The sequence below is a fragment of the Dipteris shenzhenensis genome, chromosome 2, assembly GCF_047967505.1.
Source record: "Dipteris shenzhenensis isolate YYH24624 ecotype China chromosome 2, Dip_SZ_1.0, whole genome shotgun sequence".
In the NCBI taxonomy this organism is placed as follows: Eukaryota; Viridiplantae; Streptophyta; class Polypodiopsida; order Gleicheniales; family Dipteridaceae; genus Dipteris; species Dipteris shenzhenensis.
The window spans coordinates 20,638,380-20,710,468 of NC_141597.1; the positions used below are offsets into that span (position 1 = coordinate 20,638,380).

The 72,089-nt window shown below is 41.2% G+C and overlaps 1 protein-coding gene across 1 annotated transcript; it reads right to left on the reverse strand.

Moving 5' to 3' along the window:
• Window positions 1-40,373: 40,373 nt before the first annotated feature.
• LOC147904464 (uncharacterized) lies at window positions 40,374-45,820 on the reverse strand. Its single transcript, XM_087386633.1, has 2 exons — window positions 41,531-45,820; window positions 40,374-41,220 (listed from the first exon to the last, which is right to left on the reverse strand). The coding sequence occupies exons 1-2, from the start codon at window positions 45,711-45,713 to the stop codon at window positions 40,646-40,648; spliced, it is 4,758 nt and encodes a 1,585-aa protein (XP_087242759.1). The 5' UTR covers window positions 45,714-45,820; the 3' UTR covers window positions 40,374-40,645.
• Between the last annotated feature and the right edge of the window lie 26,269 nt (window positions 45,821-72,089).

Here is a 72,089-nt window from a genome sequence, read left to right on the forward strand (position 1 = left end):
TACTCCTCTAGCTCTAGTAAATGGGTATTGGCTCATTACTTGTGAGTAATACTATTATCCCTCCTATTGCAATTACAGTAAAATGTCCATCCTCCAAGAGTGATTGATAGAAGAAAGAAAAGCCTATTGCAATTATAGTAAAAGGTCCATCCTCCAAGAATGAAGTTGATAGAAGAAAGAAAATCCTGTTTTATGAAGGACAGGAAAAGGAACCTATTTTGCAAATACCATTAGAAGAAACATGTTTTCAAGGTGATGTCTCTTTTTATATTGAAGGGGATAATGTATATAACGTACCAGAGGCATTATTCATCTTATAGTACATGGAGTTTATATTTATAAGTGGATCTTGTGAAATACAAGTTTACATGGATTTCATATTTATAAGTGGAGCTTGTGAAATACAATTTTACAAAAATATATTGAGATTAAAAAAATAATCATATTTGCATATATATCACTGGTTTTTTTAAAGGGGAAAAGAAAATAGTATCACTAATGATTGAGATGTATAAAACAATTCAATTCACACATTTATAGTCCATGAATTATCTTGACTTTGGAAGGTATTAGATTTGGTACCACTAATTTGGACACCTTACTTAAATATGTGTAGTGTGTGCAAGTTGCATTAGAATTCATTACAAATAAAAAGGAACAAAATATTTTCTTGGTAGCCTCTATAATCTTAATCGCATTCATTTGCTTGCAGTTATGGTATGCCCTTATAATAATATGCTAGAAAGGAATAGTTGACCATTTCCATAACCACAATAAACACTTTCTCCCTAAGCCTCGTCCTCTCATAACTCAATTATGGTCTAGCTTACCTTAGAATGCTAGGTATAGGATCCATGGACTATAATATTGTTGAATGAAGAGTTATGCATCCCTCACAAGCCTTTTATAAGCAACAAATAGAAAACATTACTACCAGTAAGAGTCATACTATGTGACCATGCCAAAACTAGAGTATACATTGTCGAACAACAGGAAAAAGAAATTGAGGATGTGAGTCTTGCGAATGTCATCCAAGTGATCACTAATAATGAGGAGAACAGTCAAAAAGCTGTGAAAATATTCAATTAAAAATATCAAAGAATTTGAGCTTCACCATGCTCTTTCCATTGACTTGATTTGGTCCTTGAAGATTGGTGTAAAACACCAGAGACCTACAAAATAGCTATGAATGAGGGTCAAAAAGTGTTGTTATGGTTTCTTAATCATGAAAGATTATTGCACATCTTCATGAGGGCATGATTTCTAGTGCATGCATGTTGGCCTACATGTGGGCAAGGCCCTAGGAAAACAAGGAGCATGGTCAAGGGTTGCTTGATGTGCTAGAACTCCTAGAAATCGTGCCTTGGGGGTGAATTTTGTAGTTTGGACCAAGAACCTTAGGATCCAAAGTTGGTGATTGGTTGGGTCTTAAAAAGGTTCCACTAGAGGGGACAAGGAGAAAATTCATTGGTTAGGACACTAGAGGGGGCAAGGGGCAAATGAAGGGAGGAATTCCATGTGGCATTTTCCCATTCTTAGATGCATTTAGCAAGGTTCGTGGTGGAGGAAAGGGCTAGAAATTCACGTATTTCATGTATGGGAGCTGACAGAGAGACTTTGGACACATGAACCGGCTGATTTTTTACACTTTTTGACACTTGGATCTACCTTGAGGACTATGCACAATAGTTTTGGTTGTTGTGTGACTATTTGGGAGTCCGTATGGGAGGTTGGGCATCCATTTACAACTCTGTGGGTTGTTGGTATAGAGAATAGCCAGTGCATGAATTCTTTGAGGGCTGGATGCTTCAATGCTTGAGGGCCTGGCTGCTCATAGGTCCAAGTACATAGGCCATGAATCGTTTCCTGAAGGGGTTGTTCTCGTTATATTGTCTCTTTCTTTCCCTTTTCCCTCAGCCATTGCTGTTGTATGCATATGCTAAGCTGATTTACAAGCAGGGCAATGCATAATTGTGGGCTGAATTGCTTGTAAGAAAACAATACAACGTCTATGCTCAACAGATAACAGGATCTCGTACGCAAGAGAGAAAACAGATAGTATGGAGAATCAAAAATTTGATTACTGTAGAACTGATACAATAGATGGCGCTGCCTCCCAATCGTGCGCTCCTGTATGAGGAGCTTTGATGGCGTGCTGGAAACAGTAGAGGATGGAGGCTGGATGCTAAGGAATCAGGGTTGCTATAGCCAGTGATGAAATGGGCTTCACAGGCTTGCTCTTATATAGCCACCAATCATAGTCGGTTAGGCTCAATTGGGTGACCGACTAGTCCGCCCAAAGCGATCGACTGGGGGTCGGTCCCGAAATAGGCCACCGACCATACAATAGAACCAGTGCGCAAAACAAAGCAACTGACTTTCGTCGTTCGACCCACAGCCATCCGGGATCATCTGGGACTTCAAACGGGCCCCGCAACCCGAGAGTGGGCTGCCCCATGAAATGCTCCGTCTACCTTCAATGTGGTCAGTCATGGGATGCCTTCCCGCACTTGCATGTAGCCTAGTTGCCAGTGTGCCAACTCCATCCAGCCATCAGACCACACATGGCCCCCATCTGGTGTCCAAACCAAGACCTATCGGATAACCGAGCTACTCAAATGCCTTCTCCTCATATGGGGTGTTGAGAGTTGTGGTGCCATGAGCACATGTAGAGCAAAGGTATGAGCAAAGGGTAAGCTGCCACATGGCATGGAGGAGATATCCCACATGTGAGCAAGCAAATGGATGTAAGCACCCTCACCTATAAAAGGGAGGTTCATTTGAAGTAAATAAAATCAAGCACTTTGCACTATCTCAAGATTCTCTTTATGAGTACAAGCTAATCTATCTTGGAACCTAATTGACTTGAGATACATGTCATGAGCACTCTCTTCATCATGTTTCCACATAGATTCCATCCACCTTAGAGCGCTCCATAGATCCTGAGGCACACATGTTTTGTCATGGTATCAGAGCTTAGGTCAAGTCTCCTAGATTAGTTGTAGGCTTGCCTTAGGAGCACATGTTTTCTCCTAGGTTAGTTTTAGTTTTTTGATTGAGAGAACTCCGTCTCACATTGCTTTGAGATATTTCCGTCATTCTTGAAGAGAGAGAGAGAGAGAGAGTTCCTTTTAGAGATCTATTTTGTGAGATCGATCAATGGGGAGTTGTTCTTCTTCTTGTTCTTAGAGAGAGATTGTGAGAAAGAGAGTCTCTCATTGTTCAGTTTGTTGAGAGCTGTGAGAAAAGTTTCCTATCTATTGTTATTCCAGTGCTCCAAATCGACTAGTCGACCAACTGAGGCTTCTAGCCTTGAAGCCGCCAAGCGCTATCTCTGCAAGCTTATCAACTAGCCCAGCAGCTATCTCAACAAGCCAGCCTCTAAAGCACATAGGTTGCCACAGAGCCTTCCAACTCTGACTCCTAGGCTTCAGCCATCGCCAGCCACAAAGACTGCCTCTCCAACGGCGGGCGATTCAGCTCCAGCGACTCCATCTGCAATTGCAACTAGCCAAAATAGCTCTTCCACCCTCGTGAAGGACTCGTATGCATGCGCGTTGGATCTTCGATTGCCACGACCATCTGTAGTAACCATTTGCTCAAGGGTGACCTCAAGGTAGCTTCCACAACGGTGTGACGACAGCTCCACCTACAACGCAATATAGCCCAAGCCACTCTGTCTACAGCCATGCTCGATTGCCATATCTGGCTCCCAACGTGCGCTGCCCCACAGCTCCATATCTGCAGCCTAGCGACTTTCTCAGCCTAAGCACCCACGAACGGGACTAGTAGCTCCAAAAGCAAAAGAACCGATGTGAGCAGCGGCTCCTCCTACAGCACCGACAGCAGTGAGACAATGAGCATAGCGATCATCTTAGGCTCCCTACGACCTCCACGACACACCCAGCAGACTTGAGTCCATCTCAAACAATCTCACAACAGCGCACGCGACCCTGCAGCATAGCCCAAAACTCCCTCGACTCGGCTGGACTCATCGAGCAACGACCAACGTTAACGGGTCTCCAAACACCTTCAACTCTAACCTCTGCACCTTCAAACTCCGACCCCAAGGAAATCGCGACGGACTCCATCGGCGTTTGCGTCGTCGGCACAGAGAAGCTTCAAAGCTTCTTCTATGTTTTTCTCTCTAAGGTGAGACCTTAGGACATGTGGCAACTGTTGCCAGAAACACGTGGCAAGATAGAACATCACCTGAGTAAGGTTAATTAACCTTGGGTTGGGAGTGGTTAATTCTTTGCCACGTGGTAGAGAGATTGGTCAACTAACTGTGGTACAGTTAAACCGTGATTAAAGGTTGAAGGTTAGTTAAAGTGCCACCTAAGCACCCAGCACCCTTGCTAAGCACAGTCTTGCAAGCTGCATGTGAACAGTCCCTGTGCCACATCATCAAGACCCCCTCTTCTTCACAAAAATTCAACAAGCCGTAACTTGAAATCCAAGAAGAATTTGCACACGCTCCAAAAAGGAAAAGTGATCGTCTTTTTGAGCTCTACGCGCTTGTCATGTCAAAATCATTGTATGCAATTAGACACTGCCAATATTGAAAGAAATCTATTGGTAAGACCTTTGCAACAAATGGAAAAGCAAAGCATGAATGCAAACATCGATGTAAAAAGCAAGCCAAAAGCACACGTGCATGAGATGACCATAGCAGAAAGCATGGCATCCACACATAAAGCATCTAGGCACATGGAAGAACAAAGCATCATGCATGAAGTTACACAAGGAAGAAGATTGCAAATTGAAGAACCAACAAGTCAACTACGTGGAGTCATCATCAAGCCATGAGCCAAAAGGTGACATCAATGGAATGTATTGAAAAACCAAAACCTTGCCAACCTTGCCTATGTTTTGTAATCAAACCTGACCACCTGAGAGTAGCTATGAAAGCACCCAAGGGAGGTATTGACATGTAAAAACCACACTTGACCACCTTAAGTAGCAATGTATGCACTAAGGGGAGGTGATGGATTTGTAACTCACATCTGACCACCTTGCAGTAGCCAAAGGATTATGGCACCAAGGGGAGGTGTTGAGAGTTGTGGTGCCATGAGCACATGTAGAGCAAAGGTATGAGCAAAGGGTAAGCTGCCACATGGCATGGAGGAGATATCCCACATGTGAGCAAGCAAATGGATGTAAGCACCCTCACCTATAAAAGGGAGGTTCATTTGAAGTAAATAAAATCAAGCACTTTGCACTATCTCAAGATTCTCTTTATGAGTCCAAGCTAATCTATCTTGGAACCTAATTGACTTGAGATACATGTCATGAGCACTCTCTTCATCATGTTTCCACATAGATTCCATCCACCTATAGTTACACGAGAGTGGAGCATTGATATCTAACATTGCTCAAGCTCGTGTAAGAGCTCGTTTGAATGTTCCTTGATTGACCAACATAAGATGGTTGTCTTCTCTTTATTTGTGAGCTATTTTTTGGAAAGGATTGGTGGGCACGGTGATTCACAATGAATGCTTGCAGAGGTTGTTCGTGCTTTTGATCATCACCTGGGGCAGCTCAATTATGCTTTCACCCATTGTTTGGGTATCCCAGTGGATCAGTGGACACTAGTGATTGTATGGGGAGCGTATGTCCTTGTTTGGGCTATAAGTAATAGATCCCATGTTAAATGCAGGTGTTTGCATTGAGTATGGATGCCTATGGTCACATGGGTGTGAGAGTAGAGCCCACCAGCAGGGCTAATTTTTGAAATTTTGATGTTTACCGAGAGTGGAAGATGCATTGAATGCAAGCGGGATTGAATTCATTGTGTATCTTATTGGTTGCCTTTGGCTCGTAACATGTTCTGTGTGGGAATATGTTTTTGGTTTCTCCAGGATATGGGTTACATGCATGCAATGGTTGCTAGGCAGACGGTACATCTTTGGTATAGCCTCATTGTTGCTGACTAGGTAGGGGTCCATTTTTGGAATGGGAAGTATCCCTGGAACCCCAAGAGCGATGGTACATGTGTGACTGCCATAGTGTTTGTTGTGTTGTGATGCTAGTTCTCCTATGGGAATCAAGTTGATGTATTAGGATATGTACAACCCATAGGGTGAGAGACCATTGGACATGGCACAGTCCTGGACCGTGGAGAAAGCTCATGTATGCTTTCTTTTTTAGCTTTGAGCAGATGGATAACTAGCTGGGCACTAGTGACAGCTGTGGGGAACTAAGTGGCTGAGTGGGATGCTTGTAACAGTTCCGAGCTGTGTGCAAGCTTCCTGGTCTAGGGATGGTGGAAGACCTACTGCCAAGAGTGGTAAGAGCAGCCGACGAATAGTAAAGGCTTTGCAGGGTATGTGGATGCCCACTGGGATGTGGAATGCCCTAGTTGTAAGGAGGGATGCATCCTTTATGTAACTTGGAATTCTGGTTCTCTCATTTAATTAAAGAAACACTGAAAGGGGCGCCAAGGTTTGGGGCGAATCTGTGTCTTTGTTTTGAGCAGGGGTACTCTAGCTCCCAATCTGCTGGTAATACTTTTGCTGAATTGTTATTGTAAAGAAACCATCAACCTGCAAGAAATCCATTAGAGTTTCTTAAGCTTGGCGAAATAGGTTTCAAGACAAACTATATAATGTTAGAGCACTTACTCAAGCTATAAGGAATTATATCTAACACTTTGTTCATTGTAAAAGCAATAGAGTGGATAAATGATCCATACTCAAGTTAAGGATAGTCAAACCAACACAAAAAGGGTAGGAGAACATCACAAGGCAAGGGGTGGACTTCATCTCCACACTGACGTGGTTGAAACTCTGCCCCGCTTGGTCTCTATTCCTGCTATAGAATCTTGCAATGAAGAGCTTCCTAAAGAAGTGAGACTTGGAAGAGAAGTAGCTACATAAGAATCCCTTTTGGGAAATGGACATCGTCAATCAATCACTTTCAACAACAACGATGCCTAAGCATATCAATGATGCTACACATAACTTCGTTGAGTTGGACCTATTGTTCTCTTGGAACAGGGGGGCTGAGATTGCAAGAGATTAAATGCAGGGAGAGGGATGTATTTTGGCAAGACTTTCAAAATATGGGATTCTAGATTTTTGTGAATTTCCCCCAAATTTCCTAAGTGAAGAGTATGGAGACTCGACAATCCTACTCAAGTAATTAGGGAAATCTTTTAGGATAGTCTAAGGCATGTTCTAACAGTTGAGGTTTCCTTCTCATGTTTCATCTTTGATATTATTTGCATCTATATACCATATTTGCTAAGGACCCTCCCCTAAAAGATACCGTTCTTGATAGTGAGTTCTATGTCTTGGATCAACATAGCCTTACAAATGTTGTTCCCACCATCTTCTCCTATCCAATTCTCAAATTTTTTAATATTTGTCAATGGGCAGCCATTCTAGAGTCACTATTTTTTGCTTCTTATCTTCTAAATAAACACTTTGATGTAGACATCTTTTGACTAAAGTTCTATTCCTAGGGGAACCCTTGAAGCTAGAAGGATGTGGACAGATTAACAAAGATGCATATAGAAGGGTAGGATTGGTGTTGTGCACACTAACTAGAGATGCATCATTTGATAAAACAATGTTGGCTTTCTCATCACCAACATTCTAACTTGTCAAATGTAAATGACACATACCTTAGGACATATACATGTAAATATTTCAAGTAGAGGTTATTCATCATGTTCCCCAGTTCTAACATTTTAGGAGGCCAAATAATGAAATTATTATACACAATTTAGAACACCACCATAAACTTTAACCTTTTGACAGTAATACCTAACTTCAAGAGAATATCTAGATGTAGTGGAAGCAAATATGCTACAAATATTGTTCCAAAATGTGGCATGCATATAAAAACATCCAATTAGAAAACTAAAATTTCAGCAAAATAAAATCTAACATTTATTATACAAGTTAGATCAACAATTCTAAAAGACACCCTAGCAACAATAGAAAATAGCAAGCCATTAGTCATGGGGGACTTCAACATTAATAAACAAGGCAACACATACATCCGACATCCTCACAGACACTCTTTGACAAAAATCATGCATTCAAATGATCAACAAATCCAACAACAATTTACCAATCGACATTAGATTGCCTCTAGACAAATCTCAACATCCAAAAAATTATAGGAGGAATAATTGATTGCGACTAGTCTGACCACGAAGAGCTACCTCAATTCCCCATCCTTATCTACAATTCTTGACAGACCTAGTGAAAATTTTCACTGCAAGTACTTGTTGTGGACTCTTTAAAGTTATCGATCGCGACCCTTGTTGGTGTTGCATGTTGTTCTTGTGGTAGCAAGGTCGCATCTAGATACACTAGCTTGTTTAACTTCAGTAGGTTCTTGTGATACTAACCCCTTTTTAGGGATAGGTTCTTGTGTTACTCTACTGAGTGGAAAATGGGTGAGATGTCAATTTGTCACCGCTTGCTTGAAGTTCCACGTATAGCCTTCTGGTTCAAGTTGGGACAAGTAGAGTTTCATGGGGGGTATGATGGTAAAGATGGGACCACCGTTGTGGTAGGTTCTCGTGATACTACCTCCTTTTGGGAAGTAGATTCTTGTGGGGCTACTGTAGGTGCCAAATGGAGCCAAGTGGTTGCTGGCTCTTCAGACTTGTTCTGCCATGCCTGTTGTTGTTATGACACTTAAAAATTTTTGATTTGCTGGCATTATAGCATAAAAGATATTTTTTATAAATTCTTAGTCACATCGGCATGCTCAAAAGGTTGTAAAGCTACCACAAACCTTCAAAATTATGCTATTGTAAGGTAATAGAGAAATAGGTGAAGCACATGAAGCCAAAGCAAAATACATGAACTAAAAGCTCATTTGCTATTTATGCAAATGATAGCTTGAAATATTATGGAGCTGCAATGATGTTCTACAATGAAAAAGATGTTGTAACTGCTTTATATTAAAACTTAAAAGGAATACATGCTGCAATGTAGTTGAAATCTCATAAGCACTACCCTTTACACTTATAAATGTTAGCATGATAACCTAAAAAACCTTGATCTTCCCCAAATAGCATTATTAAAGGTTTTATTAAGAGATTAAGTGCGATCGTAACCTACAATAGCTTAAATAGGCTCCTGCAAAAGTGCAAAGCTCACAAGAAGGAGAAAATATAGTTTGAAATCACATAAACACTATTGTTTGCACTTGTAAATGCCAGCATGACAACGTTTAGTATAGGATTAAGAACAATCATAAGCAATACATCTCACATAGGCTCCTACAAAAGCACCTAACCCACAAGCAAAGACATTTAAACCAAAACATATGAAACCCTTCACGTCAAATATGGAGAAGGGCTCTCAACAAAATTAGTAGTAAATACTAGCAAAATTGTGTCACTATGTAGGGGTTTTTTAAGTTGAACTAAAAACCCAAAGTACAAAACTCATATAGACATACACGGATTAAAGAAAAATGCATCACTCAACAACATAGATAATGTATCCACAACTTGGTCCTTTCAACAAACTTCACAGCATTTACCAACCAAACCCTATTCGAATATGCATATTTCAAGGATTTTCAAACTTAAGCTACAAGAAATGCAAGAAAAAATTAAACAAGAACTTTGAACTAAAAGAAAAAGGAGAAGGCACCCACAACCTTTCAACATCATACATGCTCCTACATAGGCAAACATTGAAACCTTACAATGGAAGGACTGCATAAAAGAAATGCAAATGTTTTCACTAACAGAGAAGCTTCCCCACTACTTACAACATGTGAAGTATGAGCGGTAAAAATGTCACTGGTGTCTTTCTTTGTAAAAATAATAGAGCAAACGTCTACTTATGATGTTAAGAAGGAATAAGCAATTGCCAAAGAACACAATCATCTTCTGCATGTAGTCATCCATCGAATGAAAGAAAATGGCCCAAGAATCTATAAAAATCTGTCCACTACAGCAAGCATCAATTGCAAACATGACCATAAGAAGAGTAAAAGAAAATGTTGATATCATGATGGATTCATAGAACCACATGCAAAATAATGCATCGTTTGTCTGCCACTAGTGGAAGGGAAGCAATGGTAGAAGAAGAACATGATAAATAGGTCTGGATTGACAAAGAGGAGGAATGAGCTGCCCCCCAAAGAGAAAAGAGAGGCTAGCAACTGCCCTAAATTAACCCTAAAAGAGAAATGCTAACCCTAATTTAATACTCAACTAACAATTAATACTAAAAGAGAAACATTAACCCTAGTTTAACCCTAAAAGAGAAACCTTAACCCTAATTTAATAATGAACTAACAATTACACAACACTAACCTAACATTGAAGAAAGTCTGCTTGACTTTTTAAACTACCTTTCCAACATCTGCACAAATTAGCAAACCACTAGCAAAACATCCCATGGAACCTTTGCAGGCCCAAAAATGTTAATCTTTGGTATCATGATAATCGGAGCCATATACAAATCGTGACTAGCCATATACACTATCTCTTGAGTACAATCTATGCTATTGAATCCATAGTGCAACTAGTAAATCAGTCCCAATATGAGCTCAAAATAACTTCAGAACAAGGTCGCCCTATGGATGGAAAATCTACTATACATCGATCATAGAGGATTATCAAGTGTAATGATCAATCCTCTACTCCTCTGATCCATCAACAACCAAAGTTGTACTGCCTATTTAGTTTGCCATTGGCTGAGCCATGAATCTTTGAGAACATAGCTCAACAAATGAATTCCTAGAGACTTGCTCATTAGGTGTAGAAGAAAAGTGTTGGTTCTTAATCTTTTCCGATCCATCTGTTTCTTGAAAAGTTCTTTTGGCATATTGGGGAATATATTGCGACTTGATCACTTTATGTGTAATTGCAAGCTTCTGGACCGTGTTGTAAAATTTGTGCTTGCCTTTATTGAGTATTGGACAAATTTGTACTAATGCTGATTTTATCAGCGGTTGGACCCGTTTGAGGTGATCATACCATTGTTGAGAATCTTTGTATTTTCCTTCAATAATGTGTTTGGAAGTGGCCGCCTTTATTGTAGAGCCCTTGAAAAAGGTTGTTTTACAGGCGTGTAAAAAGGTAATCCTCGAACACATCGCAATTATCTGTTTGAGGGCCTTGTTGAGTCGTTGAGTTAAACCATTCAGTTGCAAGGCGATAAGGGCTTGAGAAGGCTGTTTCAACGCTGATTGCATGCGTCATGATTTAGATCACTTTTGACTTGAGATTTAATGAAAAATTTATGGGCAGCATAATGACCAGGTACTTAAATTGGCTCAAGCATCTGGCAGTATATTAGCCTGTGAGGCACTCAGACAGGACCACAATATATTTGTTTCGATTTTGGGATTGAGGAAATGGTTGTCAGATCCCATGCAATCCAACAGGAATGACTGTGAGACTGTAATGTATCATATACTGTCATATAACATCAAGGAAAAGGTGCGTGTGGTATCATTGGAAAAACTGATATAGTAGCTAATGTTGGATTTTGAACAGGTATTGCTGGGCCTATTTTGAGCTAAAGTGGCGACTCAAGATTCAAACTTGTGAGCAACTGTTGGCCTTTTCTTAGGAGAGTGCATCTGCAATACCATTATCTGTGCCAAGACAATATTCAAATTTGAAATTGTTATCTTGCAGAGCTGAAATCCACCTCTGGAGGGTGTTTCTTAGACGTCACCCATTTCTGAAACGTTGAAAGCGAGCATTCTTGGGGAGAAGGGACAACAGGTAGATGATCCTGTACAAGGGTGGAGGGGGGGTTGTGTCGCTCACTCGCGTTGTATCAGCGCACAGGACTTACAGTCATAACAGGCAGAAGAAAATGGACTCAAGTCACAAACAAGGAAAAAGACGGTGTGGATACAGATTCAGGGCAAAGTTTGACCGAGCTCCTGCGCAGAGAATTCCAGGAGCTGCATAAACTATTGGTGGACCAAGTTGAGGCCTTCACAAAGCAAAAGAATGATCAACTAGATGATCAGAAATTGTCTTTCATGAATGAAAAAAAGATTGAAAAGCTTACTAAGATAATCTGCCAGGAGAGGAAAGCAAACCAAGAGCTTGCTCAGAAGATTGCAAGCATGAAGGAGCAAGCCCAGCAAGCCCCACAAAATAGAGGATGGAGAAGTCGCAGAAGAGACGATCGGTACAAAGGTAAACAATCACCTATGGGAAAGCATTCGTGCCTTCTTTGAACAAGAGTGAGCAAAGGCAGCAGCAGAAGTGAAGAGCGGAGCAAGAACGCGTCCACCAGGCTCAAAATCTAATGATTGTGGGTCTCCCTGAGATCTCAATGAAGATGAATAGATAGTCAATGACTGGTGCAATTTCGTGCCTTTGCATAGGTGTGAGGTATCCAGGGAGATCAAGGCCACTAATTGTCGGCTTCATGACAATGAAATCAAGCGAGAGGAACAAGGGAGCACTCAGGAGACAAAACGTATGATTGAATGAGGATCTCACTCAGTAGCTCCAGGCTTTAAAGGAAGCTCGGGAAGTAAATCTAGGTGCATATCTTCGTAATTGCCAAATTGTGGTGCCCTCTCAACCTGCTATACTCACAATGGTGCAAGTGTAGTAGACTACTTTATTGGACCAGCAGATTGCCACTCTAAGCTTGATGAAGACTCTTGAGCTGCTCGGCTAGCACTCATGGATACATCAAGGAGGAATGGAGGGAAGCACAGAGGAAAAAGAAAACGCTTTTGAAGAACAACTTTTTGGGCCAACAAACACACAAGCTCAACCACAAACTCACAAGAGTCTGAAGTAACTCTAGAGCCATACCAAGGATAAGAAGCTGGTCTTGGGGGAAAGGATCTGTTGGCCTATGCAAAAGAGCTGTATTTCAGCCAAAATGTTGGATACATGGCAATGAAAGACTTGGCAGGACAAAAGTGCACCCCTTTCTATTGAGGATATTAACAGAGTCTTAAAGAAGGCTTCTAATGGTAAAGCAATGTATCCTCAAGGATTGTCAGTTGAATTATTCAAGTAGGGGGGTGTATTGTTATTCAATAATGTTTTTTGTAAAGGCTTTTCCAAGGAATGGACAATAACCAAGTTAGTGCCCATACTCAAGGTTGGGGATTGTGATAATGCTCGGAAATATTCCATGATAATGATGAGTAGTTGGCCACAAAGAAACAAGAAGAGAGTACACTCAAATGCTAGTTTTCGTCCCCAATGCTCCATTGTAGACTACCTAGTGACCATTATAGACTACCTTGTGACACTGAGAAAGGCTTTTAAGGGAGCCAAGGGAAATAAAAAAGCTACTTTGTGAAGTTTGCCAAGGCTTTTGATTGGGTACTTGGGAACAAACTATGGAAGAGAATGAAGAGATTTGTATCGCCAACTCGAATTCACACATGGCTTAGATTGTGGGAGAGTTGCCTTGGAAAGATACAACTCTACACTCCTCATTTGGACTCGTTCAAACTCATTGAAGTCGTCGGCCTTGGCTTTGCAGGCAATGCCCTCCTTTGGTTTCTTGTGGGATCTTTTGCTATTATTGAGCTTTGGAGTTTCCACTTTAGTTCAATGGCCATTATGGCATGGAGAATGGCTAAATAATTATCAAAGACATGGTCTTCTAATTCAGCATTTTCAGCCTCTGTTTTAAGGTCCTAAGGAAAATCCGAGTCCTTATTGGAATGGATAGCTTCTTCAAGTCCACTATTCCATTCAAGGTCAACCATAAAGAATGGAAGTTTTGAATCGATTGGTTCTTCATGTGTGAGTGAAGGTCTTAACTCGCTGCATGACCTTAGCATCAATTTATCCTTTACAAAAGGAAACACTTCTAGAAGGAAGAAAGTACCTCCCCAGTCACCTCCTTGCTCTATCTCTAGTATCAATCTCAATCTGAATTAGGGGTAAAAAACAAATCTCAATCTCAATCTTAAAATTTGTGCCTTGGAACCTCAATCTCGATCTCAATCTTATTCTAGAACTTGGATCTCTTCCATATTGCCTCGAAATTTGCGTGTCAATCTTTCTTTCAAAAGTTGTGAGGAGAAAAAGATGTTCATTTCCAACATTTGCTCTGGACATGCTTGTAAAAAATAGACCCATTAGAAAGTTTCTTTTTTTAATTATTATTTTCAACACAAGAAAATCAACCATCTTTAGAGACCTGTATTTCCCAAACGAGGTGGAATTTGGAGATAATCAATAAAACAATTTTTACCTGTCTTTCGATTCTCTATAGCTTTTGTCTTCATCTCAATCTACCAAATTCATTGTTCTGGCCCTCAAACATGCATTTTAGTAATCGACACGGAAATGCAAGGAGAAAAGTCTGTCCAACGGGCCTTTCCATTATCTTTGACCATGACTTCAAATCCACATAATTGAATGTAAATCATAGTGTATCAAAACTGTAGCTTGTTGAAATTTTACAACTCTCATATAGACTTTTTCAAAACGAACCGAATTCCCATACATATTTGTCTTTCAAAAAGGGCTACCACAAGAAAGCTCTACTTGGGTCAAATAGGGATGCCCAATGTTGTTTAGTCTCTTTATTAATGAAGTGGAAGCATGGCTAAGCTCATAGGGTATAATCATTGCTAACTATATCATCAAGCTCCTTATATATGTCGACAAAGACATCATTGTCTTGAAGTCAATAGGGCCTCCAACAGCATAGGTGTGCTTGAAAAAAAGTTGTGAGTGCTTTCAAGCATGCAAGTGAACAAGGAGAAGATTAAGCCACTTGCTTTTGGCTGTCGATCAAAGATGGACATAATGTATGATGGAGTACAATTAAAAAAAGTATTCATCCTACGAGTGGAACATGTGCATTGAGAAGAGAGCTACAGAGGGATTTTAAGCAATTTTCAAGATGTTCCATATATCTACAAGAAGACACACATATGGCAATGGGATTTGAGGAGGCATGTGTATAAGATAATGGTGCAAACCATCATCCTACATGCATGTCTACTATAGGGACCCAAGCTCTCCAAAAAGTCATGGGAAATGGTTTAGAGGGGGTATAAAAGTGATTTTTGTTAGTTGAGCTTGGAGTCAAAGCACAAACGTTATATGCCATGATGCTATTTTGCAACTAGATCGGTTATCTTTAAATGACATACTACCAACATAGGTGACTAAAACCTTAGAATCACATATGAAAATCAAAATTTGAGGCTGAGCACTATGTGTGACATGCGTGAGGCGGAGATTGAGAAGCATGTATGGATGAAAAGCCCCATGTATTATCAAATCAAACATTAACACCACTACTTGTTCAATCACGGGATTTGGAGCATGGGATAGATAATTTACTACCTAGACTAGCTCTATGCTACTCTCATCGTCTTTGAGATCATGAGACACAAATCTAGACTCCTGCAGCCTACAACTAGAGAAGGACCATGAGATCACATATTCATTTATGATAAAAGAGGAGCCCACACAATTGTAAAAATACAGCTTCAAGAGATCTAACGTATCTAGAATGTCAAGTTGAATCTGAAGGGTAGGATCCGAAGGCAACTTGCCCTTATGAAATACTATGTGGTTTCTAGCCTTCCAAATATTTTGTAGAGTTACCACTCTTATCAAATGCCAACTTGGAGCTTGGCTATCATTCAAATGACTTCGATCACCCGGAATGAAGATCTTCCACTGATGGGATTATAATATGTATACATGCTATCCACCTCTGCAAAGTACGCCAGATAGACCAAACAAAAGTACAGTCCTACATTAAGTGTATTTTTCCTTTTAGTCTAAATTTATCATCTTTATCACAAAAAAAAGAGGGGGACCCCACACTACCTAGAGGTACATGGCTTCAATATTTGAAGCACACCCTATAGAGAAGTTAGATCAATAGGAGCCTAGATACAAGATTGGCAAAGTATCAACTAGGCTGCACAAACCCCAAATCACTTATGGATGATATATGACGTGACTTTTTATAAACATTAAAGTTGTATTTCCACCTCAAGTTTCTATTTCAATTGTGTTTTGTAGTAGATACTTGTTGGCTATTAGCTAATTATAGTTCCCTCACCAAGGGTTTGTTATTATCATGATGTAATTAAGGCTTGGTCTCATAGGCCTTTTTGGCCTTATATAGACATTGACAAATCTCTCTCTCTCTCTCTCTCTCTCTCTCCCCCCCCTAGAAATATGAGATATTTTGCCCAATGTTTCTTGGGAAAAGGCCCAAATTGGCCTAAATTTCTAAGCTTATAGGATATTGCACTTTTGTACTTAAAAAACCTTAATGGCTTGCCATTTTAAAATTTAGAAGCTGGAATGAATCTTGAACAAGATTTCCTATGGTTTTTGAAGTGATTTGATATCCTAGGTCAACCATGAACTAGATTGTTCTTCTCATGAATTGAAAATATTGGAGTTTTTGGTTATTTGAGCCTTTGATGCCACAAACTTGCTTCACTATGGGAAAATTGTGCATGCCATTTTCCTAGGTCGCATCATGAAGAACATGAGATGTGGTCTAAAAGTTGGTGTGAGTATTTTAGGCAACAACATGTTTTTGTTCATATCGGGCCTACCTCCCTCTTCCATACAACTCAATAATTGGGTTGCAATCCTCCATTCACCTTCTTTGCAATCTATCTCTCTCTTCTCCTACACTGTCTCCCACTCTCTCTCCATTTCTCCCTACACTCTTCCACTCCTCTCCCACTCTCCCACTCGTCTCCCACTTCCACTTTACCAAATAGCATTTCTCAACCCTAAACTCTTTTAAGCCCCGAATTCCTTATATCTTCCAAGTCTTAGATATACTCTTCTTTTCACTTCAAATCCAAATGCATCTTTTACAATTTAAATCGTTCCAACCTTAAGCTCCTAGATTATGTTCTAAATCCAACCCCCACAGATGGTGAAGGAGCCAGGCTCTCTATTCTCTCCTATTTCTCAACTCAGCCCTTTCTCAACCCTACAGCTTTTTGGAACCCTAAAGATAGATATCTCTAACCTCAACCTGACTCCTTGCTCTTGAATTTTTCATTTGATTACCCTTGCCTCTTCTCTTTCAATGGAATATGACATGAATCACTATGATACTCTGCAACTAGATCTATTATCTTTAAACAACATACTACCAATAGTGACTAAAACCTTAAAATCTCAAACGAGTATCAAAATTGAGGCTATTCACTCTATGTGACATGCATGAGGTGGAGATTGAGAAGCATGTATTGATGAGAAGCCCCATGTGTTGTCATATTAAATATTGATATCACTACTTGTTCAACCAAGGGTTTTGGGACAAGAGATAAATCATCGATTATGTAGAGTAGCTCTATGCTACTCAGATCATCTTTGAGGTCATGAGACACAAATTTAGGCAAATGCAACCTACAACTAGAGAAGGACCACCACATGACTAGACCTTCTTCATAAAAGAGGAGCCCACATTACCTAGATGTACAAAGCTTCAATCTTTGAATCCCACCCTATAGGAGCATACATACAACATTGGAAAGCTCTTAGCCAAGCTACACAAAACCCAAATCACTTATGGATGGTGCATGAAATTATTTTCATACATAGTAAAGTTGTCTTTCCACCTCAATTTTCTACCCAATTTCAATTTGTAATGGATCCTTGGAGGGCTATTAGACATAGTTCCCGCACCAATCATGTGTCATTATCATGATGTAATTTAGACTTGGTCTCATAGGCCTTCTTGGCCTTTATATAGACATTGACAAACCTCTCTCTCTCTCTCTCTCTCTCTCTCTCTCTCTCTTCCCCCCTTAAAAATAATAAACATTTCACCCAACATTTATTGGGAAAAGACACAATTTTTTAGCTTTTAGGATTTTGTACTTCCATACTAAGAAAGTCTTAATGGCTTGCCATTTCGAAGTTTGAAAGGTGGAAAGAATATTGAATAAGATGATATAATATCCTAGGTGAACCATGAACTAGATTATTCTTCTCTATGAATTTTAAATATTGGAAACTCATGTGTTTGATCCTTTGATGCCACAACTTTGCTTCATTTTGGGAAAATTGTGCATGCCATTTTGTTAGGACATATCACTACTAGCCTATATCGTGTACCATCTCTCACACCATGTGCAAGGATTCCATACTAATTAGACGTTCTGCACTTCTTGTTTTCAAAGAGAACCTTGATCAATGATTCTTTAAACCATGTGGAAAGAACTCCATACTAATTGAACATTATGCATTTCTTGTTTGTAAAGAGAACCTTGATTTTTTAATCAATGATTCTTTCAATCAATATTAAATTCTTGGCCCATGTTTCCTACAAGGATGTCTCAATGATTGCTATAATAATCAAACCATCCATAGTTTGTGTCCCTTGTTGAAACTATTCCTTGGAGAAATCTTGGCAATAAGGTACCACAACTAAAGTAGCTACTCTACGGTCAAGAAGACAATTCTTTAAACTGCTCCCATACAACACATGCGATGGCATCAAATCCATTTTCTTCTTCACTTTCGCTTGTATAGGCATTCTTGCTTCACATGTTGGGATACTTGTGCCAATACTTCCTTTTGTAATTAATATTGGCAACCCATGGTGGGTGCTCCTACTATTTGGACAATTCTTGAGTGGACTTGTTTTGAGGTGGCCCCCTAGATTAATTTCTTGGCTACCTCCTCCTTGACTAGGTTTGATATCTTGAGCTCAATTGTTGGGACCTTGTCCTTCAAGCTCGTCAAGTCTTTTAAGTCTTTCAGTTCCTGTAATAATTTCATAGTTTCCATTGTAGTTTACTTTATAATCTTCCTGTGATTGCTCAATTCATAGCCAAGTATTTATTCTCAATTGACTTTCCTTACGATATAGCGTGTCATGGCTTGCAAGAGAATCAAACAAAGGTATGAGATAAGAAAGTTGAAAAACCCAATCAAGGTACAAGAGGAGGTTGAAGGGGTAGAAAACATACGATACACTATCAAACAACAATGGAGACACATTTTCAATGCTTGCAAAGGAAAAAACACTACAAAGGAAATTGTACTTTTGTAGACTAACAAGCCTTGAACATAGAAGATGTATGCATGTGAGCATTGCCATTAGAATGAACAACATGAGATGTAGTTTGAAAATTGGTGTGAGTATTTTAGGAAACAACATGTCTTGTTCAACTATCAACAAGAACTCATCATTGATGTGGTACTCCCATTCCTCTTCACTAAAGTGAGTAGATCTATAGGCTGACTAGTCTCTTGGGCCCCTTTAGGTTGCTCTAGATGTGCCATGATTCAGCCCAGTTCAAGATCTCTAAATTAGTTTTGGTCCCATGCCTAGGGACCTATATAAAGGGTTGTAAGACCCATATTTCACAAATAGCCGGCCCATTCTTTAGATGCCATAGACCATCTAACCATAGATAGTCTTTTGATGGCCTATCTACTACTATCTTTCGTGCCTATAACGCTTGCCCTTTTTGTAGCCTTTGTTGTTGCTCTTGTTACTAGCCTTGTTTCCTATCGGCATCCTTTTACCTACTATAGTATGACCTCTTCTAGATTTGTACCTACTATTGTACCTTATCTTGTTGCTATTTTTGGCCAAGTACTCCTTTTCCAAAGCCCTTTTCTTATTCTTGTGCCCTCCTATTGCTACTACCAGAGAGGTACTCTCTTCCATGATCCTTTTCTTATTGCACACTAGTGTAAATCTTATGCCCTCCATTTGGGCTCATGGTTGGGCTCTTTCCAACCCTGTAACTATCCCTCAAAGGACTTGTGTGGCCCTTTGGGCTATCTAAAGTAATATCTCTATTTGTTGTCCATGTGGTAATCACCTTGCTACCCACATGGAATCCTCCACCCATACCCCTACTGGTCCATCTACCCTCATATATGCATAGTTTTAAGCCCTTGATCTCTCCTCATTTGGGGGCTTAGAGGTGGGGCATTGACCCTATCCTACCAACATGAAGTTTGTTTTTGTGGTAGTTGCAATTATTTTGGAGAGTTTCATCATAAATTTGTGTGTATTTGATTCCTTAAAATCTTTTTGAAAATAAACCAACAATGAGCATCATGTATAGATTAAAAGGATCCATCGTGCATTTCACTAAGTAGTTCTTAAACTCTTACATAAAAATATACCAAGTTTTAGTTCCCATTCTCAAATTATGCAATGTCAAATATGAGCCGAACTAATTGAAGTGGAAAACACCTTCCTTAAAGACATGCTAAAGCTAGTTAGTTTGACTACGATAGATGCCACACAAGCACGCATAGAATTGACTAGCCAATGAGATTGCAAGTACTAGACCAAAAGTTGATGTGCAATAGACCATTGCAAGACTCACACCTAATCTATGGGCTGACAAAAGAAAGGGTAGAACATAAAAATCAAAGTAGACTATGCAAGGCTAGCAGCCATGTGAAGTGGCATAGGTGCAAAAAAGAGCCTAACAAGGACTACAAGAGCAGATGCACACACACGTCATGTCAAGACAAAGGAGTTGGATAAGATGTTTAGTGAAGGTGAAACACATAAATTTATAGTACCTATAGACAATGATGTTGTGAGTTTATCTCATACTTTGCTGCCTTTGAATTAGTTGACTATAAGGAATCAGAGAAGAACTCTCAAAAAAACTTGGAAACTACCAAAGAAATCACCAAAGGGCTCTAGCACTTGGTGAGTGAAGACCAAATGGTGGAAGAGTCCACTAAAAAATTTTGAACTATTGAGACTGATCCTTTGTATTATATTCCTTTAATCTTAACAATTCTACTTCAATTGTGTTTTTGAACATAAACATTTTGAAAAGGAAAATGGTTGTAATTTCTTTTTTATATTACACTAGCACTCAATTGAGATGTGTGTCTGTAGGGTTATTTCTAAAGGGTTTAGTAAATAGCTATGTATGGGAGTTGTAAAAATCTTGGTACTACACCAATATCTTTTGTTAATTCACAAACTCTTGAGATGTTGCATCATGAAAATCATCTACTTGATTCTAGAAGATTGAGATTAGGAATATGTAGGCAGGCTTGAGTGTGGAATTATTTCCAAGTTCCAATCACCAAGTGGGCTAGTGATAAATGGAGATAAATATCCTCTCAAAATTCTTAAGAAATGTGTATGTAAGATAACCTAACAAGTAAGGAAAATTTTTCTTTTTCAAAAATGAAGAGCCACCTTTGTTGGGGTGTGACTCTTAACCTCTCACATGTATGGTTGGAGAAGTAATCAATTGTTATCAAGATGATATGGCATTATGTTGTGCAATCTCTAAATGAATATACACAAAGTTTTTGCAATCTTTATAGTCTCTATTCCAACATGTGTATTTTGTATTTTCGTATTTAAGAAATGTGTATGTAAGATAACCAAACAAGTAAGGAGATTATTTTATTTTTTCAGATATGAAAACCCATCTTTGTTGGGGTGTGACTCTTAAATTCTCATATGTATGATTGGATAAGTAATCAATTGTTATCAAGATGATATGAGATTATGTTTTGCAATCTATGACTGAATATACACAATTTGCAATCTTTACAGTCTCTATTTCCAGCATGTGAATTCTATATTTTTGTGATTGCACACTCTGTAATGAATTTGATCTAGTTCAGATTTTTTTCGCATTAATCTGAAGGGAGTTTGCAAAGTTTATTCGATTGGATTAAGTTGTGTACACTGTTGATTTTAGATTCTAAGTTTTGGATCATGTTTAATAAGGTGTACTTCCTATTCCAAAATCTAATCCTAGTTTGCATATTTTGGAGTCTTGTATCCCGTGAACATATTCTCCCTTGCCTAGACTACCCTGGGCTTTCCCTCTTACCCTCCAAAACCTCTTCATGCCCTCTCTATCACCCTTGTACTTTGATTCACTAGTTGAATCCTGTGTTGCCTTACAGACTCGATTGCACCTATACCATAAACTCTCTTTGCTTATCCACCACTTCCTTGCCAAACATTGTATGCTCCGAACATTTTATACATGCTAAGTGAGAAAAAAAACTAAAATATTAAAAATTTTAAGCTTGTTCAAAATTGATATATGTACTATAAACTGTAGTTCTCCTCACCATGACCCCAATGCTTAAGTCCCTTTGTCAATCAAGTCTGGATGGCAAAGTTATGGCCTTTTGAAAATACACACCAGATGCATATTTATCATGCAAGTCATTTTGCCTGGTTAGGAGGGAATAGAAGTCTCAAACCCTACCTACGTATCCTTCCTTTCCCCTTCACCAAACCCTCCTTCACTATCGTCTTGCTCCCCTGCCTCCAAGATGATGGGTAGGGACATGTAGAAGAGATTTGACTACTCTCACATATGTTATCCCACCACTCTTGCAAACATCCTTCATTCTGGCTAGAAAAACTGAGTTGAGCTCTCTGCCCCCCCCCCCCCCCCCGCCCCTCCACCCACATTGAATAAACTTTAAGTTCTGCATGTCTTACAAATTTTGCTGCTGGTGTGCCTCAAATTTTCCTCTGAAGGGTTTCTAAAAGTTGAAGGATAATTTAGGTAGCTCAGCCCTCTCTTCCTCCTATATGTAAATGGTCCTAATGTTTCTAGCCCTCCCCTTCTTCCCCGTTGGCATCCCTCTAATACAAACCCTACCCCTAGAGTCATTTCTTTCTTGATTTCCAATCCAAAAAAGTGACTTTGATCATGATACTCCCCTCTACACCTTCCACTACCCCTCCTACATCTTTCCCCTCTCCATCTTCTTTATAGCCTCCTATATTGTCATACATCACAAAAATCCTATCATGCAAAGCATCCACATGGCTCCTCAGTCCCTCCCAACCTCTTCTACCATCAACCCTTACATCTTGTGCTACCTTTTACCTTACTCTCTTTGCCCCCCCTAATTTGCATACCATTCCACATGTGTGCCCTCCTCTTCCTACCTGTGTCCCTTGCCCCCCCTTTTGGCCTCACCTCTTGAACCCTCTATGCCTCCACCCTCCACCCCTCCCCCTTTCTCTTGCTCTTCTACTGTTAGCCTAGTAGCACCATGCATGGCCATGCTCTCTGTGCTAGTGTCGCACGTATGGAACTCCCCTCCTCTCACCTCTCTCCTCATTGCACACTTTTGTTGCTTTATTTAATTATGCTTCACTATTTTCATTCTCTCTCTCTCTCTCTCTCTCTCTCTCTCTCTCTCTCTCATTTTCATCCCTCTCTTTGTCACTTTTATCTCCATTTTGGCTCATTTTCCCCTATCCAACCCTCTTCCTTTTTTCTCTCTTTCATTTTTCTCCCTTACCACTACAAACCCAGATCCTCCCAACTTTCCTTTGTGGGTTGCTTGAGGGTACACAATCTTGCCAAGGAAGTTTGGTCTCTTTTTCCACAAGCTTCCCTCACCTTTCTAGGTCCTTCTTCTCAGTTTTCACCTCACCTCTTGTCACCTCACCACTCATGATGCCTTGTTTGACCTCTATCCCTACCTCATGAGCCACCTTCTTCCCCATACTAAATATACCCATCTTCCCTCTCGCTACTTTGATGTATACCTTTGTCTTGGATGTAACCATCCATATCCCTATGGTCAACAACTCATGTCTTCCTTCATTCATGATACTCTTCATGATGACGTACTTGTCAAACTACCAGAGTAGACCCCCTATTTACGTTTGCATTACAATGTCCTACCCATGTTTCCTATGGTGATGTCTTCATGATCTTGTTAATGAATATACTCATACTTGTATTGGTGGTATCGACACTTTGTGGTTTGAAATTTGTTGCATGCGCTCATGGTTTGTAGTATTTATGGTAGGACACTCATGGAATCTACACACTCCTTCTGCAACAAGCCAACTTTTTGGTTGGGCATCCTATGTTTGTGGGGAAGACCAACAACAAGGCCCCTAACCCCTATGAATATGGGAATTATAAGTCCTTTTACTCGACAATCTCAAAGATCACAAGGTTGCGTGCCACAAGGCCCATGCCTTCACAACCATCTCTCAATGAAAGACAGAAGAATGGGATGCAGCTCTAAGAGCTAAGAATGTGGTGTCAACCCAAAACCCTAATGCATTTCCAAAGACAAGGCTCAATGTGCCATTTCAAAATGCCGCGAAGCCAACTACTAATTGATCCTTCCATTTTTGATTATGTGAGTCTAGAGGAGACGGCTTTAGCAAAATGTGTCACATAGGATGGAACCTTCTCAAATAGGATTTCTATTGTCTTCTTCATTAGGGGCATCCATTTGTAAGCTAAAAATCATAAACAAGTATGTCTACTTCTCCAAGATCAAGAATATCCAATCGTGGCTAGTTTTTGGTGCCTCTTCTTGCCCTTTTTCTTTTGGGACATGAAATTAATTTAGGATCATATTTCCCTTTCAATGGATTAGCATGTGTAGTACTAAACCATTGCACAATGATGAAAGTCGCCTACCCTTAGATAGACTTTTGAAATTTTGCCACTTTTGCAATCCAAAATGGATGCCAAAGTGGGTCCTCTTGAGCAAGAGTTGCAATCATAGATCCAAACTTCAAGCCTTGTACAAAACTTACCCACATTTTAATGAGCTCTTCCCATCTTTGGTGAGACCTTCTTACACCAAGATACATCTCTTGTGCACATATGTTGATTAAAGATTCTACCTCAAGTAGTAGAGGTTGTCCAACCTATCATGAAGGAGAAGAAGATGTTGGCCATAAAAGAACATTACACAAAGTAGTAGTGCTACTCTTGAATTGATCAAGGATGTGGGCTTGGTATTCAAAGAGAGTATTCCACCACACTCCATTGTCTCTAGTTCTAGAGTATGTTTTTGCCTTCTCATTCAAACTTCTCCTTAGACATGCACCTTTATAGTCAACATCCATCCCTGGAGCTTGCACTTGCTTCACCTCACTTGCACCTCCTTCATCTCACTATCAATTACTAAATGTTCTTGCATTAAAGCATATATTTCATATAATTGAATGAAGGATAGAAATTATAAGCCATCCATGGGCACCCAATCTAGAGAATAGACATATTGCTTACCATATAGATATATAATTTGATCTTCTTTTTTCTTTATGAGAAATTGGTGTTGAAAGCTCAAGTAATTCAATATCTTGGTACAACATTCCTCACCTGCTTCACCTTGAATAAATCTCCTAAAGTTGTAAGTCTCTTTCATGTGATAAACCTCAAGCCATGGAGTATAATATTCTTTCACAACATCCATCATCTATACCAAAGTGAATTTGTCATTTCTTCCAATCTTCTTAGAGAATGTATTAAAATTTGATTGATTTGATCGTGAGTATAACCAGCCAAGAGGAATTCAACTTTGAGCTTACCAACAACTCTTATACCCACAATTATACACATGTACACACAAGTCCATTTCTACAAATGCTAGAAGAAGACACACACCTTTTGAAGTCAGAGTTGTCTAAGTAAAGAATCATGTGGAGGTTCTTAATCAACATGTATGGGTTGATTTTTTGTGAGGTATGAGGCTACTTTCGATTTGGTTTTTGATTATGCAATAGAATAGTGGAAGTTACTTGAACAGTTTTCCCTCACTCTTTCCATTTTACAATAGAGAGTCAAGTTTTTGCATATGTCTTTCAATGTATAATGAAAAATTAGAAGTTCCCTTACTCTTTCCATATAGGGAAAATTTGTCTAGCAAATTTAACTCTCTAACATAGTATACAATATTGTTTCAGTTATTGATTTTGTTAAAAGATTGTATAATTAAAACATAAACTCAATGTGAAATATACACACAACTTATTAGTATGTTCCCTTCACAGTGAAAACATCTTGTCTTCCAAATTGTCAAAATTTACATATTCTAGTAGCAGTTGAAGTTATTTAAATACTTTGTGCTTTGTCTTTCCATTATAGAATGCAATCTTAAAACCTCCTTTAAGTTCCCATGTTGGGATTTCATTTAAAAATATAGCTATAATAGCATAATACCATGAGAAAAATTCCCATAATACCATGAGAAAAATACAGATCTAGCTCAACACTATATACTTCATTGTAAGAGTGTAATCTTAGAAAAAACACAAATCTTTTGAAGTCAAAGGTGTTTTGCCGAAGAATCGAGGGGACATTTTTAATGAATATGCCTAAGCTAATCACAAGATTCATTCCTATGATAAATGAGCTTAGTTGAGTATTATCCTTTACGGTTTTGACTAACAACAAAACTGTTGAAACTACTGAGCACTTCTCCCATATCGTTTCCATTGTATTGCTGAGCACTTCTCCCATAATGTTTCCATAGTATTATCTGTTATGGTTTTGACTAACAACAAAATTGTTGAAACTGCTGAGCACTTCTCCCATAGTGTTTCCATTGTACAATTGAAAATTGAAAGGTTTTGTGCATTTCTATTCATTATATAGTGCAAACTTAAAAGCTTCTTAGTTTCTCCATCAGATAGGAAAGTTCAAAAATCTTTTCTTTGTATAGTGCATACTTGCAAGATTTTGCACACGCAAGTCACTGACACACATTACCTTTCATAGTGCAAACTTTAAGGCTCTTATATACATCTTTCCATTCCACTTTTGAATGTCTACACTGTGCTAAATATTTTGCAATGTCTTGCGGTGGTAAAAAGGTGAGATACAAATATGGCACAATAGTATATTTCTTTCACTGTGCAAACATGCTTTTTTTTTTGCTTCATAAATTCATACACTCCAACACCAATTGAAGTTTTTAAAGTTCTTTCTCCTTTGTCTTTTCATTATATAGTACAAACTTTAAAGCTTTCAAAAACATTTTCTCATTGTGTAGTATTAAGTTGTAAGATTATTATGCAAACTTGAAAACTTTCACACATGTCTTCTCATTTCTTTCATACATAGAAGTTGCTGGCATATGTTATCTCTTGTGTGAATAAATTAGTGACATCTACCATACAATTTGTGTAGCAAACACCTTTTTTGACATGGTACATAATTTCATTATGAAATAATCATAAGCATGGGCCATCTATATATTTTCTTCCTTGTACAAACAAATTCTTCCTCAGACTCTAGCAATTTGCAAATTCTAACAAAAATTAAAGTTGTTAAAATCATTTGCCATTTGTGTTGGACATCATTGTAGTGGGGTAGAGGCACCAAGGGGTGTGAGTGTGGCATGAAGGGGTATGAGCCTCTCGATATATATGCTCTTTAGTTACATGCAATATATGCTATTCATTCTTCTTCCCTTCTTGTCTCATATTTCTTCAATCAATGCATTGAGAGTCGTGTATTTCTCTCCCCATTGGGACCTTTGGCCCCAATACATGGTGACCACAATGTTGACATGACCCCAATGCATTTTGAAAGACTTAGACCAGAGATCGATTATACGTTGCCATTTTGTTCTACCTTAGAACAATTTGAGGAATTGCAATAGTCTGAAGAGCCATGTGGATATGTCTGAGTTGCATTTTTGGTGCTGCTCCGATTGGAGGCCATGAGGATGGTAATCAAGCCGAGAGCAAAAGTTGGTTTATTTTTTTCTTGCAAGGTGTTGCATGCATGCGGAGCAGGAGAGGTCCAAGAGGCAAATCGGTGCAGGCCAAGAGTGCCGATGATATTCTATTTTATGCAGTGCAAGTGTAGTGCTAAGCGAGGATAGTCCAAGACTAGCTTGCATTGTGGAGGGTGTTGCGAATGAGTGCATGAAGCCATTGTTTATAGAGATGAAATTGTGGACACAAATGACGGGCAATGAGATTGTAGAGAAGAACCTCTAGAATCACATTGTGGATTGCCTGATTGGAATTTCCATCTTTTCACTGAGATGTAGCACAGAGCCTACTTGGATGCTACTACTATTGCTGACCTCCGACCCTTTTGATTGATGCATGAAACCATTATGCCTACTCTTGCCTATGGGATTCTGGTCAATGTTGTCTTTGTGGACGTTGGGCATTCCTCTATGTGATGTGCTGTTGCAGAGTTTGAAGGGTTCACAGGTTAAAGTCAAGAGCTAGATGCATTAGTGTGTGGCATGTAGAGATAGTGCAATGCACAAGGGAAGCACATGAATGGAGGTGTGGTCCTTGAAATTAACAGAAGGATGTGCTTTTGTGGAGGATCTTTCAGGCCAGAGTCATTCAAGGCAGCAATCAACGTGATGCAACAAAGATTCAAGACATGACGTAGATGAACCTGGCTCACCTAGTGAGAAGTTGCATGGTTTTTCCACTTTTGATTTAGCTTCCAACAACTTGATCACCACCAAAGCTTTCTTCGCATCACTTGAATTGGGTGCTCTATGCATGAAGTAGATGCACTCTCTTGCATTCTATGATCTGACACTCTCTACTTTGTGATGCACCCAGCAACATGAATTAATTGCCACTAATGCTTTCTTGGCATCACTTTAATTGCATTCTCTATGCATGAAGTAGATGCACTGTCTTGCATTTTGTGATCTGACACTCTCTACTTTGTGATGCACCTAGCAACATGAACCCGATCGAGCTCAACCATTATTAAAACAAGCAGTCCATATGGAAGATAAAGCAGCCCACAAGATCCAGAAAGAATCGGTTTACATAAGAAATAATTGAATTCTTCAAAATTATGCCAAAGAGCATCATATACCGAGCTAGCAACATGCAAAAAAGTGTTGATCAAGTAGATACGAGCCAGCAAACAATGCCATTGTGGTGCCTTATTTGTCTCGTACTTTATATTTCACCTTCCTAAAACACCACAATTCTTCTTCAAGGGACCCAAGGAAGATGCACTACTTGAAGATGAAGGTGGATGCAGTGATGGGGACATGCCGGCTAAAAAGATTGGATGTAGCACCTAGAATCGAGCATCTAATTCATCGAAGGGGCATTCAACTTTTGCAATGATGCAGCAAAGAAGAGCATGTGGTGTTTTATGATTGTACGGTCACAAGGGTGCAGGCAAGTATTGGTGTAGCATTCCATGCCTATCATGTGGCATTGTATGACATGCACTCACAAGGTTCTCTGCTTTAGCTATGCCCAAAATGATTGTAATCCTTTGCACATGCACACATGGCATCTGACCCAGGGAGTTTTTATCGAAGCTATGCTTATATATTAATATAAAATCTTGGCGAAAGTTTTCAAGCTCATTTTTTTACTTTCATAATATTGGTAAAATGTATTACTTTTTTTTAAATTTTCTTTTGAATTTTGAAGGGAAACGTGTAGATATTGGCGAAACTTTAAATTTTTTTGCATAAAAGTTTCAAATCCTGGCGAATATTTCAAACTTTTATTTTTATTAGGGCATACAACTTTCGATGGCAATATAAAAGTTTAGCTTCTTAACGAAACTAACTTGAAAAAATCATCCATGCATCTGACACTTCTACACTTGAGTAGTGTGGATTTGCACAGTCCACCATGGAGTGCCATGTGTAGTGGGGCAGAGGTGCCAAGGGGTGTGGGTGTGGCATGAAGGGTATGAGCCTCTTGATATATACGCTCTTCAGTTACATGCAATATATGGCTATTCATTCTTCTTCCCTTCTTGTCTCATACTTCTTCGATCAATGCATCGAGAGTTGTGTATTCTCTCCTCATCGAGGCCTTTGGCCCCAACATTCATGATATACAAGTTACAACACAACTTTAGTACAAAAGAAAAGGTATATATGTATCACCTATACATTCTCTCCATTGTAAAAACACACTCTTGCTTCAAAATCTACAAATTCATATATCCTAAAAAATTTGATTCGTATGTACACATGGAGAAGAAACATGAAAGAAATCGATTGCAAATAAAGAAAGTGTTCTTCAAACTGTATCCACAAAATAAATGCATATTTAGGCATGTATCTTTTATGTTACAATTTCATATCACACTAGAAGCATTGAGAAGAATGGTTTTTTGGGAAGCTAGAAAGGTCTCAAAGTTTCCTATCTTCCAATAAGAGGACTAGGGCCACAAATTCTTTACATCACAGTTATTTTGGCAAATTTACTTCAAACTTGAAACTATAGAACAATATTCAAGAGTAGTAGCAAATAGTAGTTCTTGGTCCTGTGCAGAACACCTATTCTTACAACACCTATTCTTACAACACATCTTCTTCTAGCTATTTGGCTTTGAGTTTGAAATACATCATGTACATAATCAAATTGGTGAGGAAGTATACAAGCGATAAAAGCTGCATAACAACCGCAAAAATTGCAATTACTCATAAAGCGTCCTAAAATGTTTACCTACCCATGTAAAGTTGAGGCAATGATCAAAACAAGAACTTGTTGGATAAAATAAATATTATGTGCACTACAAAACATTCTTGAAACAAATGTAAATATCCCCACAAAGATCAAATTTTTCGATTAGCTTCAATATGTATCAACACTACAAGGCATAAAATATTAGGAAAAAAAAAAAAGAGCTACTATTGAGCCTCACGAACATACATCCCACAAAGGCAACAATGAGTGCCATGAATAGGACAACCAATACATTGAAATACCAATACAAGTGTGACAAACAAGAGCCTATTCCAAACACATAATTTCAAGAACAAAAAAGAAAATGAGCACGCATAATAGATGATCATATAACATTGCAAAAGTACTTGAATACGTTTGAAACTTTCTCAAAATTCATAAAGAGATATATCAATGGAATTAAAGATACTCCAATACATGAATGCTTGTCTTGTGAACGTTTTTTATTCAAGAAACAAATATATAAATGAAGACATACACACTTGGATGGCAAATACAAAATAATGCAAGACGCCTTTCAAGACAAAAGAACAATGGTATTTGCATAGAATGCAAAAAAGCAATACAAGCAAGCAAGATACCAAAAATATTTTGTGCCTCATTGAATTTAACAAAATAATGAATTACCGGATGTGATGATACTAAACGATATTGAACAACGATTAGTCCTCCTGAAAATAGGATTCACTCAGATAAGAGAACTAACGCATGATGTGTTAAGAGACATCTCAACATCATGTGATAATATTGTGCATAGCACTAACCAATAGAGTGCTATAAAGGAAAGGGTTAGATGCCCTAGCCCTAACCCTAAAAGGGCTTGTATATATTCTATATTTTCAACTAAATCTAGTGTAAAGTTAGTCATTTGTGGTGTGCTCTCTAGCTGTGCCCTCTCTCCTCATCTCCACTCTTCTGTTCTCCCCTCTTCATATTTTGTCATGGTATTAGAGCATGGTTTTGCCTATCGTTGAGGCACCATCCTTGAGAGATCAAGAGATTGAGTGTTCTCTTCTGTGAGAGACTTTAAATATAGTGTATAGATAGTCATTTGTGGTGTGCTCTCTAGCTATGCCCTCTCTCCTCATCTCCACTCTTCTCTTCTCCCCTCTTCATATTTTGGTTCTGCCTATTGCTGAGGCACTATCCTTAAGAGATCAAGAGACTGAGTGTTCTCTTTTGTGAGAGATTTCCGTTCATGTTGATAGAAAATTTCCATCCATTTCCATTCATTTGAGCAAGAGAGAGATAGGGAGTGCTATTAGTATTCTCACAGAGAGAGAGCTTTTGAGAAAGAGTGAGTATTGAGAGCCACATGTGCTACCACGTCACCCTGTCCACATCATTAGAAAACCCCAGTAATGACACCTCATCAGTGCACAGTTAGCTACCACCTCATTATCTGCCATGTGGCACTGACCCCTGCCAAGCACAATCACCACTCTGTAGACACTCTGTGCACACTGCATACATAGTCACCACTCTATAGACACACTGTGCACACTACATGACTACCACCTAAGCACGGTGTCTCATAAGCACAACTCTTGGCAGGCACACCCTTGCATGTGACTCTAATTGCCACATCATCACTGAGGCACCCTTTTGGCCCCTCCGCCTATATCAAGCCGTATCTCACTTGAACTCTCGTTGTGAACCTCATGAGAGAATGTGTGATGCAGAACTATTGCCACACTTTCTCATAGGTTTGTGGGACTGTAAGCTTCATGACCATCTTTTTACCATGAATCCCACATCGTTTGAGTTGTGCAGCAAGGCCGTTGTAAGCTTAGGTGACAACATGAAAGAAAAGGACCAAGGACAGAAGACCATATCCGCCTCCTCAAAAGTATCCTAGACCTTGAATCCCACGACCTCAAGTGAATTCAAAGAAACAACCCCTCCCACCAAGGGTGTGAATATGGTGGTTATTAATTTATCAAATAAAGTAAGCTAGCAATTGGAAGGAGTGATGGCCAAGGAATCCCCTAGTAATTCCCACCTATTCTCAAGTCACAATAATGTGTGGTGTGGGATTTGTACTTGGAACCATTCCACCAATAAGTGCCCTCGCCTTTGAGAAAAGCCAACACTCTATTGTGCCCATTGTGCATGATGGGTGAATGACATCACAATTTTGACATCCTATGATCATTCCCCAGCCAATGTACTAGCAACGGCTACCTCCTACTTTACCTGTACCATTGAATCCATCCAACCAAGGACAATTACCAATACAAAGAGCCACTCCTGCCATCCAAGGGAAATTTAAGGCTCGAAATCCCCCATTACTCCCACCTATACTAGGACCTCAACCCCCACCACCACGAATCACTCCCATGAATCAAGTATTGGTGGAGGAACTACCTAGTCATTGGGAAGCACCATTGTGCACAGGGCATGGAGTTGACCACCTCTATAACGATTGCTCAACCACCAAAAGGAGGGGATGACACTTGAGGAGTGTTGAATCGTAGGAAACCTACGACCCCAAAGGTCAAGGTGAATAACCAAACCCTATCATTGACAAACAATGGCTCACCAAGGCACAATAGTTGCTACATGATTGCTAATAAAAATTTGAGCAACAACTCAAAGTCTAGCAAGGGCCTAAAAACCATCCATCCTAGCTACCAAACCTTCAATAGAGCCCCTAAATCCTCTCCCATGCTTGAAAGAGTAGACGAGGAACAATCACAAGGTTCATCTGCAGGACATTCACTCCTAAGACATTTACTCCTAAGGCATAAAATATTCAAAGAGGAACCTACATGGCACCAAGCATGAGAAGAGGACAAAATCTCCTCTTATGGGTTCAAAAGAGCCACAATTGATTGGCACGAAACCAATCACATGATCCTGAGATGTACACGGACTAGATGCATTCCTATCCACTGAGATTAAGTTGCCGATCTAGACACTATTACGAGGTAATCCCATTCTATGGAGAGACCTCTCTGATTGGATGAATGCACAAATAGTAGCTCCTAAGTCCATTGATCCTAAGATATTCGAACCACCAAATGACCCCCAACACTTTCCCAAAGTACCCATCAATAAATTGGGCCAGTACTTCAAAAGTGATGACACCAATGCAATACTTCACATCTCCTACCAAGGTAAGAGCGTGACTACAATCTTGGATGGAGAAGCTGGTGTAAACATAGTCACTAAGTAGTGCTGGACCAAGTGGAGACAACCAAAGATGGATAGCACAAACCTTGTAGTCAATTAGCTAATGGAGCAATAGCCCAACCTATAGGAGTTCTAAGAGACATCAAGATTAAGACCTTTGGTCTAACCCACCAAGTGTAGTTTGTTGTAATGAACTAGATGGCTATGACATCATATTGGGTAGACCTTTCATGGGAACTATAGGATTGGTCCATGACTAGAGCTTAAATAGAAAATATTTACATAAGGATGAGCAAGTCATGAGGGTGGATCTCCAAACTTGGAAGCCTCACCCTATGTCGAGGACTCTATTGGCAGCTGAATCTGACACCACCAATAGGTCAACATTTACCGATGTATTCATATACACACACACACACACACACACACACACACACACACACACACACCTCTTTGTAAGACTAGAATATGTCTAATCATACAAAATGAGCAAAGTCCTGAAGACTCTTGGTTTTCTCCTTTACCAGAGTTAGAAGAATCTGCAAATTGGATTCATACGCTAGCCACAATAGACCTACCAAGTACTAAAGGAACTCAATTTATGCACCTTGAAAATGATAAGCCTACTGCTATCACACCTTTTCACACCATAAGAGCGGTGCTACCTAATTGAGTTGAGCTTGCAATTGATAATTCCATTTATACTAAGGAGATAGACATTACTCCATCTCAACTTTGGGTATAGATGACATCAACAGGTGCAACATGTCAAATACAAGCCTTGGTAGATGGTCGAGCAAGCAACCACCTCATCTCCTTGGCATCATTGATCCAAGATGTAGAGCCAAAGCTCTCTTAGGCAAGTTAGCAGTCCGCGGTCTCATGATAGGCTTCAAACCCTAGAAGCTCTTGTTGCAACGAGGGCTTCTTAGGAACATCCCTTGCATAAGTGGATAGTGGCAGAGGTCTCATAGGTGGATTTTTTAAAAGAGGCCCCTATCATAAGGAAGCCCCCCCCTCCCCCTAATGAGGAGTTAGAGTTTGGAGGTGCTTGTTTTGGGCTCCATTACTGGTTCTTTAATGCTGAATGTTTCCATGGACAATTACGTTATGCCTTGCAAGTTTTTTCTAACTCCTACAAGTACCTTAACAGAAGCCACCATTCTTGGTAAAAGCTGGATCCAAGACACTCACAAATGGTTGTGTGGTGATGACCAATCAAACCATCAGCATTCAAGCATCAATGTCAGCATCCACTTTCACTTCTCAATCTAGTCAAGCATCTCACCGACAAAGAGGACAAAGAAGAAGAGCATGCAACCAATAAAATGTGGGTCCAAAAGGATCTAGTACAAACCCAAGGGTACTTTGAAGGAAAATCATATATTTGTGTTCCAACAAAACCTATACATCAAAAACCACCCCATCATGTAAATAACGAACCCTGACATTGGAGAACAAAACGACACCATCCAAAAAGGAAGGTACAATACCGTTGGGTTCCCATAAGACTCCTAGAGGCCCAACGTAGTGCAACAAGAGTACCTCCATCATCTTCAAGCATCAACGACAAGGTTCTAAATAAAGAGTAGAAGAATGAATGGAGGCCAAATCCTTAAAAATTGTCATCACCAACAAATGAGAGGCAAACATCAACTTCAGGCCTATCGACGGATTATGAAAAATCCAGGCAAAGATTGGAGAGCAGAACCATAAGAACCTACCTTGAAAAAGATAGAACCACAAGAACCTGCTTGCAAGGACAAGGGCAAAGCACCAATGCAAGAGGATCACACACAAAGATCATCCTCGGTACTTACAAAAGAACCTATCTCAAAAAGAGAGACAGTAACACAAGAACCTACTCGACCACCAGTCTACCAAAATGCCTTTGAATTCACTGCATCATCTTCAAGGCCAATGACAGTTACACAAGAACTGCCTCCAAAAAAGAGACCGTAACAAAGAACTTGCCAGGATACTTTGAAAGCTACACAAGAAACTTCCTTAGTAAGAAATTCGGCATCAAGCTTCGTGATAGCTACATAGGTCACACCAACCAGGCCAGACATAGTGGAAGTCACACAAGAGCCTTCCAATGAGAATGACATATTATTTTCACTAACAACTATCTCAGAAGCAACTTGGTCTCAACAAAAACAAAAGACCTTCGAGACACTATGGTCCTACTCACATTTTCTCCAGCGGACATACATCACTTTATTATGGTGAGACAATGGAAGTTGAACATGCTAGAGGATGTAATTGACAAAGGCACCAGAAAGATGGTATCAGGAAGGACTACTGCAAGCTCAAAGATCTCATGGTAGTAATGCGGATCCCTAAGCATCATCAACACGGCACCCCACCTTCTCGTGCTTGTACCATGGTTAACTTCACCCCTCTAGATTCACAAACATCAGAGGAGCAACCTGCAAATCATAATTTCAAACAAACTATCTAATGATGGATCAAACATGCTAAAACCAATCATGAATGTCAATAAATCAACACATATACATAGTAAAATGATCAATAACAAAACTAAAGATTACAAATCACATTTCAAAATGACAAACATTGTTAGATTATTAAATGTAAAACAAATAAAAAACTTGTGAGTGAACATTTCTTGATTCTTGGAATAAGGATCTTTGAAAGAAAAACGTGATTAACCTTGTCCTCCCCAGTGGCTATTCCACGCTACTAAAGTTAATGGATCTTTCTCCAAAGCAAATTATGTGCTCCCAAACATCTCGAAATCTATTTTAAACAAACATTTGTAGAAAACTGTAGATAGTAAGAACTTATATGTTTGAAACTATTTGCTTACTTGAAAAGCTATCCAAGATGATTGCTTTTTTATTGTTGCACCATTCCCTCTTGTAAGAAAGACTCTATAAGCTTACTTTTTGTAAAATTTCTTTCAAAAAAAATAAATCTTTCAACATTTTGAAGTGAAGGAAAACAATGCATTACAAAAAATAAACTACGATCTCACTATTTCTTCAAAGTTGCATCATTAAATTTTAAATCTTGTCATTGTCGCTATCTTAAAGGCTGTCTCACCTCAACCTCCATGAAAGCTGCTTGGATAGACCCCAAAACTTCACAAATGGTTCAAAACCATGTCCCCCCTAGAGATTGCAATAGGGAAAGTAACTAGTGTTGAGAGATGGGAAAAAGAAAGATTGATTTCCATGCATAAGCAAGTGTAATGGCTTAAAGTCAATCTTCTTTCTTCCTTTCTCAAAGAATATCATCGAGTAGCTCCCTCTAGGTTTGAAACAACTTGCATCATTCATTGTTAATCCAAAGCATTGATGCCTTGAGTTTTGAAATCACAAGAGATATTAAATAAGAGAAGTGGTGAAATTTGAAATAAAAGCGTCCAAAATAGAGCAAGAAGAAGGCAAAGTTCAAAAAAAACGAAAGTGAAATGGGAGGGAAATGCTGGTAGAGAAGGGAAATGACATGATTTTGATGTGAGAGTCCATCCCATGATAGGGAGAACAGAGAAAGAACAAAAGAAAGGAAGAAATTCAAAAATAGGGTTGGAGCAAGGAAAATTCAAAATGGCACTCAGAAATGAAGAGGAATGAGAGAGAATGAGAGGAGTGTGGTAGTTGGATGGGAGGATTTGGTTTCAAGACAAATGGTTCAACGGTTTGGTTGAGAAACTAGGGCTTTTAGTTTGGTTATAGTTAAAAAATGTGATGGGAGAGTTGAGGCAGCAAGTGGGAGGTTTGCATCAAACTTCTGTATGTTGAACAAAGAAATAGGAAAGTCAAGCCATTCTATTGCCCTCCACTAGCCAATATTTTACTCATCTATATACACCTTATTCTTCTATGTCACTTGCCCAAGGTCTCTCTTATAGGGATCCTTTTTTAGTCGTTTTTTTTTGTAATGGGACTACCAAAGAAACATCCATTGGACAATGTCACTACTAGGTGAGTTTTTGTTTAAATCACACCTAAAATGTGTGGGTTTACTTTTGGAAATAGAAAGTGAACTGTTCAACCACTTCCTGTGTTTCAGGGCCATGTTCCTAAGTTTCAAGGTTGTGATTGAGAAAGAAAATAGGCTGCTATAGAAGCCAATGTCTCTATTGAATCTGTGATTTCCAATACTCACTTATGGCATGAACGACTGAGGCATCTAAACTTTAGTAGTTTGGTGAAAATGAATGGTTGTATATCTCCCACCCATGCACACAATTATTATAGAACATGTGTTTGAGGGGTGCTTATTGGGGAAAATGTCTTGTTCTCATTTTTAAAACATGGGACCATTGGTGCTTCCAAGAAGTTGCACTTAGTATATAGTGATCTGTGCAGGCCGATGTAGACATCATCAATTGGGGGCTACTTATATTTGGTTACTTTTATGGATGACTTGATCAGGTACACTTGGCCATCATATTCAAGTCAAATGTCTTCTTTTGTTGTAAGCATTTTCTTTCTTTAGCAAAGAATGAGAGTGGGGGAAAACTCTCAATCCTAACAAGGGGCACGAATACTTATCCTGAGATTTTTCTAATTTGTTAGCAACCCGGCTTCATACATCAAAGCACAGTGCCATACAATCTGCAACAAAATGACTTGCATAGATAAAAAAGGAAAGGAGTAGGTTAATGCTTAAGGGGAAGTCTTTGCCCAATAAATTCTAGTTGGATGCCATTATGTGTGCCAACTATGTGCTCAATTGAGCACCCACTCGAGCATTGAAGACCATGACCCCTTATGAGCATGGACAAGTCACAAGCCTATAATGTCTCACATGCAGGTGTTTGAATCTCTTGCATATGCACATCCACCCTCTCAATTGAGACATAAGCTAGATGATAAGATGCATTTTCATTGGCTATAGCTCATAGAGCAAAAGATGCAAGTTGATTGAGCCTAGCACAAGCAAGGTCATTGTCAATATAGATGTGGTTTTTGCTGAGAATGCAACTTTTAAAAACAGGCATAGAAGAAGCCTTTGATGTATTTGATTCCATATTGCCGTTCACAAATTCAGATTACACTTTGCCGGATCCGACTCCATATGCTTCTAGCAATTCACATCATCCTCTTGTCAATGTTCAAACTGATTTGCAACCACTCCATGATCATGGAAGTGATCAGCCAGTTGATGAGGAGCAGGATATTATTAGACAGTAGAAAAAAGTTCCAAGTTGGCTTTTGGATACTCTAAAGAGAGCAAGCAAGCTAATCCCTTGGCTGCTCACACCAAAAATGCACAAAAATAAATGCAAAGCAATTCACTTCATGTTGCTTTGATTGCTAGTGCTTGTAACGAGGAACCTCTCTATCATAACTTTGCATTTGATAGCAAAGAATGGATGGGTGCCATGAAAGCTGAACTTGATTTCATTCATGCAAATGGCACATGGGAGTTGTGTGACTTGCCAACAGCCAAGCATGCCATAGGCAATAAAGTGGGTCTCCAAATTGAAATGAAAAGCTAATGGCAGTGTTTGACCACTACAAAGCCTACCTTGTTGCGAAAGGCTATGCCCAACAACATGGGCATAGAATTCGAGGATACATTCGCACCCACTTCACGCATTACAACCATTCAATGTGTTATTGCTCTTGCATCTCACAAGCATTGGGAGGTCCATCAATTGGACATTAAGACCGCTTTCCTCCATGGGGATTTATTGGAAGACGTCTATGTCACTCAACCTCCAGGATTTCAGGTTGCAGGTTTTGCAACTCAGGTATGGCCACTGAAAAAGGCTCTCTATGGTCTGAAGTAGCCATTTATTACATGATGCTGCTCTCCCTATACTATCATAGGTTGCTATGTCCATCTTGGACCAAAATGTGCGACCATGAGATAGATTCCAAGTATACTTGAGATGTATCCAAGATACTTCAACCACACGGAGGTTTGTTAGCACGTAACCCTAAAATGGGCTTGTAGGCTAGTTAGGACATTTGAATTTTGGTCGTAATCTTAGTTGGCTTTGGTCAACCAGTTGACGTTGGGGCCATAGAGTAGCCACACTTGTACTTTCTTCATTATAGTACTTTGAGATCCCTCAGCTATGGTTTGCTCCCCGCACCGAACCAGTGTAACTTAAAACAAAGAGAAGCCTTTAATCTTTTAAGTTCCAACTTGATAAAGACCTAGAATAGCAAAGAGAGAGAGGGGAATGAACATTGGAAGAGACTTCGCTCATCTCCATCTTGAGGAAACCCTGATATCTGATGTTCCTTCTGAGACAGAGACAAATACACGCGTCTCCATCTGTGTGGGCTTTCACTCTGTGTGGATGAGTGAGAATGCAAATGGACAGAAGCAACTTGTCCTTTGCAGCCACAAGCAAGAAATGATCCCTTGCAGTCATGATACAAACTCTGTTGATCGATCAATTTGAACAGAAATGGCCAGCAACAAGTCCCAACCACCTGTTAGAAAAGGTCATTAACCCATCTGTGAGCCCCCATATGAGGTGGAGCAAGTCTACTTGGGGCATAAGCAGGTTGTACAGCTTGCTTGCTTAATAGCATGACCTGGGAACAGGTTGAAAGTGTATGCAGGTCAGCAGACCTGGTTTTCGGTCGAGTCTGACAGACCTAGGTCGGCCTGGTCAGGGTTGGCTGCCTATAAAAGGAGCCTTCGTTCACTTGACGCATATCCCACAAAACCCTTCACAGAAGGCACGCAGGAGCAGAACAGAGTCAGCCTATTTGGCCTCATATCTCAATTTTGTGCACCCTCTTCTGGCTGTCTTTTACCCAGCACATTGCCAGATGTTTCTGGCGGTTTTCCCATGCCTGTAAATGAATGTGCTTCTCTATCTTCTGCTTCATTTCTCTGAGTGTGGGTACAGTGTGTATGCAGTGTGAGAGAAAGAAGAAGACTCTGATTAGTGAGGTGCTGTAATTTCAGTTTTCTGTTTTGAGCGTTGTACTCAGTTCAACGTTTGTCAAGTGATTCTATCAATCAAGCAACAAACTAACATAAACAAATGCAAAAAGCTGGTTCTCGACGATGACGCAGATACACACAATCATGGTCCTGAAAGCAAGGCACTTGTGGATATCGCAAGAGCAACAAAAGGAAATAAGTTGCTAAAATTCATTTGATTACCTGTACAAACGGTGTTCCCCACCTCTTCAATTGCATGTATACAACAAAATCGTTGAACTAACATGGGGAAGAAAAAAGGAAGAACCTACAAGGACATGAAAAGTTGTCTGATCCAAGATCATATCCCCTCTGAGCTTTGCAAAAGCTACTGATACAGTAAACACATGAATCAGTCCAGACTCCATTCTTCATAGAAGCAAAACCTAGCAGGCAGCCTGGTTTGTGCTAGCCCTACGTCTGACCTACACAAACTGCCGTTTTGTCATCTCCATCTTCATCAGCAGATCCTTGATGTCTAGTTCCATCCGGATCTTCATCCTTTGATAGTCATGTTGGGCCCTCTCGAGGGCTTGTAACTCCTCAAACCTCTTTCTTCGCCTTTCCTCTGCCTCATTAAATTTCAATTTTGCATACTTGCAAGTAAAATCATTATCAATCTTCTCCCGTTTCACAGCTACAATACGCTGGAGTCCACTGGCATCTTGGTGAGCTTCATCTGCACGTGCTTGAAACATCTTTGCTTCTGCTTGTTTTATTCGAACAATGCTCTCCAAGTCTTCAATTTCAGCCTTCTTACGAGCTCTGTCATACTGCAGTTCTGCAGCTTCTGTCCTCTTTCCTTCCAATTCCCTGTCATATGTTTGAAGAGCTGCCCGTGCCTTGTCCAAGTCAGCAGGTTTGCTTCCAGCAATGGGAGCCATTTTTAACAATGCTTCCCTGGCAGCATCTGCCACATGGTCAGACGCTTCATTTGGCTTTAACAGATGAGGTTGTTTGCTCGAGCCAGTGCAAGCTCCATCCAGTTCAGCATTACCCTCTGCAACATTGAAACAAAAGACAATTAACTCAGCAGCGTTCAATATTCATAGTATTTCTTCTAAATCACCACTTGCTAACACCAGCCTATAAAGCTGATATTCCTGGATTCAGACTTCATTCCAAGCATGAAAACCATGTTCAAATGTAAGGCACATAGGCAGGCACATTATGCTTGCAAGAGATTGCAAGCTCAGCAAAGGGACACAGAAGAAAGAGACAGGAACTAATTACGATATGAACAAGACGCCAAACAATCATTGAAGTTTCAATGGTGTGTTACTCCGGGAGTAGCAAGTAAGAGGCCTCACCGTTGAAGAATCGCAACATGCTCCTGCAAACTTCCTTGGCGTCAACTTTGTTTTCAAGCTTTTGCAACATTTGTTCTGCTTTCCAGCATAGCTGCTTTCCTCTCATATCTTCGCTTCCGTGGAAGATTTTCCGAACACAATCCAATTCTTTTGCAAGAGTTTCTGCACCCCAGACCTCTGCGCATTTGTGGAAAACATCCTTCACAAATCCAAACAACTCCGAGTGGTGGCTACAGGCAAAACACACAAACTGCATCTCAGATGTTCCTGCTGTGCCTTCAGCACTTGCGGCAGGCACAATGTAATTCATCCTTAGGCCGCAATCCGTGTGACACCAGTGCAAGCATAGATCACAACCAACCCAACGACAAGTGTTGTTATCTGAATCAAACTTAGCACATACCACACACATGCACTCATGGCAAAAGCCAGCCTTCTGAGAGCAAATTCTGCACTCGCACCCAAATGCAGTCAATGACTGTTGGCAATCAATGTTGCGACACCGTGTCTGAAGGAAAATTTCTATTAACACCTTGTACGTTTGTGGCTTTGCACCTGCTTGCACAAAAGCCTGCATCCCTGTCTTCAAAGCAACAAGAATCTCTAACTGCACTTGATGAGCTTTCAAGAGAGTCTCTTCTGTCAAATCCATCCTTCTTCGAATGATCTCTTGAAGCCTTATGAACTCTTCTCGCTTTTCAATGCTTCCCAACATCTCCTTTGCCAAGTCTTTTAGACCCTCCAGAAAGCTATCTGGCAATTCCTGCAGCTTCTGTGCCATGACTGCAACAGGTTCTGTTGCAATCTCAAGCAGCCCAATTTTTTCATGTGACAGATTCCTTCCTCCCACCATGTCCTCATTCCTTGCCGGACCAAATCTTTTCGCAGGAGATCCAGGGTAATCCCCCAAACTTTCCTGCTGTGGCCCTGACCAAGTCTCTCTAGAGCCCACTCGTCTGTGCGATGCCATCCAAACCTCCTGCTGATGCAACCTATCTGGAAAGTCCTTATTCATGCCACTTTTCCTTTCAGATACTTTAAGATCTTGAGAGCTAACATCTGCAACTTTTGGGGCTACCTGTAGTTTTGCAGGCTGCTGACTCCTTTGTGATATTTGATTGTTCCCTGAACTCCTGTTACTCCCAGTCACTGAAGGGAAGCCTTGATAGTTCTGCATGTTGCCATTCTGTAAAATCCGCTGATAAAGAGGAATCCCGCGTCTATGCTTTGATCTGTCCTGAGATAAACTCGTGACTCCATAGGTCCCATTAGACCTTTGTTCGTTTCCACTTGGAGTTTGCCAGCTCCTGTTAGACATTTGTTCATTCCCTTGAGATATTTGCCTACTTCCACCACAAGAGAGCTCCTGGTTCTCCAGAGACGTGCAATTGAGAGAGCAGCTCGGATTATGAACAAATGACTGGGACTGTGACAATGACAAAGAAGTGGTAAACCCATCTGAGTTAGTAAGGGTCTGAGTTTGAGAGAGATTCTGAGTCTGAGTCTGAGTCTGAGTCTGAGTTTGAGTGTGGGTATGGGTGTGCGAGTGCGTGCGTGTGTGGGTATGGGTGTGAGAACTCCTCTCCGGTTCCACAAGACCTGCCAGATTTGGAGCATTCAAACCTGCCGGTGCCACAGATGTCCCTGGGAGCGCCAGAGACAGTTGAAGAGACTCCATTTTCATCTTTTTCTGCTTGTGGCCATAGACAGAAAGCTCACCCAACTCGTCAGTTTGAGCTGCCATACCTTTATCACTTGCATTCGTGTGCATACTGGGGACACTCTGTACCTGTTTTCCACTTCCAGGCTCAGCATGCAAATTACTTGGGCAATCTGTCGTATGCCTGTTCTGCCTAGAGGTTTCAGCCTCTGCTCCAGGTGGTCTCGTGAAAAGGGACAGTGTCAATTCTCTGCTTGCATCATGACCTTTCTCATTTGTGACTGGGTTCGCCTGCTTTGCATGCATCTTTTCTCTCGGTGGTCTTTCATGTAGCAAGTTCAGTGTTAAACCTCCTTTGGAGCTCTCACCTATCTCAGTACATTTGGAGGGAGGCGATGTGGAAGCCTTGCATTTCAGCAGCAGGTCCGTGTTGTCTTGTTCATCTCTCAAGGGCACGAGTTCACCTTTGTCCACCATCTTCCTGGATTCTTCATAATGGCATCCTTTGCTGGATTCCTGTCGAACCTCATGAGTGCCATCAACACTCTCATGAGACTGAATCCCAATTTTGGGAGCTTCCTTCAGGAATCCTTCACTAGCTTTTTCTTCCACTTCCTCAAGGACGTGGGCTTCACCTTGATGGTCTGCAATCTTGTACTCCTTTTCCATATCAATACCTGCTCTTCCTTCTTCAGCAGAGTTCCTCTTTTCCAGCTCTTCCTGTTCTCCCTCAGCAATGTCCCCTTCGGGCTCCAGTTCGCCCTCCTCCATTTCACTTTTTTCCTCAGGGCTAGAAGACGAATCCCGCGCTGCAAGATCATCTACCTTGTCCGACTGCATCTCCTCTGACTGAGACCCTGTGGAACCTGGATTTCCTGGAGAGACCTCTGCACTCTGGTCTACTTCCGCCATTGCTTCATCCATTACTTTACTGTTAACATCCACTGTTTCTTCCACCTTAACAGCTACCTCCATGTCCAACTTTTCCACTGAACAAGCGTTCCGCTCCTCCCTCTCTCCAAGCTCAACCCCAAAATCCTCCGGTTGCTGTAAGTCTTTACTGGACTGGTTTTTGGCAGACTCGTCCCGCCTCCCTCTATCCCTCTCCGATCTAACCCTTTTAGTAATATGAAAAAAGGTGGGGGGATTGTCAGGGCTTTTCTTCCTCCGTTCTTCGTCATGAGAAGCAGGGACTGCAAGCGGCTTTCGTTCGTCCATTGCATCCTGAACCCATCCAAGAGCTTTGGAGGAAGAGTTCCTGTTCCAAGTCCTTGTATCACCTTCATCTGAGCTGTCTTTGTGCCCTTTCCCCGAATATGCAGGCTTTTCTTCGTCTCTGTTGAAACGTCCCTTTGATCTGGGCGAAGCTCGGTGCATCTCCTCCATCCCCATCGAGTCCTTGTCTGATCCCCATGACTTTCTGGGCGATATCTTCTGCGTTTCGCTGCGATCCTTCTCCACGTCCGAAGCTTTCCTGGGGGGTGTTCTCGGTGTTCTCGTAGTGTGCTCCTTCTCCATTGCATGATCTTTCCTCGGAGAACCCTTCGCTAGCTGCTCCACGGCGCCATCCCTCTCTGAAGTATAAGCCCTCTTCGGCGAGATCTTGAGAGATTCCTTTGCTTCTCTTCCTAAGCCAGGACCCTTGCCGGACGGGCTTTTGCGGGGAGAACCCCAATCTTGCCCATCCCGATCGGAACAGGGAGAGCCTTTTCCAACAGAGTCTTTGCTGGGATCTGCTCTATCTGCCCTCTCTTTCTGGAAACTTGACCCCCTCCTCAGAGCTCTAGTTCCCACCGTGCCTGTCAAGTCTCTCCCTTCCACCACAGGCGAATAGTTGCTGCCCTCAGCAGCTTCCTGCCGTGAATCGCCTCCATAAGCTCTCCTGGCAGAAGATCTCGTCGTCTCGCCCTTGTCGAAAACCTCTCTGTCATGCTCGTAAAATTTCCTTGAAGGGGTTCTCGGGCCGTCGCTCCTGTCAGATCTGTCCCTCTCCAGGCCAACGTAGTGCCTATCCGCTCCAGACCTGCCCAATCCCTCCCGCTCGTAGCCCTGCGTTTTCCTCACAGAACTCCGGCCTCTCTCCGCTCTGTCGCCGCTCTCGTCGCCCCCATCGCCATTCTCCCACTCACCGCAACCACCCCCAGCACCGTAGCCCTTCCTCCAACCGTCGCCCCGATCCTTGCTCTCCCGGTCGAAAGCGGAGGCAGCAGCAGCAGCAGCAGCCCGGGAGGCGGACGAAGAGTAGCCGGCGAGGGTCTTCTCGGACGCTCGGTCGCCGCCGCGCTCAGGGGGGGCAGAGTCAGAGCGAGAGTCACGGTCACGCCAGGAGGAGGAGGAGGAGGAGAGGGGGGTGGAAGCAGGGGAGGGGGGGGGGCGTTTGGGGTCATCATTGCGGGTACTGGAGGTGGAGGAGCAAGGGAAGGAGGAGCGGGGGCGGTCACGGTCACGGTCACGGTAGAGGTGGTGGTGATGGTGGTGGTGATGGTGGTGGAGGTGAGGAGGAGGGCTAGTACTGGAATCCATGGGAGGGGAAGGAAGGAGGAGGGGGGGAGGGGGGGAAGGGGAAGAAGAAGGGGAGCCTAGGAAGAAGAAGACGCCATAGCCAGGCGACGGAAAAAGCTTGAGCAGAAATTGGCTATGGCGATTTGAAGAAAATAGAGGAAGAAGATGATGATGAAGACGAAGGTTATCACAGTCAACGCGTCGCGATGACTCAGCACACAGCACATGCCCTTCCACGTCGTCAACGCGCTCTATCCCTCCACGTCAGCCCTCCCTTCCCACCTGGCACCCTCCACCTCACCCGCACCCCTCCACGTCACACCCGCCTCTGTTCCCAACCCCTCGCGGCAAGTCTTCCCCCCCTTTGAAAATGTTTTGATCCTTTTTCCGCCCCTTTGTCCTAACAATTTGTGTCTATTTGACACACGGTGTCAATACACTCATTTTTTCTTAAAAAAACAACAATTTCCCCATTCCCTGCCTGCACGCACACTGAATCCCTTGTTTCAGTCCATTATGTCAAAGGAGTCTAGTTGGGGGTGTTAAGGATAGGTTAGTAGCCCAAACCTTGCACCTCCCTTGTTTTAGTCTGTTTTGTCGAAGGAGACTAGTTCAGGTGTCAAGGATCGAATGGTAGCCCAATTCTTCGTCTCCAACAACGCATCTGTTTGCTCAATTTTGGCATCGAGAGAGGCAAATCCCGTTAGAGGAATAATGCTAGCATTTCGAGCATATTTGCTCGCGAAGCATGTTCATGGGAATTTGCTTTAATCTCCACCTATAACTCATGGCCCATGATTTTCAAAATTTTGTGACTTTAGCACCCATGCCTATCTCAAACAAGAAAGTTTTCAACTCACAATGACCACACAATAGAGAATTGCATTAACACTTTAGCATCAAGGCTTTTCTATAGTGGCATGCAACAAGTAACCCCACCTAGTCCAAACGTGAACTCCAAGCAATTTACAAAGTAGTTATCAACCCCATTATTGCAATTAAACAGTGTACCATCAAGATTTAGTGAAAGTAGGTTTATCATAGTTGCACAAGTCTTGATTTGTGTGGTTAAATATCATGCCAAAGCTTCTACACTATTCTCATCCAACCCATGAAAACAAAAACTTTAAAGCTTGAGAACCCATCGTCCACAATTCTCCCTATAGGCATACCTATAGAAAAGCACACAGATGAAAATTCGCTCATTGCAAACAATGGGTCAAGTTGAATTGGACCAACTTAAGAGAGGAGATGTAGTTTTCTTAGGTTTGTGCAATGCTTGGATTTGACCAAGGCATATTAGTTTTGGACAATAGTATGAAAATTTATAAAACTAATAGAGTATGGGTGAACAATTTACTTCTCTTCCATTTGCTTCACTAAAAACTTTCATGGAAACAAATGAAAGGCCCCTAGTCAAATATGCCCTTGCCACGAAGTATAATGAACATCACATTGTTGATTAGAAAGCATAAGTCTCTTCAAAGAGTCCCTCATAAGGTGTGCAAGCTTGCATCCTAATTTTGGAATGATAGGCACTTTTCATGAGGTGACCAAAACCACACAGTGGAAATGAAAAGTGTTTTCTCTCAAAAGATGCCCTTGGGCCAGTCTCTCTTATGCCGCTACTTCCTTGAAGTAGGTATATGTTTTGGGCCATCCTTTTTAAGTCTTCATTTAAGAAAAAGGCCCTTTTTTAAGAGTGCATTCCTACATGAGTAAGGGTAGCCTTCCTTGTTGAGAATCAACAACATTTAAACTATTCCAATGAATCAACACCATTTACATTATTCCAATGAATGCTAGTATGAATTTCACTTAAAGAAACATGCCACCCATAATCGCACCCAATAGTAGGAATTCGTTGGCATAGTTGTAGTTAGAGGTGCTAGCACATTTTTCAAGGTTTTATTGCATATATTTGATGTTTTTGGAGGTTTTTGATCCTGTTAAGCTTCTACCTTGCTTGATAGCATTGCTAATTGTGGGGAACTCAAACACAAGGGAAAGCCTTACCTGCGCACATGGTGGCACAATTCCTCTCACTCATTGTGGGAATGTGTTCTAGAATCTTTTTCACCATTGAAAACCTACCTCCTATGTTGCCACCACAACACTGTGGATCTATGCCCCTAAGCCCCTCTAGTTCATTACCTTGGCCTTGCCAATGATTTCACTGATTCAATCTACTTATCCCACCCTTCACACTATGTGCCTCTACATGGAGGAGGGAAACAAGAGTATTCCTGACACTTCTAGGCAACTACTAACAAAAGTCAAATGTTGGCATGACCATTGACATGCAAACTTACCATCTTGCAAAGAGAACACAACTGGCAGACAATAATCACTCACTTAGCTTAAAAAAGAAAACTTCAAAATATGTGTGAGAACATAGGATCTATATTTATACCAAAGAGAACATCATGCCAATATACAAACCTTTGTTGTGGGGCACTCTCTCTTTAAGGTGTCCATCCCATCATGGCAATGTGTCAACCCTAAAAACAATTTCAAATAACATGAAAAGAGCTCATTTCGATAACAACGCCTTTTGGTATTCTAAGAGGCATCTCATGTTGACATTTTCTTTGACAATTCAAACATGAGGGCTAGGTAACTAGTCCAAAATTTTAGGTATTTAAAGAGGAATCCAATGTTAATGTAACTTTTTAACCAACCAAACATTAGCACATTAATAGTCAACTTAAAATTATTGGCAATTGTGTTCTTTTGAATAATTTGACAAGCACATTTTTTAATTTATAGCATTCGAGAAGGTCTTCTTGAAGTAAATAATTTAACAAGCCCAAGATAGATTCCTTAATTACTCTTCTTGAGTCTCACAAAAATCTTGAGGCAAGTCAATGGTTTGTGTTGTCCATTAACCCCAACTTGTGGAAATATATGAAGATGCCCCATTAAACTGAACTAACAAAAGAAACTATTTCTTGCTTTTCATTGCATGGCAATTGGTGTGATTAACATAGACTAGTTCATCTCAAAAGCCATTTACGTCATTGCTCGAACTCACCTGACTAGTTCTAATCAAAGTCAGTCCCTATGCTCACATGCAGTTTCACAGTCATTACATATCCTAAAACCTAACCATCCATAGTTCAGTGATTCACAATTTTCAGAGGTATTGGTATTGTATCTATGGTAAAATGTAATTTACTCATTTTTCACTTCACATGCCTTCATCGTAAAGCCTTATTGGCTATTTTTGGGGCATTTATGCACACTTTGAGCCTTGTAAAGCCTTCTAGGCTATTCTCAACATTCATTACCGTATCAAGCCTTGTAGTAGATTGGATATATTACTTACATAGCCTTGTAAAGCCTATTCGCAACATTCATTACCGCATCTTCTATGTTAGAAAATTCCAATTATGATACATGGAAGTATCAAATGGAGAACATACTTGTATATCAGATAAGTGGGAGTATGTAGATGAGTCTACATCCAGACCATTTGGTGACCCTGTAGTAAATTCTACCATTGCTTGACTACAAGTAGAATGGCACAAGAAAGAAAATTATACATATTATTTGATCAAGAAAAATGTTCAAGATGTCATGCTTGGACAACTAAATTCAATCAATACATCAAAGGAAGCATGGGATATGTTCTCAACTCTTTATGAGTCCAAGAACGCTTCCAAAATTCTACCACTTAGAAACTAGATCAATCAAAGTTTCTACAACAACAATGAATCTAGTCATGCTTATGTACTCAGGATCAAAAACTACAACAATCAATTTACAGCAACAGGAGAGACTACGAAGCCCACACAAATTGTTCAAGTCATCCTCATTGAATTAAGTGAGGGATGTGAGAATCTATTCTAGAGTATTTCCATTCAAAGGCAAGTTCCATCACTTGAAGAGATACAATAAGTGTTACTTGATGAGGAACTTAGGACTTGGGCCGTTGAGACAAGGAAATTCCAATCATCGTCTCAAACAGAGGTGGAGGTAGAGGTAGAGGAAGAGCATCTTAGAAAGGTGGGTATCAATATCAAAATTGGCATCAACAACATCATTAGCATTTGTAACACCGCCAACCTCAGCATCGAGGAGGAAATCATTGAAATTTCAAGGAAAATAAATGCATCCACCAACATATCAAACATGCACCTACTTTCACAAGTTTGAACATTACAAAAGAGATTGTTGCAAGAAGTAGCATGACCAAGGAGGTCAATCTAGTAGCAATAGAGGAAATATTTGTTGAAGAGGGAATTTTGTGGTGGACATCAAAGTCACACTCATTATGGCAATGAACCCGACACAGTGTATCTTTGATATTGATTGTGATTACAAGGTAGAATATAGCTACCAAGTTGACCATGCAGATTAGGATACATGGTATAGTGATAGTGGTGCATCATCTAGCATGACAAACATCAAAATCTTTTATAGAGATCAAACCATTAAAATGATCTAAGAATAGTATCTACGATGTGGATAACACACCGAACTTAGTTCAAGGGAAAAACATAGTCACTATGAATAATTTTACTGGTATGAAAGGCTTCATGAAAGATGTACTTTATGTTCCAAACTTAGCAAGAAAGAGCATCTTAGAAAGGTGGGTATCAATATCAAAATTAGCATCAACAACATCATTAACATTTGTAACAACACCAACCGTAGCATCGAGGAGGAAATCGTTGAAATTTCAAGGAAAATAAATGCATCCACCAACATATCAAACATATACTGCACCTACTTTCACAAGTTTGGACATTACAAAATAGATTGCTACAAGAAGTAGCATGACTAAGGAGGTCAATCTAGTAATGAATCTTGATAGTCGGACAAAATTCAGAGATGAATCAGATTGCAATAATGCTATCTTTATCAGTTCTATCATGATCTTTTATTGTAATCCGACAATGATGAATGAATGGAGAACACTTTCTGATTTCTATCTGCTATTTGCAATGTGTTATTGAATTGTGAACAATTCTAACTTGTATCTAATTTAGTTCCCACCTTGTGTTTAAACTCTCAATGGGAATTGTTTATTTTAAGGCTAATGTAGAAGTGCTCTCGGTATAACCACCTTGAACACTCCTCATGTCCTTACATTGTATGATTGTAATAATATATACAAGCTTCTTAGTTTGAGCTCATAGGATTCTATTCCTCAAAGTACTCTGAATGTTCTTGTAGTGTCTCTAATTCTTTTCAACACCTAATTTAGAGCATGGTTGTACTAAAATCCTCATGGCAAGTGGATGTACTAGTTCACAACTAGCACCATTCATCCCCCATATGCAAATGTACTTTAGGCTAGTGCGTGTACATTGGTAGTTGAAAATAAACACTTCTTGCATCAATATCCACATATCTTGCATCTCCAAATGTAGAATTTTATGATGACAATGAATATATACAAGCCTCTTAGCTCAATCTTCTAGGATTCTACTCCTTAATGTATTGTGGATGTACTTATAGTGGCTCAAATCCTTTCACCAATTCAATTGGGGCATGGTTGTGCTAAAATCCTCATGGCAAGTGGATGTTCCTAGGAGTTCACAACTAGCACCATTCTTATATATTGGCAGGTGTAGTTTCAAATAGTGCCTATACATTGGCAATGCAAAGAAACCCTCCTTGCATCATTACTTAGCTAGCTCATTACAACATTAGTAAATGTAGCATCATGTACATACTCTACTCAAACCACCTTATGGAATTCATTCATCCTTCTAATAACCTCTTCAAGATTCATCTTCCCAACACTCTAAATCAAGGATGTTGTTAACATGACGTAGTGACTATGAAATTTCTCCCATCACATTTTACATAAATTCCACATCTTCTTGCATTTCGGTGCATTGAAGGTCCTTTTGACATTTTGCTCATAGAAACACATTGGTGGATGTCTAGCAGCAAGTGATTGATCTATGCTTATAAAGTACATCCAATATTTTCCAATGGTTGGGGGCTTTGAGCCTACATCTCTCATTGCAATCATGATGGTCATTGTTGTCTTCATGGGATCCTCATAAGACTTACATAATGGTGGAAACTTTATTTTTCTTTCATATCATCACATTCATATCTAATCACTCTATTCTGGGGCTCAAACATCCATCTTTGAAATATATCACAATGGAATGTCTCAATCAAAAAAGTCTTAACTTTTATCAATGATCGTAATGTGTAAAATGTATGGAGAACCAAAAATTTGATTACTGTAGAACTGATACAATAGATGGCACTGCCTCCCAGCCGTGCGCTCCTGTGAGAGAAGCTTCAATTGCGTGTTGGAAACAGTAGAGGACGGAGGCTAGATGCTAAGGAATTAGGGTTGATGCAGTCAGATGATGAAATGGGCTTCACAGGCTTGCTCTTATATAGCCAGTAGTCGTACTCGGTTAGACCCAATTGGGTGACCGACCCAATCCACCCAAAACGGTCGACTGGGGGTCGGTCCCGAAATAGGCCCGAAATAGGCCCCCGACCATACGATAGAACCGTGGTGTAAAATAGAGCAACTAACCGGGGTCGGTCCCGAAATAGGCCCCCGACCATACGATAGAACCGTGGTGTAAAATAGAGCAACTAACCTATGGTCATCGTTCGGCGGCCCAGAGCCATCCGGGATTATCTGGGGCTCCAAATGGGCCCTGCAACCCGAGAGTGGGCTGCCCTGGGAAATGCTCCGTCTACCCTCAATGCGGTCAATCATGGGATGCCTTCCCGCACTTGCATGTAGCCTAGTTAGTAGTGTGCCAACTCCGTCCAGCCATCAAGCCACACATGGCCCCCATCTGGTGTCCAAACTAGGACCTACCGGATAACCGAGCTACTCAAATGCCTTCTCCTCATATGGGGGGCTTACAAGTAGAGTTAGCTGGTTCCCGCGTAGTTACATGAGAGTGCAGCATTGATATCTAGCACCCCCCCTCAATGTCCACCCCCAAGTGAACTTACCTTTTCGGCCCAATGCCAAGTCGATGAAGATGCCTCTCCAGCAAGTCTCTTCCAAGAGCCTTCGTGAAGATGTCCACAGCATTCTCTGTAGTCGGATAGTACACCAAGTCGACCTCTCCATCCATGATGAGCTCACGTACAAAGTGATATTGAATCTCAATGTGTTTTGTGCGAGCATGGAACACAGGGTTCTTTGCAATCGCCATGCAACTCTGATTGTCACATGATAACTGTGTAGGCTTGTTCTGCACTGCACCCATGTCCCTTAAAATCCTCCTCAACCACACTGCCTCACAAGAAGCAAAACATGCTATTTGTACTCAGCCTCGGTAGAAGAAAGAGCAACTGTGGGTTGCTTCTTGCTGACCCATGACACAACTCTAGATCCAAGTGAGAAACGGTAACCTGTCACTGACCTCCTGCTGTCCATGTCTCCTGCCCAATCCGAGTCACAGAATCCAGTCAAGATGTTGCCCTTGGTATAGGTGATGCTATAATCAAGTGTGCCTTTGTTGATGTATTTCAGCACCCACATCCCTGCCCTCCAATGGTTCTCCCGGGGCTTATTGGGAAACCTGCTTAGTACACCAGTCGCAAAACTGATGTCCAACCGTGTGTTGCACAAGTAAATCAAACTACCCACAAGCCTTTTGTACTTCGCTTCGTCCACCAGTGGTGATGAATCCTCGTTTGAGAGCTTCACGTCAACCTCCATAGGGATGCCAACTGTCTTGCACTCAGCCATGCCAAATGCCTTCAGTATCTCTCCAGCATACTTTAGCTGTGAGATGAAGATCTATTTTGGCTCTTACCAAACTTCAATCCCCAAATAGAAATGCATCAGTCCGAGGTCTATCATTTCAAACTCTCTTCCTAGCAAATGCTTTGTCTGTGAGATCTTCTCTTCATGGTTCCCTGTTATGACAAGGTCGTCCACATAAAGGACCACAATCATACACCTACCTCCTTCTCTGAAGATATACAAATTTGCATCAGATGGGCTCCTCCTGAACCCGTTTTGTAGAAAGTAGGCATCAATCCATTGGTACTACGCTTGTGGGGCCTGTTTCAGCCTGTAAAGTGCCTTCTTTAGTTTACAGACTTTACCTTCTGAACTGGGGATCTCAAAACCTGGTGCTTGTTCCACATACACCTCCTCCTTGAGATCTCCATTCAGAAAGGCGGATTTAAAATCCATTTGAAACACAGGCCAACTTCCCTGGGCTGCTAAAGCCAAAACACTGCGAATTGTGGTTAGTCGAGCTGTGGGAGCAAAAGTATCCTGATAATCAAAACCATGTACCTATGTGAATCCTTTTGCCACGAGCCGAGCCTTGTACTTATCCAACGTGCCATCGAACTTGTACTTGGTGTTGTACACCCACTCGGTGCTGATTACCTTGCGTTTTGGTGGTCGATCCACAAGGTCCCAAGTGTTGTTCTTCATTATGGAGCCATACTCCAACTGCATAGCCTCCATCCACCTATCATCACCGTGTGCCTCTTCAAGATACTTGGGTTCATTAGCACGGATCACCTCTGTCATCAAAGCATAGTTGACCAAGTGTTCCTGCGCCCTTCTTTGCTCCTCTAATCTCTTGGACCGGCGGTGCTCGGATGGTTCCTCCTCAATGGCTGGAGGTTCTCTGCCAACCAACAGAAACACACTACCAAATCTTCTTGCTAGAGTCCAGGCTCTGACACCATGTAAGAAAACAATACAACGTCTGTGCTCAACAGATAATAGAATCTTGTACGCATAAGAGAAAAGCGGATAGTATGGAGAATCAAAAATTTAATTACTCTAGAACCGATACAATAGATGGCGCTGCCTCCCAGCCGTGCGCTCCTGTGAGAGAAGCTTCGATGGCGTGCTAGAAACAATAGAGGACGGAGGCTGGATGCTAAGGAATCAGGGTTGCTGTAGCCAAATGATGAATGGGCTTCACGGGCTTGCTCTTATATAACCAATAGTCGTAGTCAGTCAGACCCAAATGGGTGACCGACCCAGTCCGCCCAAAATGGTCGACTGGGGGTCAGTCCCAAAATAGGCCCCCGACCACATGATAGAACCGTGGTGTAAAATAGAGCAACTGACCTACGGCTGCCATTCGGCCCAGAGTCATCCGGGATCATCTGGGGCTCCAAACGGGCCCTGCAACCCGAGAGTGGGCCTGCCCCAAGAAATGCTCTGTCTACCCTCAATGCGATCAGTCATGAGATGCCTTCCCGCACTTGCATGTAGCCTAGTTGGCAGTGTGCCAACTCTGTCCAGCCATCAGGCCACACATGGCCCCCATCTAGTGTCCAAACCAGGACCTACCGGATAATCGAGCTACTCAAATGCCTTCTCCTCATATGGGGGGCTTACAAGTAGAGTTAGCTGGTTCCCGCGTAGTTAAACAAGAGTGGAGCATTGATATCTAACAAATGTAGCATTGTGGGCCAACATTTTAATTGTACATTGTCTCGATCCAACCTTTGAATTGTACATTGTCTTCAGCCATTGACATGATTTTTCAGGAGAATCATGAATAATCTCCTTAAAACACAACACATGCTTCAAGCTTGTACCAATATTTCAACACCAAGTTCAAGGTGTGAATGCAACATGCTAATACAACAAAATTCTAAAACTCTCTTTGTAATAGTCTACCATTCTTTTGACAACTCTTTGCATTGTGCATGACGATATGTACAACTTTTTCTAAGCCTCTATCTCCCTTATGTTTCTGCCAAAATACTGGCTCTATAAGCCCCATACTTGCTTTCATTTTTGAATAATAGTCAACTTAAAATTATTGGCAATTGTGCTCTTTTGAATAATTTAACAAGCATATTTTTTAAATTTACAACATTCGAGAAGGTCTTCTTGAAGTAAATACCACCAATTGATTAAGTTAGCCCAAGATAGATTCCTTGATTACTCTTCTTGTGTCTCTCAAAAATCTTGAGGCAAGTCAATGGTTTGTGTTATCCATTAACCCCAACTTGTGGAAATAGATGAAGATGCCCCAATAAACACAAAGTAAAACATGTTTTTAAAACAAATCGTTAAGTATCACAAACTCACTCCTAGTAGAAAACATTGCAAACATTCTTGAGCAATGAGGAAGGACACCCCCTTTGACAAAATAAAAAGAATCGGCGAGGAAAAGGCAAAATAAACAGGTCTTTCTTTTATCCAATGTGTAGGAATTTAATATGCATCAAGATGATGCTTTTTCTCACCTTATAGCTCACAATATCATGTATTCTTTATGTGTATGTGTGTGTGTGTGTGTGTGTGTGTGTGTGTGATATTAACTAGAAAAGAATTCGAGGCACGATGCTAGACGCGAGGCATGGCGACGCTAGAGGGCCATAGAGGAAAAGGGAACGTGAGGGAAGAAGCATTAACATAGGTGGGGAAAAAGGATTAAGAGGGGTGGGAATGAAGAGAGGGACTATGCCACAAGGGGGAAGGGAGAGGGGGAAGAGGAGCATGTACATGATGGGTGGAATGTAGAGATGGAGACATTAAGGGAAGAGAGTCATGCTTTATTTGAAAGGAAGGATGGGGGGGGGGAGCAAAGTACTAGCTAGGTGGCTTTACAAGAATGAGAGTGTTACATCAAGGAATAGCCCCCTCCTTTTATAGCCAAGAGAGAGGGTCTCTCCCAATAAATGCATCCTCCCACATGCATGGTGTGTGTGGAAAATTCTCCCATGTGGGCTAGGTGGGTACGCACTCTCAATTGTCTGCGACAACCCTTTGCCTCATTTTTCCACATAAATCAAACCCCATATCCCAAGTCTGAGATACTCCCTTGGTCTCTTCCCAATTTTATAATACGTTCAAACATCTAGGAGGACAAGTGGAGGGTTGGCACAAGGAATCTTGCCACCTCATCCTACTTTCCCATTATTTAACTTGCATTCTTGGACTTTCTACACCCCCCTCCCACATGGGCCTATCCTACATGGAGGGAATAATCCAATATAATATCCATCTCCACCTATTTTTATATTACCTCTCCCATGGTCCTTGGGCCATATCTCACTAAATGCAGGCGTGGGACCACCTAGGTGGAGGGGTGGTGCATGGAGGACCCATGCCACCTTAACATTTTATAATATAACTACCATGGATTATGTACAACACACTTTATGGGTCCTCTTACATGGAAGGGTGGCACATGGTCATGCCCTGCCACCTCAACCCTGGGCCCTATGCACACCATATTTTATTATACTATTGCCACACATATAAGCACACACATATATTTATGCCTTTTACCTTAGTCAAATTTATCCATAACAGTTTCCCCCCCAAGCATGGAATGCACAACATTTCCATGCCTTGGACCATCACGAACAAAGAAGGGCTTGAGATAACGCTTGTTGATCACCTTCTTGCCATATGGCTCATGCAGCTCCTGAACTTGTACAGACCCATTACTACGTTCCTTGATGACTTTATATGGACCGCGGTCCACAGTGGAAGGAACTTTTTATCCATCTAGTGGTCCAATCTATTATCAAAGCATAGCACATCCCCCTCAGCAAAGTTCTTTCCCATCCCTTGTGAATCTTAGCATCCATGCGGGCCTTTTGTCGGTTCTTTTGGATCTCTATTTGATGGAGTGCAAGGCGTCGGCTTTCATCTAACTTCTCAAGTTGTACCAACTTGGCCTCTACATGTTCATCTTTTGTCATCCTCTGTTCTCGTGCCAATCTCAAGGCTAGAATCTCTATCTCTAGTGGTAAAACTGCCTCAGTACCGTGCACCAACTCAAAAGGAGTGTGATCTGTAGACGTTTTATTGGTGATGTAAGCCTACATGGCTTCAGTGACCTTTTGATCCCACTGGCTTCTGTTCCTTGTGGCCATTTTCCCCATGGTTTTACAAAGGAGGCTGTTGGTTCGCTCCATTTGTCCCATGGATGCTGGATGATAGATGCCAGAAGTATGGTGATCAATACCCATGCAATCCATGAGCAATTCCACTACTTCATTTAAGAATGGACTCCCATGGTCAGATACTATTTCCATGGGTGTCCCAAACCTTGTGCAGATACGTTCAAATATGAAATTTGAAACTGCCTTACCATTTGCAGTGGGCAGGGCAATAGCTTCAGCCCACTTAGTAGTCAGGGTAGGGGGCCAACAAAATCTAATCCCCACTTTTGAAACAGATGGATGGACATCACTGGGTGATGTTGCCCAAGACGCAAATCCTTCCTACCAAAGAATTGGCATGGTTCACAAGTTTTGCAATACATAGTGACATCCTTGAATAAGGTTGGCCAATAGTACCCAGCATGTAAAATCTTCTTAGCTGTATAGTCACCAGCATAGTGGCCTCCACAAAATCCATCATGATAATGCTTCAATACCTTAGGTACTTCATTTGCATCAATGGCCCATCTTAGTACCCCATCCAGGCCTTGACAGTACATTACCCCATCAAAGAGAGTGTAGCGCCTACTATCTCTACAGATTTTCTCTCTCATAGCAAGTACTTTCTAGAGGAAAGGAGAAAGCGGTCAGAAACCTATAGATACCACCATACCATAGATCCCCAACTTCTATGGTTGCTACAAGGGTTACATCGAGGCACTCCTCTAAATCAATCAAAGCATTCTTCAAGTTGAAACAACCCCCTTTTACAATTTTTAAAGAAAAATCATATTCTTGTAAAACTGCCAACCATTTGGCCAACCAAACCATGGGATTTGGTGATTGAAGAACCTGCTTTGCAAGACCATTGCTACAGATTATAATGGAGGACTTTCCAGCCACATAATGCTTAAATTTCTCAATGCAGAATACCAAAGACAAAGCACGCTTGTAAGCCTTAGAGTAGCGTTGTTCAGTTTTGAGCAATTGTCGAGAAGCAAATCGAATGCGATACATGAACCGATCCTCCCCTTGCTGGAGAAGAATACTCGCCAGATTGTGCTCACCAAACCCAAGATTGATATAGAAAGTCTTTGACCAATCAGGATTGCATAGAATGGGTTCTGAAGCTAGAGCACTCTTGATTTGTACAAACCCATAATCACAATCCTCATCCCAAGAGAAACCAACTCCATCTTTTAATAGCATAGTCATGGGTCGCATCAAAGCAGCATATTGATCAATGAAGCGGCGATAGTATCCTGCTAGATTGACAAATGAGCATACCTGACGTTTGGTTGTTGGCGGGGAGAGCTTGAGGATAGCTTCTACCTTCTCGAGGTCAGACTTGACACCCTTGGATGAGACAATATGTCCCAATAACCTCCCTTGAGTGGCTCCAATGGTGCATTTATCAAGGTTGAGGCTACCATTCACATCATTGACCCTTTGGAAGGCCAACCTAACCTTCATGATGTGCTCCTTACGTGCCAAGAATATACAGAAATCATCTAAAAACACCTCCAAGAAAACCCCCAAATATGGAGCAAACACCATTTGCATAAATCTTTGAAAGGTAGCAGGAGTATTGGTGAGGCCAAATGGCATTACTTTGAATGCAAACATCCCCCAGGGTGTGGCAAATGTGGTTTTAAGCACATCCTCCTCAGCAATTCTGATTTGATAAAACCCGGAGTAACCATCACAGAAAGTATACATCTCATGACCACTTACCTTCTCAAGAATGAGGTCTTGAAAGGGAAGAGAATGATGGTCCCTCCTGGTGGCCGCATTGAGTTTCTTATAGTCGATGCAGATCTGCCACTTGTTGTTTTTCTTTGGGGTTACTACGACTGGTGAAACCCATTCAGTATTGTGAACCGGAACAATAACCCAGCTTCTACAAGTTTTGCAACTCTGAGCACAAAGCATCGGTCTGTAGGGGCCCTAATCTCCGATACTTCTAAGCCACGAGCTTTGCATCAGGCTTTAGCTCTATCTTGTGCTCTATGGTAGTCACATGGCAAAGGTGGTGGTAGCTAGTTGCAAAGAGGTCTGGAAAATCTTTGAACATTTCTAGGAACTCGTCTTTCTCACTTGGAGTGAGGTCTAGGGAAAGCATAGATTCAAGCTATTGAGGACTAGCTATTACCTTTTCTGTAGGTGGCGGGGAGACACCCCCATCATGTAAACTTCCTCCTCTGAGAACTCCCCCCCGTCTGATTCTTCCATTGATTCAGACACCGAGGATGAGAGAGTATCACTATCTTACTCCTCTTCTTATTCTGGTTCAATGGCAAGTGGTTGCACCAGGATCTTCTCCTTAGAAGCACCAAAAGACATGTGTCTTGTCTTCCAATAGCTGACTGCATCACTCTTTCTCAACCATGGTCTCCCGAGTATGGCTAGGTAACTCTTGCCTATATCTTCAATGTCCACTACATAGAAATTAATAGTGGTGGCCAACCCATTGACAATGATGGGCAAATCCTCAATGACTCCCAGGGTGGCGAGTCGTCGACCATCTGCTACCTTGATTCGAGTGGAGGAATGCCTTGTGCATTTCACATTCAATTTCTTCATGATACGGGGCACCATGATATTACATGCAGCTCCCCCATTGACACACACACTTTTGACACGGCAATTATCTATGATGACATCTACTGTATGCAGGTGCCGATCAATTTCTTTAGAGATAGAAGAAACCTCTTGTACCTTTCCCTTTTTCTTGCTCCTCCTTGTTGAGAGCCCTTGTTGCAGCTCACGTCTCACCTTAAGGCTTAATGCTATTAGTTGAGGAAGCGTGATGCTCAAAGACCGATGCGTAAGGTCTTCAATGACCGAATAGTCCTCTTGCCCCGAGCTGATGGGAAAATCCGAGGGCGACCACTTACTCCTGCGAGATCTTTTAGTCTTCTCTATTGGCAGGTCTGCCATCTCAGCATCTGAGGGCTCTGAGAAGGACACCTTCTTCCTGGGGCGACCCGGTCCACAGTTTGGAGAGGGGTATGAGGTGGTACGACTTCAATTCCTGAGGTCAAGGATCTCTACATCAAAATCCTTGGTGCCTGATTCACTTAGAAGATTCACCCTTGGAATATTGGGACATTCCGTGCAATAATGACCCTTCTAGTGGCACTCATAGCACACAACATTGGCACGTTCTCTTGGAGGGTGATTGGCTTAATTTCTGATGCCCACCATCTCAAGCCGAAGATCATTCAAGGCCTTGGCTAGGTCATTGACTTCGAGTTCTTTAGCAGAAGGGGCCAGGGGAGTAGGAAGGAGGGGGGCTCGTGGGCGAGGCTAGGGAAATCTTCCAGGTGGAGGTTGAGGATATACTCCTTGTTGAGAGTAAGCATCTAAGGGAGGACCATACATTTTGAGGTGGAGGTGGTGGATACATCCCTAATGGGGGGTGGGGGTATGCCCCTGAGTTGGACCCCCCAAGTTGTTGTTGCAAGAATTGAGGGGGTTGCGAAGGAACAATCGTCTTCTTTGAAGCGGGGTCAGATTGAACTTTATCAAAATTTTGAGCAATCTCATGTGCGAGCACCATGGTTTCTAGATTTTCTTATTTAAGCTTGAGGCAGAATTCATCACTTGCTCCTAGTACGAGGTAGCCCAGCACATGCTGAGTCATTCCAGCTCAAAATTCAATGTTGTCCTCCCGTGTGGCAATTAAAAAGTCCAGGAGCATGACTGCTCGATCCACATATCGACGTGCCGTCTCACCTTCTCACTGCTTCAGGTTTGCCACGTGTAGGTACACATTCTCTGGCTCCTCTTCTTTGTCGAAATACTTGATCATAGCTGCTGTCAACCTCAGCCAACTTTGGCGAACGTCTTCCGCTTGCTTCTCGTACCACACTTGAGCCAAACCCTCTAGAAATGTGGGAAGAACCAATAGCTATCTATCTTCAGTAAGAAAGTTGAGAGAAACACAATGGCACTTAAAGGCCACAAGATACTTATTTGGATTTTCTTCAACCCAACCACAGAACACGGGAATGTTAGCCATGCTTGGAAGATGGAAAAGAGAGAGGCGAAATGAGGCTTATCTATTGGCAAACAATGGAAAGAGGTAGCTTGAACTGAAAGTCAGGTGAAGATACATCTACAAAGCACACATAGGCAGGGTAGGGTGTGACTCGTGTATTGTGAAACATTATACAAGAAGAATCTTCAGCATAGAATAGCTCATAGACAATCTTAAAAGGACCAACCCTTGTGATATTGCATCCATCTTTACAAGCGAGGGTTATAGATGCAGCACTGCATGAGGTTGTCCATCAAGGCAAACAAGAATGCCATGACAAATGTCAATAGTTGGAGAGCTTGCACATCAACTTCAACTTCTTCCAGTTCTTGTAGTCGCCATGCTATTTCTTTAAGGGATGTGTGGTTTGGCATCCTTCTTTTGAGCAATGTCCTTAAGGACCTTTTTGATGATCTTCTGAAGTCGGTAAACTCATATCAAATATGCCCAACACTTAGTTTCATGATGACCACAACCTTTGCATTCCTTACAAATGATCTCGCTCATTTGTGGCTTGTGGCTTTGTTGGGGCGGTGCTTCCACTCGCTTCATGCGTGATTGAAGTACAAGCTTCTCGTGCCAAGAAATTAGCAACTAAATTTTGAGCTCGAGGGATATGTTGAATTTTTACCTCTTCAAATTGTTGGCAAAGTTTCAATGCTTGTTGATGTCGTGGAACCAAGCCTTCACTCCACACCTTCCACCTTCCACTAACTTGTTCACACACGAGCTGAGAATCTCCTTGCACCTCAAGTTGCTTGATGCAATGTTCTTGCGCCTTTGGTGGCCCAAAAATGAGTGCCGAGTACTCAACTCAGTTGCAATTACTTGCTGGTGCAGACTTGCTATAACAATACACCTCACCCCCTGGTGAAGTGAGCTTCACACCCACACCAGTAGCCTTGGTCGAAGGTTTGTATGCGCCGTCAAAATGGAGGAGCCAAGATGTCATCACACCAAGACTGAAATCCGGACATCCCAAGTTTCTCGATAGTCCAAGATAGGTAGAAGGAGAGGGTGGGGAGAATTCAATACGTGAGCAAGACGTACAGCACCAAATAAACTTGCAATCCTTTGTTGATAGTTTATCTTTAGACCAAAAAGAATTACAACTTGAAGCTCAAAATGAGGCACAAAGGGTTGATTAGGTACAAAGGGATTCCTTGGTTGAAACATTACCAACCATAGTCGAGCCCTAGAAACCTTTGTAGTGAGATCGAGAAGTAATCATTCAAGATGAGCTTATCCACAGGAATTAATAAGTAGATGCGCCAAATCTCCCCCCAAGCTTGGGGAGCATCCCACCCTTCGAAGAATGTCACCCTTTTAATTACCTCCGATGCAACAAGTAGCTCGATCACCGCAGAATGAGTAGAATTGAAATCAAAGTCCTCCGAGTGTATCACTAGTTCTTCACCTTGAATCATCCACGGTGTATCATCCCACCCGTCATCTCCTTGAACAATGCATTGTACAATCAGTTGTTGAAGATTGACATGAAGATCAAGAAAGAGATCTCGCCAATTGGTAGCCGTAATGAGCGGAGGACCAAGCACCAAATCCTTGAACTCGTCGAGAAGTGACATAAATATCCACCCTCCTCGTGTGGCGTGCGTCCAAGAAGTGAACTTGAAAAAGTTCAAAATCTATGATCTAGTATGAGATATGAATAGAGCACATGAAATGAAGTACTTTTGCTTTTTACAACAAGAGGAAACTCCCTACGGTTAGAGAGTTATAGTTCTTGAGATTTCACCATATAAGCAATATCATTACACTTTCATCACTTTCTATTTGTTGGCCCATTGGTAAGTCTTCCTTTTGTGAATGGGGAGGTCTTGGGTTCAATTCCCACTCCTTAATAAAAAGAGAGGAGAGGAGAGGAGAGGAGAAGAGAAGGAGATAGGGGGGGCACAAGGTCTAATGCAGATGCATAGGAGCGGTTTTGTAGATGCGGTCGACCAAAAGACGTGTGGAATCGCACAGAAGATGCCCAGGAACCCAAAAGATGGGCAGGAACCGCAAGCTAAAGGCACAGAAATTGAGAAGTTCTACAGCCGCAGACATGAACTACGAGCAGAAGACATGTAGATTGGAGGCGCAGAAGTAGAGAACCGCACACGGAAGCTGCTGCAGAACTACACCCAACCATAGGAGTAATGAATTTTACACCACTAGCCGTGGAGATTTCGATCCCAGTAGCCACACCAATTCTATTAACTAGAAAAGAATTTGAGGCATGATGCTAGATGCAAGGCATGGCGACGTTTGAGGGCCATAGAGGAAAAGGGAACATGAGGGAAGTGAGAGTGCTCTCAACGGAAGCAAGAACGGAAGAGGGAGAGAGAGAGACAGAGAGCCACACAAATTTTGGTGGGTGCAAAATCACCCTAATCTTCTTTTTCATTCATTTATATATGTGTTTGCGTATTGTACATAATTGGGGTAAAGGCACAGTGACCTGTAACCCCCACAACCTCCCACTTAAAGGACAATGTGCCTTTAAGGGAGAACAATCAGAGAGCATACTATCCAATGCCCCCATCAATACATGACAATACTCAAACCGCTGACTAGGTAGACTCCTCGTTAGCATATATGTAGGGTTATCATCTGTATGAACCTTGACAAGCTCTATGCACTTATCCTCAAGTACCTCCCTGATGAAATGGTAGCTGACCTCAATGTGTTTGGTCTTTGCATGAAAGACCGGATTCTGTGCTAGCTAAATAGCACTCATGGAATCACTATGCAATGTCGGTACACCTGTATGAGTCCCCAAATCTCCCACTAGCCGATCAAGCCATGTAGCCTCCTTGCAACCCTTTGTGGCTGCAACATACTCAGCCTTTGTGGTAGACAAAGCAATGCACTTCTATGCGCAAGACATCCAGGACACTGCACCACCTACAAAGGTGAACACATAACCAGAAGTGGATCTCCTACTATCCACATGCCCTACATAGTCTGAATCTGTGTACCCAAGTACACGCATGTCTCCTCTACCAAAGCAGATGCACATCTCCTTGGTACCCTTCATGTACCTCATGATGCACTTAACTGCCTCCCAATGCCTCTTTCCTGGATTAGCCATATACCGGCTAACAACTCCCACTGCAAATGCAATGTTTGGTCTAGTAGCTATCATAGCATACATAAGACTCTCAACCATTGATGCATAAGGAACCTTAGCCATCATGGCCCTTTCCTCATCTGATTTGGGACTATCTGTATGACTCAGTTTCACATATGGAGGCAATGGAGTACTCACTGCCTTCCCCCCCTCCATATTGAAACGCTGCAATACTTTTGTAACATACTCTTTTTGTGAAAGCCAAAGGAGTTTCCTACTCTGATCACGCGTGATGCGCATACCAAGAATATGACCTGTAAGTCCCAAATCCTTCATATCAAAGGCCTCATGCAACTTGGCCTTTAATGCATCTAGCTCATAAGTATTCTTGCTAGCCAATAGCATATCATCTACATATAGTGCCAAGATTATCAGGCTATTATCCTTAAATAAGACTCTTGGTCAACTTAGGCACATGTCTCACATGTTTTAAAACAAATGCAGACCCATTTGCAAAAGAAAACTTTGTCACCTACTCCCACTATGTCACATGCATAGTCATTTCCAAGATGCACACAACCTGTCTTTCCACTGTCATAAGTGGAGAACCATAGCTGACCTACTGAAATAAGACTCTTGGTCAACTTAGGCACATGTCTCACATGTTTCAAAACAAATGCAGTCCCATTTGCAAAAGAAAACTTTATGTCACCTACTCCCACTATGTCACATGCATAGTCATTTCCAAGATGCACACAACCTGTCTTTCCACTGTCATAAGTGGAGAACCATTCCCTATGGGGAATGAAGCACCAGAATCCAAAATCCAATCTTGGGAATATGCATCATCTGAAGTGGTAAGAAACTCTGTAGATAAACTAGACATGAAGAGAACGTCATTGTCACTATCATGTGTGACTACATTGATCTCCTCGATCTTCACTTTTCCTTTGTCCTCCCTTGGACTCTCTTCCTTTTGATTTGCACCCCCATTTGCATTCTTTTTCTTATCCTTTTGCTCTCTTTTCAGCTTGTAGCAATCCTTTTTCATATGGCCCGTCTTGCCATAGTGGTAACACTCAATGTTCCGTGCCCAAGATTTGCTACGAGACTTCCCTCTTTCTTGGGACTTCCCCCTAAACTGTACCCCTTTGCACATTTAAGGCTGCATCCTGCTTGTTGCCGTCCATAGACTTTCGTCTAATCTCCTCGGCCAACAAGCTACCCACAACATCATCAAATTTTAGTACTCCACCAGGTGCAGAGTTACTGACAGCTGTACGCAAGGTATCCCATGAGGATGGCAATGAAATAAGAGAAATATTGCCTTAGTCTCCGCATCAAAATTCATCTTCTGAGCCTGAAGCTGGCTGAAAATAATATTGAATTCATTCAAGTGAGAAGCAATGGAGACCCCCTTCCTTCATCTGCAGCTCAAACAACCTCTTCATGAAGTAAACTTTATTAGAGGCAGTTTCCTTCTCATAAGTGGCACACAGTTTCTTCCACAAATCTTCTGTAGTTTGCTCATTTACTACTATGAAATAAACTGACTTTGCAAGATAAATTCTAATAGTAGACTTTGCTAATGCATCCAACTCATTCGAATCATCCTCAAACATATTTGCAGACTTAGCTTCAATCCATGCCAAGGGTTTAATCTGCTTCTTTTGAATAAGCACATCCCTTATCTGTTCTTTCCACAAAGAAAAGTTTGTCCCATCAAACTTTTTAATGTTAAAAAACTCCTTTTCAAACATGGAAGAGGATGCCATAATGCAAATAAAGCAAAATCCCAAATGCTAGTGCCTACAAGAGAGAATCACACCAAATACCAAGTGTACCCAAATGTGTATGCCACAATAGAGTGAAATATCACCAAAACTCATGTCTCAAAGCATCTGACTCATGTGCATATACTATGCATCCATATGAGCAAATCTGGCCCAAAAGAAAATGCCAACTGCAATGGCAATCCAAAATGCCAATAAGTGCCAAATGACTCAAGCATAAACACCGTCCACTGGCATATGCATTAATAACATCTCATCCAAGAGAGCATAGCACTATCAGTGCATCACCTGCAATGTGTCAAAGCTGTCCCTCAGCATAAAATAGCATCCATGTGCAAAGCGTCCATAAAAATAGCATCCCACAAGGCAATTTGGGCCTATCAGTGCATCCAATAAGGACCGCAATGCATCCAAATGGCCTATAAATCATCCATGCAACCCAATGCACACCATGAATGAGCGCACACTGCTCAACTGCTCAAACTGCAACCAAAGTGATCTGCATAAGGTATGCTCAAGAAATCATAGTCCCACGGTAATGATCGCTACTGAAAATAGAACCTGAGATGCCTCAAAGCATGGGCGCCATTACATAATCGGACTCAACAAGAAAATGTGCAAATATCTCTCTTCTGCCGAAACTCCAAAATCCCAACCGATGAGTGAGAAATGGGAGTCAACACTTATCCATTGCCATGTGGCATAAATCTAAGGTTTCAAAACCTTAGAATGAAAAATGCATAACAGAGAGACGAAATCGAATACACAGAGATCTATAACTCTGAAAATCCTCCATCGAATCACGTAAGAACTAACAGGTAGGGGTTTTTGGGCATCCGAAACGCAATGGGACAGACGGTTTTGGAAACCGTGGTCTCAATCACTGGGTCCAACACACGGACTGAAAAAGGTTTTTGGAAACAGAGCTGTTTGTAAACTCCGCCAAAGTGTGAATGATGAGCAACATAGAAGTTTTAGGACCTTCTGAGTCCACCAGAACTGACAGATCTGCAAATGGTTGCTCCAAACTTGAGTTCCAAGACTCGGGCAAAAAAACGCAGAAACACAGTGAGTCAGAAATCCAATGAAATGATCCCAGATTCAAGAATGAAGGTGTTTCCAAGCTCCTGAAGTAAAGTGGACACCAAAAGCAAGCAATAGTTGCCTCTACAAGTCAATACAGAGTCTCTGTCATCGAACGGAACAGGGAAAAGCTCAAAAAACGACTTTTTCTTTGAAAACACTTAACAGGCTCTCAAAACCACTTCGCAAAACCAAAGTGACTTTTCCAAAGGTTTCTCCAAGGTCTCTACACACTCAGATGCAAGTAAAGTCACCCACAAAGCTTCCCTTAGAGCTTCTCCTTCCTCCCACAGAGCTGCTGAGCTTCAAGGATTCACACACGCTCAGCTAGATCACCCGGGCTCTAATACCAGTTGAGAGTGCTCTCAACGGAAGCAAGAACGGAAGAGGGAGAGAGAGAGACAGAGAGCCACACAAATTTTTGTGGGTGCAAAATCACCCTAATCTTCTTTTTCATTCATTTATATATGTGTTTGAGTATTGTACATAACCGGGGTAAAGGCACAGTGACCTTTAACCCCCACAGGAAGAGCATTAACATAGGTGGGGAAAAAGGATTACGAGGGGTGGGAATGAAGAGAGGGACTATGCCACAAGGGGAAAGGGAGAGGGGGAAGAGAAGCATGTACATGATGGAAGGTGGAATGTAGAGATGAAGACATCAAGGGAAGAGAGTCATGCTTTATTTGAAAGGAAGAATGGAGGGGGGGAAATCAAAGCACTAGCTAGGTGGCTTTACAAGAATGAGCATGTTACATCAAGAAATAGCCCCCTCATTTTATAGCCAAGAGAGAGGGTCTCTCCCAATAAATGCATCCTCCCACATGCATGGTGTGTGTGGAAAAGTATCCCATGTGAGCTAGGTGGGTACGCACTGTCGCCACTATGCATTTGATTCAAGAGATGAAGATTCAAGAGAAATAGATTCAATGCCAGATAATAGACCAACAACTTAGAAACGCAAGACACTATTCACAAAAAGACAGTATGTGAGTGTCATGAGGTGATGAATCATGGCACCAATTCGAGAACCCAAGAGACATATAATGTGAGTGTCAAGAGGCGCGATGAATCAAGGCACCAATTCCATAACCCAAGAGACATATAGGTGATAAAGACTCGAGTACAAGACACTATAAACCCAAATTGAAACCCATAGTTAATGGGACATCCATATATAATCGAGGATATCAATGGTTAACTGGACTATCACATGGTACATATTGGACCATCTGGGTAGAGGTAAAAGACAAAATAGTTCATAAAATTCATGGAAATGCTTACAAGCTTAAAGGGAAAAGAAGTCGTACCCCACTGCCATTGGAGGGTAAATGTGGACTAAAAACACATTTGTGTGGAGTATTAGTGCATGGATTCCAACTCTTTTGTGATGTATGGATTGATCGCTTGCATGAACATGATAGTAACCAAGTGGCAACATCCATCATGAAAGCAATAAGAAAGGTCAAAGATGCACGTGAATGTTTACCTCGCAGCTTGTGTATACAGGCCGATAAGAAAACAAGAATATATATATATTTGGTTTATGCTCTATGTTGGTTGGTTTGAAAATATTTAAAGAAGTGGAAGTTGGCTTTTTCTTGTCGGCCATACACATGAAGACATAGATCAAATATTTAGTGTTATCTCTAGCGAGATAAAGTCAAGGATGTTCTGAAATTGGAGGATATGATATCTCGGATTGGGAAAACAATTGGAGGCTCTCAAAATGAGGAATCAGAAGTGGCTATCTTGTAGAGAATGGTAGATTGGAGAGCATTCATACAGCCACATTTAAAAGGGGGAGATGATGCATTAATAGGGCGCACAAATCCACACTTTCTAATTTAGCATGCATAACAATATTCCAGTGATGCAAAGGAAGCACTACTCAGTGGATGGAGATCATTTATGGAGTGATCGATATGCTTTATTACAAAGAATAATTCCATTGAAGCAAACTAGATTTATTCTTGCAAAGAACAAAGCACTTGACATAAATGAAATGAAAGGCTTGGATGCCTTTATTAAACATCTTCAAAGTATGATGCAAAAATATCCTAAGCAGGCAATAAAGAATGGGGAGATAATCAAGTCAATTGAAGCACTTGTCAAATCTTTACAAAAACAAGAAAATTAATCAGAATTGAATACTCTGAATCTTTTATGCCAGAATTAGCTATGTCACCTGAGATCCACCTTGGATAGCCAAAGGCCCAAGCAAGGATGAGAAAGTTGCAAAGGCCAAGGTGACTAAGCTTGATGCCAAGATTGAGACAACACCTAGGGTAAGATGCATGCATCTCCTATGAGGAGGATGGTCATGTCAAGTCAATATATAAACTATGGCAAGAGCATATCAAACTTCTCACGAGAAATTCAAGCAGGAAGGAGGTCAATCTAGAGTGTCGAGCGATACCTCATAGAGGTATTGAAAGCAACTGATGTCAACACAATCACTCGATCCAAGGGACCAATGACCAATTCCAAGATGGCATTGTCTCCAACCCATGATATTAATTAGGAGTAGATCTAAGTCACATCCAATGCAACTAAGGAATTGAATGGCAAAGCCCCTCTAGTCAAGCTTTCATGTGACACCAAGCCAACCCGATTCCAAAGATAGCTATTAAGTAGGAAGGAGTTCAACAAGCACATCTGACCTTAAGCTGAGCCAAGATGATGAACCAAGCTTGAAGGTAAGCAAAGCATGGGAGGTATTTCAAAATATGGATGTTAGCCTAAAAATGATTAAGCTTTTGTAACTAGCACCCCAAGCAACTTAGTACACTAGTCGACTCCTTGGTTGCCATAGCCCCTTGGATTGACTCTTGGGACTTGCCATTTTTCAATACTTACTACTTGTCCGAACCGACATTGTTTAAGGCAATTCCATCCTTAATACCTACTTCTTATCCGACCATAACCTCTTCATTAAGGGCCATTTTTTCACCATCAACAACTCCATGGCATTTTTATTTTCCATCAATTTCAAAAGCCACTCCGAATCCACATGTAAAACATTGTGATACATACTTTCAAGAGTGCAACTACAATGTTCACAACACTATCTCATTAGTCATGTGTGACAATAACACCTAGCCTTCCTTTCATTTTCTATTGCAATACATCGACCTCAAGAAGAGTGCAAGTTTCGATCTATTCATGGAAAATAGAGCTAGCTTCACACAATTGCACACGACCAAGCACATTGCAAGATTGGTCTCATCTTATGTATTAAGGCACAAGCTACGCTCACGCCTAGTTGCTTGGCTAGCAATAACTAAGCCCTTAGCAATGCCCCAACCCTAAGTTCATGACAAATTTTTAAAAAAAGATGTCATGCCAATCTCTAAGGCTATAGCTCCACTTCTCGTTCCCAAGCCAATATTTACCATAATCTCCACATTGTTTACCAAAACATGGTCCCCTTAACAAATCAACTAGGATACCCTTTGACATATTTGTTCAATCCAAATAGAATAGTATAATTGAAGGCACCAATTGCAATGGAATGAGCAAAACCATGTAGGTTAACACTATCTTATGCTAATCCAAATCAATATTCCTCAACCAATAAATTAATTACTCAAATCCTCACATCCAAAAACTATAACATAGCACCCAAACCCCCAAATCTCTACAATCTTTAAGACCATAACATATTAAGTAAGCAACTTTGACCTTAATCAACAAACAACCCAAAGTTAGTAGCATAGGTCCCTGTATTCACAAAAACTTTTCACAAACTTTTCACAAAAAAAGTACTAGCACATGAATACAAGGAATGAAGGGCTAAAGCTATATTATTTGCACTCACCATAGGGCCCTTTCACTTAGCTACATAAGGACCTAAAGCTAATCCCTAAAAATGGTGGTTCCACTTCCATCTTTTTGGAAAACCCCAAAAGGGTCCAAACGACAATTACCACTATTTTTTTGTCCCATCCTTGGTAGTTTGACTAGGAATTAAACCTCTACAAGTGGCCCTTAAGAGGAGGTTGGGCAAGATGATTCCACCTTTTAAATTGGATTGGCTAAAAGCAACAAGTCTTACAAGCAAAAGAGCCCTTTGGTGTTCAATAGAACTCTGTTCAATCATAGACTATACAAGGAGACTCATCAAAGCTCCAAAGGTGTACTAAGACATATGTTTGACCTAACTCCAAACTTGGTAACATTCTCTACTCATGGAATAATCCCAAAGGCAAGAACACCCTCAAGAAGGCAAACAAGCAAGCACCTAGTGTGGTTGCAAGGCTTATGGATCTTGAAGCTATGCCATCTCTAGAGCCTTGTGGAGAAAGGGGAGCATATGACAATAAGGAAGCTTGATTAAGCTAGGATCTACAACAAGGGCACCAAACAACAAGAGATAGTATGCCCAAAGTAATGAAAAGGATATTCATTCACAAGAGTCCTTTGATTGAGTTGTCCCATAACATCCACTTGTTTGAAGCTACCATAAAGATGCTTGACTAAGTAAGCATCCAAGCTAGAAATTCAAGAATCCATTCCTATGTCCAAAAGCCACTATTGGAAGAAGCTCATGAAAAGGTTGAGAGGAAAGTCTA

Bases quoted from the DNA above. Each gene is read 5' to 3' on its own strand.
- LOC147904464 (XM_087386633.1), bottom strand. From the start codon at position 45,713: ATGGATTCCAGTACTAGCCCTCCTCCTCACCTCCACCACCATCACCAC. The intron at 41,221-41,530 runs GTGAGGCCTCTT...TCAATGTTGCAG, and splicing joins CATGTTGCGATTCTTCAACG to AGGGTAATGCTGAACTGGAT.